We start from the raw sequence: 72,089 nt of genomic DNA, 5'->3' as shown, positions 1-72,089 counted from the left end.
TGACAGGGAAGTTTCAATTTGGTACACATGCGAGCCTCGGGTCTCTCTGAAGGCAACATCTGCTGGGGCCGTCCTCCTAATTTCCACCTGTCAATTCTAGTTACTGTTCAGATTCAGTAATCACAGCAAGAGGGGTGAGGGGAAACGTGAGAATAGTGGGAGGCTCTAAGAGGTAAACTCGAGTCAGCTGGCTGCATTTGTTCAGTGCAGAGGGAGTGGAAAGGAGTATAATGAGCTTCTACCTCTATACACAGAGGTGTAGGAGTCCATGCCAAGGACTGTCCAATCTTTGATGTTTTACCCTGCTTACACGTTAAGAAGTCAATCTGCCATGGTTTCCCAGATGCTGGCTGAAGACAGGAGACTCCTGGGTCAGAGATAGACTTTATTACTCAGAGCCATACCAAGTCTCCTGCTCCCCCAAGTCCCAGTGTGGAGGCAGACTTAGGCAGATGGGCAGCATGCACACAGGGTACCCATGGCACAGCTCGGGAAGCTCAAGTTGAAACCTCCAATCTTATAGGCTAGCCATTAGCAAACTTGTCCCCCCTTTGCTCTAGAGAGAGATATTATCTCATTTTTATCCTGATCAGGAAATAAATTTGCCCTCTTTCCCGAAGAAACCTCTATCTCTGTTAAATGAACATCCTTGAAAACATAGTCCGGGATAGAAGCTGTCCCATGATGTGTAGAAGCACCTACAGAACTCAACAATATATCCCTATCGGAGCAAGGTGGCCTACTCACCATTTTGTGTTGTAGTTGGTCGTAGCATTGCCAACGGACCACACCATTCTGGACCCCAGCCTACCTCTTTCTGAACCGAGGAAGCAAATGTAGTTCTTGGGTTTAGACAGACCTGGATGAGATTCTTAGCTCTGTCATTTAACTACAGAGAAATTTGTTTGCCTAGTGTCTCAGACCCTCGGTTTTTCATTTGGAATATGGGTCCATGATACTTAGTATTGTTATGAGAATGAAAACGCACAATAATTGAATAAGTGTCTGAATAAGCATTAATGTATCATCTAATATTCCTTTGATTTTTACTTAGAAAAAAATGACATTCTGGATACCCAACTTGTAAGAACTGACCAATGCACACACAAAGTTTTCTGTCTTCTCCTGTGATTTGGGTCTATAAATTAGAGGGGGTTGGGAGAACAGGAGAGAACAAGCCTTTGGACTTGTCCAGCTCAACAATACTCATTTGTGCATTTCAGTCACTCTTGGACCAAAAGATCTCAGATCCTGAAATTTCATTAATTCCTCAGATTGGAGATCAAGCCATCCTTGCTTTCCTTTCTCTTGGGTCAGATTTCCACTGACCACCATGTTTTCTTCACCTTCCTGCTTCTCCACCCTCCCCTGCTTCCCTTGACCTTGCTGGCTTAGAGCAAATTTAGGTTATCCGTCCTCCACTCTCCATCATAAACACCCTCATCCTGTAATATCAAAGATTTCCCTGGAGGGCTCCAACCCAGTATCTCTCTAATTGAACCTGTTTGGGGCATAATTTTTTTCTGGCAGCTCCAAGCTTGTAAGATGAAGACACCGTAAGTAATGTCTAGAAATCTGCCCCTTATAAAACAATACAAAAGCAGATGACTTAATTCTAGGTGACCAAATAATTTGTCTCCATTGCTTTGTAAGATTGTTTTGTTTTGTTGACTCCCACTCCAGAAATAACAGGGTGTCTTCTGTGTTTTTTTCAATCCCGGGTGAGCCAAGAGTCCTTGCTTTATTTCCGAGAGTCTTTGAAAAGGGGAGTTGGATACTGCGGCAGACCAAGAAATAAGAGGCAACAGTAAGCAATTTAAACACCAAGCAGATTTTTCAAAAGATACCACCTTGTCATCTAAACTGGTTCTCAAACTTTATCATGCATGAGAATCACTTAGACGGCTCTTTAAAACTGCTGGGACCCATTCCCAGAGCTTCGATTCAGTACACGGAGGATGGGTCCTGAGAATTTGCATTTCTAATGAGTTCTTAGTGTGGCTGATGTGGCTGGCCAGGGAACACACTTTGAGAAGCAGGGCTCCAAAGCGGTGTTTTTGTTTTTGATTTTGTGTTTTTTTTTTTTTAAGATAGATAGATAGATAGACTTATTTATTTATTTATTTATTTAACAGACAGAGATCACAAGCAGACAGAGAGGCAGGCAGAGAGAGAGAGAGAGAGAAAAGGAAGCAGACTCCCTGCTGAGCAGAGAGCCAGATGTGGGGCTCGATCCCAGGACCCTGAGATCATGACCTGAGCCAAAGGCATAGGCTTAACCCACTGAACCACCAAGGCACCCCAAAGCAGTGGTTCTAAGCCTCAGCTACCTACTATGGTGCAGGGGAGCTTTCAGAAGGTACTACCTGGGTCCCAAGCCCCTGAGATTCTAACGGGATTGCAACAGAGATGGGCCCAGGCATTTAGATTTTTACAAGCTTCCCAAGTGATTGAAGAGGATACTAGGGTTGAGAATCACTGTGCTTCTAGCAGTTTCCTGGATATGCAGACTCTTCTCTCCCTCCCAGCTCAGCTACGAAGGAAGAAGATGGGTGACATAAACAAGTCATTATTATAAGCCTTGTTGGATGGAAACCAGTCATTTGAAAGCCGACTGGGATGTAAGGGAAGAGGAGCATCTGGTCTGCTTGGCACATCCTGCTGGTTAGGACTGATGAGGACTCCAGCTGGCCGTGACCCTGTTTGGAATGCTGGTCTCCTGGGCAAACATCTCCCCCAGAGGCTTCTGAAATCACAAAGTAATGGACTCAGTAGAGCCTCTGCACTTGGGCAGAGGGGCTCAGTGTGTGCCCAGTGAGATTTGAACCCAGTGAGATGAAAACAGGCAAGAAGCTCCCTGGGTGGGTTGATTCCCTTGGGACTCTCCAGCGGGCGGGAAGGGGCCAGACTCCTTATTTACAAAAGGCCTCTTGAGGAGTAGCAATTGTATTTAAAAAGAATCCTCTATAGAAGAATAATATTTTTTCAAGTCTTAAGTCACCTGCCTTAATATGTGGACTAAAGTTTAAGGATTTTCTTTAAAGATTTTTATTTATTTATCTGAAAGAGAAACAGAGATAGCGAGAGTGAGCACATGAGTGGGGAGCAGAGAGAGAAGCAGGATCCCCAGTGAGCAGGGAGCCCGACATGGGGCTCCATCCCAGGACCCTGGGATCATGACCTGAGTGGAAGGCAGACACTCAACTGACTGAGCCACACAGGTGCCCCTAAAGTTTAAGGATTTAGACCAGTGTCTCTCAACATGAACTCACATTAGAGTCCACAAGGGACACTTACAAAGAAAACACCCATCTCCCACCGAGGGTGACCGACTAGTCCTGGATCCTTATGACGCCCTTCATTTTAGCACTGGAAGTCCTGGGTCCCCTCCACCCCACGCAAACAGGAACAGGGGGTCACTCCACCCCACTCCAGAACTATTAAATTGGAACTTCTAGGGGTGAGTCCTGGTCATCAGTATCTCAAAAGTCTCCCAGGGGATTGTCATGTGTGGCCAAGGCTGAGAACTACTGGTTTTTAGATTAAATGACCTTGTATGCCATGCAATATTCCAGAGCTCTGATTGGGTTAGGGCATATTAGTTGTGTGTGTGTGTGTGTTTACACATTTGTTTTTTAGTGTCATTCACTAGGGTTCCTTTAGATAATTGTGACATTTCAAGTCTCTCAGAGGCTGTGTCTCCAGCAACTACATCACGTATGATCATCTAGAAATGTTCAGCTTTGCAGAGAGTGGACCGACAGGTTCCTATAGCCAAACTTACTAAGCACTTCGACAACGATCAGAGCGGGGCATGGCCAACCTGTTGCAATTCCATTTGCAGGGACAGTGGAATCCACCTTTGTCGATGCTGACACTCTCTGATAAAGAAAATCTCATTTTCACTTTCATGAAGCTTTTAAAATAAGTGACAAACCATGATTTAAAAAAAAAAAAATTAGGGGCGCATGGATTGCTCAGTGGGTTAAGCGTCTGCCTTCAGCTCAGGTCACATTACCAGGGTCCTGGGATCGAGCCCCAAGTTGGGCTCCCTGCTCAGTAGAAGCCTGCTTAATAAATAAATTATTAAAACAATAAATAAATAAATAAATAAACGAACAAAATTTTCTTTAAACCTAAATATAAAACTACAGAGACAATCAAGTGGGCAAGAGGAAATATGTAACCACCAAGACAGTGAATGATGCTCTTTCAGGGATAATTCAGGAATGTTCTTTTACAAGCCAATAATTTCCTTTCCGTGTGAGCAAACCAGGAGGCCTCAGGCTGAGCCGCTTCTCCTCAGTGTCAGAAACATCTCGTACTCTCCTCAAAAAGAACATTTTCCAGTTGTCCTGAGTGTGATAGCATGTTTTATTCTGTTGTCCAGAATGAAAGGGTCCTGCCCTTCCTGACAAATGATAGGCATGTGAAGAAGCACCAGATGAAGGACAGGAGAAGGACCTGGCCCCATTTCAAGGCTGACTGCACCCACGCCAGCTGCCCCAGGGAGCCCAAGTCCCTGGGAATACAGGGTAGCCAGAGGGCAGGCAGTCAGCACCTGGAGAATGGAATGTGGAAAATCAAGCTCTGCCCCCAGCTGTTTAGTTGACTAATGTTCGGAGAACAGTGGTCCAACTGGTAGGGCCGGAGGGCCAACCAAATTATGGTTTCTGTAGCTTTTTCTCTCTGGATAAGAGAAGAAGCATTTTTATGGAGTAGAGTAAGAAGAAAAAAAAAAAAAAAGAAAAAAGAAATTCAATTAGTGGCAATCCAACTCCCAAAAAGCTTAAAAAGAAAAAAGCATTGACCCCCGCCTCTTCTGACATGTTTCGATAGCCCACTTTGGGATGCTGCACTCGTAATGATGAAATGCTATAGGAAAACAGCAGTGACCTTGGACATTGCTGACCAAGGAGTGGCTTCCTCAGGAGGTCATTTGATGTCTCTCTAGGGCCAATAGGTTTCACTTTGGGTCACCGACCCACGCTTCTCAAGTTGGAGGAATGGCCCAGCCCATCAGCCACACAGCCCAGGATGGGGACTGAGAGCAACACCACCAGGATGAGACTCCTAGCCTGCCACTTAGCTGCCGAGTGACCTTGGGCATGTCACTTAACCTCACCATGCCTCCATTTTCTAATCTGTAAACAAGAGTCGTAATTCTGCCTGCCACTTGGGGGTCATTGTAAGGATTAAATGAGGGAACGTCTAGAAACCGTGTCCTGCAGAGCCAGGCACGTGGGCACGCCCCATAAAGGTCAACCGCTATTGTTAATGACCGTGATGTGGTTGATTCAGAATAACGCAGAAAAGGACCTACATCATGGAAGTCTTGAAAGCCACAGAAGAATGATAGGGAGTATTGAAATTAGCTGTAGAAAGCAAGATTTCTTTTCTTAGAGAGGAATTGCGTAAAGAAGCCATCCTGAGGTCCGCACGGCTAGCACATAAAATGAATATATATATAAAACAACTCCAGGATCTTTTTGTTCTTTTGGATTCCCTGTTTCCACAGACCACCCTTCTTGGCGGCCACTTACAACGGTGCCTGAGACACAGAAAGTGGTCCCTGAAAGTCAGCAGCTACTGTGGGGTTGATCATCTTCAATATTAATGCTATTCTTAACCTGGATAGGGAACACCACCCAACGGTGAAAAGGGAATTATACAGTGTGGGTGAAAGTGCTTTGCAAAATGGAAGGTATTTTACAAAACTAAGGTAGCATTATTCCCCTGCCTCCCCCCGCCCCGCCCCCTGAAGAGTGAAGCGCAGACCACGGGCTCTACTTCATGCAGGAGGAAGCGATCGGTGTTACTTTATGTGAACTTCTTTTCTAAGAGACTCTCCTGCAGTCTGGAGAAGGATGGCTGGCATGGGCTTTCCTCTGGCTTGCCGGACTTTCATCTGCATGGGGTTCGCAACATCCGTGGAGATCGCAACCATTGACTGTTACGATGTTCATGGAGTCAGGTGGTTGACCCATCCCTGTTCTTAAGCCTGCTTAATGCTTTGGAGAAGAGAACAATGAAGCTTAAGAAGCATGGGGACCAGCTTGTTTCTGGTGAGACGGTGTGCAGAGGGGACTCTGCGGACAGGTGTCTGTGGACACGCAGCCCGGGTCCCACCCCCAGGGCTGAGACAACTCCAAGCTCAGCTTTGTGCCTGGCAGACACTGGACACCAGGTCAGATGCTATCTAGACAGCTCCTGAAGACCTGGTTAATTGGGAGTCTTTCATTACCAGTCTAATGGACAAACATTTCCCTCTCGAGATATTACTGCAGGCACAGCCTTTGTTCACCAAGAAAAGCAAGCTGCTTCTTCCTCTAGGGTGTTATTTATCTCTGACCAGTGAAATCCACCCTCTCCAGCCGTGATACACACACTTTCTTGCTCCCCTCATTCAAACACCCCCTTAGCAGAATCTATGACGACATCTGTTAGGTGACTGTCCCCTTGCTTCGCCTTATTCTGTCTGTACGATGGATCTAATGACTGTATTTAGAACACTGTCCTAGGTACTAAGACTTACAAAACAAGAGAAACATGGATTCATTGCTTTCTGGGAAGGTAAAAGAAGTCCCTGCAGCCCGACTATCTGAACATGTTTCCATTTGTTGCTACAGGAAACGATTTTTCTTGCAAAGGATAATGGGAAGAAATCATCACGCTGTTAATAGTGAACATTTATTGGATACTATTTACCAGACACCCTGCTTACCTTCTCCCTGAAATGTCTCTGAATCCTCGCAGAGACCCATAAAATGGGAGCTACTTATCATCATCCCCATCGAGTGATAATTGTCCTAAGATTATACTCAGTCAGTGAGGGAGCTGGAAGGAAGCCCTTATCGTGAGGCTTAACCCTTGCGTTCTCCTCTGTCAGTTTCTTGACATTCATTCATTGGTTCATTTGGCAAACTTTTGCATCAAAGTGTGATGGTGCCAAGGCATTAGAATAACATATAACAAGAAACAAATGTGTGTATCAGCATTTCTGTCCTGTTGGGACTTCCCATTGCCACACGTTGTGGGGCAGCCCCGAGATGCATCGCTCCAGTACCTCTTGAAAAGAATCTGCCTGGTGGAGGCTCGTTGGTGGACAGCTTCCAGCTTCCAAGCTGGGTCTTGAGGTGGACTGCATTCCTGCCAAGGCCATGACTGACCCTGCAGAGCCCGCCCATTCCTGCTCTCTCTGGCCCTCCTCTGACGGGCAGTCCTTGCTGTGGGGCTGACACTTTCTCAAGAAGGGCACCGCTCTCTGAAGCTTCTCCCCTGCCTCCTCTCCTTTCCCCTGTGGCAAGCCTGCATTGGGATCTGAACACTCTCTCCACCTTCTCCTGCTCCCTCCCCTTCATCCTTCACTGTGTTACCCCAATAAATCTCTTGCACATCACACTCCATCTTGGCATTTGCTTCTCAGAAGACTCAGATGGATGCGTCCTTTATGCAACATCACTGGGAACTGCCCTGTCCCTGAAATCAGGGGTTTGGACGCCCCACTGTCTGAGCACAGCCTCTAATCCTGTAGGCTTGCATGCTCGGACTCTCCCTGCTAGGTTGGATCTTCTCCCGCTCACATTTTCTTGTTCGATGACCTGCCTTCTTTCCCTCTCTTGTCTCTTCCTCCCGATCCATTTGGCTTGGTTAGAGCCCGTGACCCTCCCAGTTTCTGGGTTTATCACCAGGTTCCTTGATAGTATCGGAGGGCCACACATTACAGGACGTTTAGCATCCCCGGCTCCTGCCCCCCTGAAATCCACTCGTGCTCTTCATCGTCTCTGCCTGCTTCGATCACCAGTGCAGTGTGGTACCTCCTCCCCTCCATGGAGAATCTCTGGTTTAGTCTCTCATTAGTTTCCTTGCCATTGTCCTTCTGTCATATCTGCCTGAAAACAGTCCAGCTCGGGAAGACTAGAGCTGACTACCTGCTTTCTGCCGTGAGGAGAGGCCGGAAGGCTGCTGGGATCGATCCCACACGTGGATAGCTCGACCTTGCTCTCAGTCCTCATCATTAGACCCAAACAGGCTCCGGACACGATGGCAAGCTAGTGGGCTCACTCTTCCATCATACAGGATGAACCATCAGAAATCTCACGCTCCTAAAATCTCTGATCCACAGTGCCCACAAACCCTAGAAGAGAATTTTGGCTATTACTGCACGAAGAGTAAATATCGTCAGACCCTTCATCCTGGGCTTCCCGCCCATGACAGCTGATTCCTGATCCATCGGCCTCCTCGGCTCCATCCTAGCTCTGGGGAAAACCATCCCACGGTCAGGATCCCACCTCACCTATGTTGTTACTGCTATGAAAGTACATATGTAACCCCTCTGCTCTCCCCCAGCTCTCTCCTAACTGCCTCTCACCACCAGCAAACACGTGCTTCTTTCTCCAACGCAAGAGATCCATCATTTGGATGAAATACATAACACAATTTCACATGTTGTCTCAATAACGCTTCATCCTGGGGGATAGCTTAGCTTGACTAAGAATTAAAAAAAAAAAAAATAGCTCCCTTCCTTTGATTCTACATCACCTCTAAGGATGTCAGCCCTCTTTAAAAGACTCACTACTCCCATGATATCTCTTTTCTTCTCTCTTGCTCATTCCTCAATCCTTTCAATTAGAGGCCCATTCCCAACACTGCAGTCAAAATTCATCTTGCTAAGATGACCCAAGACCAGATTCAATAGACATTTGTGGCCCTCAGCTCACTTGACCTCCTGGCAGCATCTGTCAAGTTGATGGCTTCTTGTAGACCCACCTCCTACCTCTGGCTCCTATGACGCCAATACAGCCGGTTTCCTCTTGCCTTTTGGCCATCTTCCTCCAACTGCCAACTTAACTTTTCTAACCATCCCTTTAAAACTGTTATTTTCAAAATTTCTGTCCTAGGCCCTCCTTTCTTCAAACTTTTTCTTGGCAATATCTCCCTGGAGTCTCTTACCGCTTCTAATCCATATGCCAACAGCTCACAAAAGCCGGTCCAGTCCTCTCTCCTAAACCACGGACCCGTGTGTCTGAGCGCCATCCATGTGAGTTTCCATCTGGCTGTCTTCCAGGCCCAAACTTTTGCTTCTAGATCTGTCAAGTTTCAGTGGCTGAGAACATGAGCCATTCTAGACATTTTAAGCAAAAAGGGATTTCTACAGGGAACTGCATGCTTACCAATTTTTGGAAACACTGGAAAAGGCTCTGAGTGAGGTGCCCAGAAATAACACCTAAAATCACGCTGCAGAATTAGCCCTCTAGGACAAGTGCTATTTTTGCCTCAACAGGAAGCTGAGGAATTAGAAACTCGCAGTCCTGAACGTAGGCTTAGTTATGAGGAAGATGTCAGGCGTCTGTGGCCAGAGTCACTTGATCTAGAGGCTCTGATACCTGCTTGATTTGCATCAGCAGGATGGATACTTCAGGCCCTACTGCCTCCGTTTTGAATCCAAGACTCCCATGACTATAGCTGCCCTATACTGTATCGATGACTCTATCGATGGATCTAAGCCACCTTTGAAGCTTTAATTGCAAGGGACTGTGGGAAATGTAGTTTTGGCTGTCGAGACTCCAGAGTACAAGACTGGCCACTAGAAGGAGTTTAGACCAGAGGTCAGGTGAGCCATTCCACTATATCTTCCACTACATCGAAAAGAACTCATCATTTCCCCAACAGGCTGCTTCTCTCCTACTATCCTGGATTTCTGCAAATGGCGCTCCCTCTACCTAGTTGGTCAAGTCTGAAATAAGGAGCACTGCCTCTGAGCTCTTCTCCTCCATCCAATTCATGCCAGTTCCACCCCATGTATCTTTTCATTCTATCCACCACTCTCCCTCCCAGGCAGCCGTTGTCTCTTACCTGAGCCACCCCTGTTATTTTCACCCAACCAGTGTCTCTGCATCCATCTCTGTCCCTTGGTCATGTATTCTGTACCCCATAGCCAGAGGGATCTTAGTAAAATAACAGTATGAACAATGACACTTCTCTGTTTCACGTCTTAATGGTCTTAATGGTTCATTTCACACGCGTCATGTGCTCTAGCCCCGTAACCTCCACCAAGGCAAAGACTGGGTTTTATCCACAGCTGTGTGCATCTCCAGAACCCAGCACGGTGCCTAGAACAGAGTAAAGACTGTTGCTGCTATGGCAAAAGACCTTGCTCTTGGGACGCCTGGGTGGCTCAGTTGGTTGGACGACTGCCTTCGGCTCAGGTCATGATCCTGGAGTCCCCGGATGGAGTCCCGCATCGGGCTCCCAGCTCCATGGGGAGTCTGCTTCTCCCTCTGACCTTCTCCTCACTCATGCTCTCTCTCACTATCTCTCTGTCAAGTAAATAAATAAAATCTTAAAAAAAAAAAAAAAAAAAAGACCTTGCTCTTTCTCATGTAGCAATCCAAACAGTCCCATTCTCATGTGGTCATCAGCCAGGTTTCTTCCTGCTGGGTCATAAGCAATAATTGAGTAAGAGAAGCACAGCATGGAACAAAGGAGTCAATAGGGATATGAGCTTCCTTGTGTTTGAAGTCAGTCCCTCAGGATAAAGCTGCCTTTTGGAGATGCATATGTTGTGCTTTAAAAAGTTTGAGGGTGGGGCGTCTGGGTGGCTCAGTTGGTTAAGCATTTGCCTTTGGCTCAGGTTATGATCTCTCTCGGTGTCCTGGAATTAAGCTCTGTGTCAGGCCCCCCTTCTCGGTGGAGAGTCTGTTTCTATCTCTCCCTTTGTCCCTCCACCCCCACTCCCCCGTTCATGCTCTCTCTCACTCTCTCAAATAAATAAATTAAAAGAATAAATAGATAGCTTGTGGGAAATGGAGGATCCAACTTGTCTCTTGGCATTTGTCTTGTCTTGCTCTAGTAACTGATTCTCTCTTTCTGCCCTCCCAACTTACTCTTTTTCCTTTTTCTCTTAGCCTCTTTTCTCTACTCCACCACTGCTTTTCTCACTTAATATCCATTCCCTTGAAAGCCTAATGGAAGCTTCTAGGGCCTTCCTATCATCCCCGGTCCCTTGTAATGGACTTCCGTGTCAAACTGCCAGTGTGTGAGTAAGGATAACATAGTGGTTCCTCTACAAAATTCTCTCCCTTCCCAGAAGTTCTTTTCTTCTGGAACCTTTGCCCCACACCTCGAGATTTCGCTTACAGCCAGGGTTCTGCCAGCCCCGTGCAGCTATGTTCTGTTGTAGCAGTTCCTCTTGGCCAGGGTTTTAAGAACGTCTTTAAATAATCTGGAAATATGTTCTTGGACCCAAATTCAGAACGTCCCTGGTGGATCAGACTTCAGAAGAAAACAGCAACTTGAGTCAAGGTACTTCTGACCTCTACTCACATCAAAACAGTACAACATCAGCATCGTGACAGGAAGAACACAGTCATGCAGACCACAGCACGCTTGAGGGCAGGGTCCGGAGATGTGCGCACGGTGCCCTCCACTCAGGAAGTCATGCTGACCAGTTTTCCGGTTCACCAACAATCCCCTGTTGCTTCTTTTCTTTCCTTTCCGTTTTGCTTCTTTTCTTTTCTTTTTTCTCTTTCCTTTCCTTTTCTTTCCTTCCTTCCTTCCTTCTCTGTTATTAACATACAATGTATTATTTGTCCCAAGGGTACAGATCTGTGAATCACCAGGTTTCTACAGTTCACAGCACTCACCGTAGCACATACCCTCCCCTATGTCCATAACCCCACCACCCTCTCCCTACTCCCCTCCCCCAGCAACCCTCAGTTTGTTTTGTGAGATTACAAGTCTCTTAAGGTTTGTCTCCCTCCCAATCCCATCTTGTTTCATTTTTTTCCTTCCCTACCCCCCAAACCCTCCGCCCCACCTCTCAATTCCTCATATCAGGGAGATCATATGATAATTGTCTTTCTCTGATTGATTTATTTTGCTCAGCATAATAACCTCTAGTTCCATTTATGTTGTTGCAAATGGCTGGATTTCATTTTTTTTTTTTATTTGCCTGTTGCTTCTTAATGTCATCTCTCTTTTTGTCTCTTTCTTTCATTCTTTCTTTTTTTTTTTTTTAAGTTTTTGATGTTGTGTTCGTTGATTCATTAGTTGTGTATAACAGCCACTACTCGTCACATCACATGTGCCATCTCTTAGGCTTTGGGTTGGATGCTTTTCCAGGAGGAGGTGAGAGCAAGCACAGAAGTTAAGGGATGTTGAATAACCCCGAAGCGTCTGTTACCTTACCTGTTTCTATGCATATCATCTATCTGCAAAATGCACGCTCTTGGGCTAAGACGGAGGCTGCTAGGAAGGGACACGCTGGCCCTTACTCCTCCTTCCCTGTACTTCCTGTGGCAGGAAACTGTGTGCTGGGAGCAGACCAGTGCATGCATTTTTTGGGTGTCCTCTATCTCTTTTTTAATGATATATGCTGTGGTTTGAGACCTTTTGTGTATCTGGAAAACACCTCTTCACTTGCTGAGACCATTTATTCACCCGCTTACTCATAATTTCTTTCACTCATTTAACGAACACTTACTGAGCACCTACTATGTGCTTTGCTAGAAGAGTACATCAATAGAAACCACATAGCAGGCACTCAATACATATGCGTTGAGTTAATGAATACATGATTCTCCCCTAGATCCTAGAACTCCTGGGTAATGGAAAGGATGGAATGTGACTCCTGCCTGGTGTTGTACTGGTAAGTTTAATGTTCCATTAATTCACACACGTGTACGTGGAGCTGGAAGAGCCCTCCTCACTGTGCTGCCAATGTCCACTCTGTACTGTTTCCCTTAATGACAGAAATGTGAGTCTTATTTGCCAGGCTTCCCCCTGCAAATCCCTGTGACGTCCTTTTTTCCTCACCACCCTCTCCAAGGCCTTGAGTCGCTTCTGGTCAGCTCCGCAGATATTGAAATGCTGCTTAGTTTTACCCAAGTGCACCTAGGGAATGAGAATTTATATCTGCATCTGATAGCAACTTCTTTTTCTCCATTTCTCTAGACTGTTTTTCTAAAACATAACAGTTCCCATCTATTCAGGGCTTGCTATGAGTCTTAGTGCTTAAGCTGTCTAAGGGACTTTATATGAATTCATTTGTCTAATGCTCACACCTATGAGAGAGGGAGCTCTTGTTTGTCCCCGTCTTACAGATTCGAGAACTGAGTAGGGAGAAAAATGAATCTGTGCCCAGTGGAACAGCTGAAAGGTCAGAGCTCCCACCTGAAACCAGGCAGTCTTGTGCCAGAGCACAATTAATTTCCATGCCTGCCTTTCCTCAAGCAGGGGTCCTGGGAAGCCACTCCTGTCTACAGAGGGGCCAGTTTACAGACCCATCTCCTATGCATTCTGTTGGGGCTTTTAAGGAACATCATAAAAACACCCCTCTCTTCAAGAAATGCATAGGATCAGGGGCACCTGGCTCAGTGGGTTAAAGCCTCTGCCTTCAGCTCAGGTCATGATCGCAGGGTCCTGGGATCGAGCCTCACATCAGGCTCTCCGCTGCTCTGCTGGGAGTCTGCTTCCTCCTTTCTCTCTGTCTGCCTCTCTGCCTACTTGTGATCTCTATCAAATACATAAATAAAATCTTTTTAAAAAATGCAGAGGGGGGCGCCTGGGTGGCTCAGTTGGTTGGATGACTGCTTTCGGCTCAGGTCATGATCCTGGAGTCCCAGGATTGCTTCTCCCTCTGACCTTCTCCTCGCTCATGCTCTCTCCCACTGCCTCTTTCTCAAATAAATAAATAAAATCTTTAAAAAAAAAAAAATGCATAGGATCAGACAGATGGAGCTCAGAACCTGAGCTTTATCCTGATGAAGCCAGGATGCAGGATGTGGTCAAGGTAAATGGCCAAAGGGGCCTGTGAAAGCTCTCACCCCTGCCACTTCCATTCCCACTCCCCAGTCTGGACTTTAGGACAACCCACGTGAGAGAGCATTCTGGTCCGCAGAGTAAGGGCATGTATCAAGAATTGCCACCTCGCCCTAGATGGGGTCAGAGAGAAAAGAGAACGGGCCAAAGCTCCAGGTCTCAGTCTTTGAGGAACATTGCCTCACTGTACTTGTTTCTTGGGGCTGTTGTCAGAAAACCAGATTAGAACAACAGACACAGTCTCTCACAGTTCTGGACGCCAGATTCCAAAATCAAGGCTGTGCACCCTGCCAGTGTGTAGGATCTATCTTCGCCTCTTCCAGGCCTTGGTGGCTGCTGGCATTCCTTGACCTGTGACCTCATCATCCCAATCCTGGCCTCCATGGCCATATTGCTGCCTCCCCTACTTGTGCCTTCTCCTCCGTGTCTGCCTTATTTCAGGTCATCTGGAAAATTCAGGATCATCTCCTGTTAGGGACCAAATTGTGTCCCCTGTAACATTTTTTGTTGAAGCTCTAACCCTCACTGTGGCTATATTTAGAGATAAGACATTGAAAAAGAAGTCACTAAGGTTAAAGAATGTCTTAAGGGTGGGACCCTAATCCAACAGAACCTGTGCCCTTACAGAAGAGGAAGAGACACCAGGGATTCAGGCACAGGGAGGGAAGCCTGTGTCAGAACACCAGCAGAAGGTGGGGGTCTGCAAGCCAAGGAGGAAGACCTTAGGAGACACCAACCCTGCCAGCACCTTGATTTGGGACTTGTCTCTCCAGAAGGGTAAGAAGTAAATTTTTGTTATTTAAGCCACCAGATGTGGTATTTTGTTATGGCAGCCTGAGCTGACTTGTTTCAGAATCCTTAAATTTACCAATAATGGTAGTATTGTATTATATATAAAATATTAGTATACATATATAGAATATATTATATATGCTTATATAATACACAATGTTATCTTATGTATAATATAATATACTTATATAATAATATAATAGTATATACATATAACTGACATACAGTGTTATATTAGTTTCAGGTCTACAGCACATTGATTCAACCATTTTATACGTTCCATCAGAGTCCTTAAGTTAATCACATTTACAAAGACCTCTTTCCCAAATAAGTTAACATTTACAATTTACAGGGATTATGACTTGATATTTCATGATTGCTATTAGTGACTAAAAACCAAGGACCCGTGGTTGACCCCACAATCAGACCCCTCACTTCTCCAAGGAGAGGGGTGGAAAAGGCAAGAGACAAAAGGCCAGAGCGGTAACTTGTTGATCTAGTGGTTGTCCCTGGAAGCATGAGTAGACAGCGCCCCGCCTCCTACAGACTGCTGGTGCTCCAAGAGCTGTCCTTCCATTCCCTTTGCACTTGGAAAGCTCTCAACCTGATGCCTGACTGTGTGAAGTATTTATTTAACACCAGGTCCCTTGGCTTCCTGCTAAGCCCACTCCTACAAGGTCTGCTGCAAACCAGAGACCCTTTCTCCACCATATTAACAGCCATGTCTTCTGCACATGGGCCCTGGTTGCCAAACGAGAAGAACAGAGGTAAGAAGGCCAGAATATCATGATATATGGATGACGTGCTGCTAGTGAGATGTCGAGGCAGTAAATAACCAGGACTAGACTTTACCTCCAACAGGATCAACAGCTGCTGAATCAGCCAAGAAATGTTCTTGAGCCTGATACTTGGCATCGTGCCAGTGACAGTAAGTAAACAGACATGGTCCCCAGCCTGTCGCAGTCAGAAGTCTAAAGCAGACAGTATTGGTCTGCACAGGCAGTGTAAGAACAGGGCAACAGCTGTCATGCATTAATAAGGGGCAGCAACAGCCATGGACAGATTAAATAGAAATTGGCAGTGAGTGGGTTTCTTGGAGGCTTCTCTACTGTACGCAGAGTGAGCGTCTCCCTGGGACAGGGACTGGAATCAGGGGTTGAATCAATATTATTTCTGCCCCAGGAATTCACTACCCTTTTTCTTGTACCTTCTTCCAAAGTAGCCTCTACAAGAGTGGGAGGAATTCTCTAACTCTTGGAGAAATGGATTAACCATATTTTTGAGCATCTGCCATGAGCAAGGCACTACAAGCTAGAAAACACCAAACCACAGGGCTGTGGTTGTCGGGACGGTGGTCCTAGTCCCCAGGTCTGTGTAGTCAGGATGGTGGCCCCTCCACCTGCCCCAGAGACAGCAAAGGCAGACACTGCGGTCTCATGCGAATGGCATGTTACTTTATCTGTGTCGTGTCTACTGCTAAACTAGAGAGTATCATCTCCACCCTCACGATGAGGATGTGAGATCCGGAGTGACCATGATGGACAGCTAACACTTGTTGAGTTCCTCAGTGCGTCATAAGAGGGAGCTGTGTGGTAACAGAGATAAAGGAAGAGCTGCACTGCCTGATTCAAATGGGAGCCATGCCCTTTGATGGTAGTGTGACTCTGAACAGGCCAACTGCTCAGGGCTTCAGATGCACCATGGGTAAATGGGGTAATAATACCACTGGGTATTGGGTCGTTCTGAGGAGCAAAGGGGTGAATACACGTGAACTCTTTGGAAGAGTGACTATATGAGAGGTGCTCATGGGAGGCTGGTGAGCTCATGATGTTGCTATTTTATAGATGAGGCTGCTAAGGCTTAAAGAGGTTTGTTAATGGCCAAAGTCATGGGCACTCAGAGGAGGAGATAGGACACAAACCCTGGCTTGAGGGGCCAAACGTTTGTCCATCGAGCTGGTATACCAGTTGCCTCTCTCACAGCCACTACATGCAAGAGCCAAGCTTCACACGAGGTTCCACTGTCCCACACAGAAATGCCTTGGCCAGTGTCTCACAGACTGGGTGACAGAACTAGGATGAGGAGCCAAGCAAGCTCTAAGTGTCACTCCCCAAATACCCACTTCCAAACCCACTTTTGACAGCTAATATCTTCCTCTAAATGCAACCTTCTTAAGCATGAGGAACCCTTAACGCCTGGTGTCCCTTGTGCCCAAAGCTGGCATTGGTGTCCCTGGGCACCTGTTCTATTTTCTGTAGCTTAATTTTTTTTTTTTAAAGATTTTATTTATTTATTTGACAGAGAGAAATCACAAGTAGATGGAGAGGCAGGCAGAGAGAGAGGGAAGCAGGCTCTCCGCTGAGCAGAGAGCCCGATGTGGGACTCGATCCCAGGACTTTGAGATCATGACCTGAGCCGAAGGCAGCGGCTTAACCCACTGAGCCACCCAGGTGCCCTGTAGCTTAATTTTGATATTTTGAAATTACCACTCATTTTGAGCATTATCATGCACAGAACATGGTGCTTAAAATTAATATAAAGAGAAATAAGACAGGTCCTTGCTCTCGAAGGAGTTTGTTAGTGAAGGAGATAGGCAGGGACACAAATAACACAGAGACATGAACAAGCCTGAAAGAACAGAAACAGCCACCCCTCTACTGGCTCCCTAGTGCTACCGCTGGGGGATGTCACAGCCTCCCAAGTCCAGGGGGAGCTGGGGGACACGTTGCTTTTCAATCCATCCCTGTGCACAGAGGAGCCAGAGCATTCTGGGATTGCGGAGGACCTTCCTCTAAGGCTTCTGAACAGTGTCAAGGACACCAGGTTCACAGAGTAACGTCATTTGGCAGATGGCAGAAGCTGCCTCAGGGAAGGAGAAATGCTGATGCTAATGCCAAGCCAGAGATAGGACACGTTTTCTCTGAGTTAGAGAAAAGGAGGAGTGTCCTTTTCTGAATAGAAGCAGCAGATGGACCCAATATTCCAGCACTTTTTAATCAGTTTGTAGGTCGTAGACCCTTTTGAGCATAGAATGAGCGCTGTGGACCCATGCCGCAGAAAAAAGAATGCGGGCTGATACATCGCGTTGCATAGCTTCCATGGCTTCTCAGACCTTTGAAAGCCATCTGTGGTTTCCCACTGGGTCCATAAACCCTACTTAGAGTTTTGTTTTGTTTTGTTTTGTTTTTTTGAATGGCTGCAGACTCTCTGATACTCTTTCATCTGGAATGAGGTCTATGTCCCTTATGTTGAATCTGAGCAGCCTTATGACTGCTTCTACCAATAGAGTAGAGCTTCCGAAGCTAGTTCAGGAAAGATCAAGTAGTTCTATCTGGTTGGCCTGCAGTGCTTGCTTTAGGAGTGCTCCCTCTCAAAACCCAGCTTCACGCTACGTGGACAGGTCATCGGTCATGTAGTGATGGACAGTCCTAGCTGGACCTCTCTGTTATGGGTTGAATTATATCCCTGCAAAGATGCTGAAGTCCTAGCCCCCAATCCTAGTGAGTGTGACCTTATTTAAAAATGGGGTCTTTGTAGATGGTCCCACTAAAAGGAAGTCATTAGTGTGGGCCTTAATCAAGTATGACTGGTGTTCTCATAAAAGGAGGGAATTTGGACACAGAGACGGACCTGTGTACAGTACAGAACCACGAGAATATGAAAGCAGAGATTGGGTTGGTGGATCTATGGGCCAAGGTTGCCAAAGATGGCCAGAGAACCACCAGAGGCTAAGAGAAAGGCATGGAACAGAGTTTTGTTCACAGCCCTCAGAAGGAACAAATCCTGCCTTCTCCTTGAGCTCAGACTTTGAGTCTCCAAGACCACGAAATAATAAATTCCTATTGTTTAAGGCACCTAATTTGTGGTATTTTGTGATGGTAGCCCAGTGAACTAATATACCCTCCTCAGAGCCATTCCTGCTGGGCTCCAGGTAGGAAGTGAAGAGGCCATTTCAGAAGTGGGTCCTCCAACCCCCAGGCATTCGAGTGGCCTGCAGATAATCTGGTCTTCCCAGCGGAGGTCACATACATCACAGAGTAGAGGCAGGCCATTGCAACTGTGTCTTAACTGGTTTCTGACCCACAGAATACATGAGTATAATAAAATGGTTGTTTTAGGCCACTAAGTGTGGAGTTGTTTGTAATGCAGCAATGGTGAACTAGAACACTCCTGAAAACTCTTCTGACCTCTGATAAACCAAAATTATGTTCTTTTCCTTCTTCATCTGCAAAGGGAACTCTCCCGATGAACTAATTTGAGCTGAATGTCAGCGGCATCATAAAACCCGGGTTGCTGGAAGGCAGCTTGATACTCATATTTAAGCAAAACAAAAACAAATTACCCGCAATTCCAACTCCATACAAGTCGAAGAGCTTTCATTTTGTCTTTCAATCCCTGTGCATACATAATTTGCAGATATTTTATTCAAGATTCATTCAACATAGTCATAATCAGAGTAGATATAATTTTCAAGCCCGTTTTATTCAACTTGCCATTTATCATAGTATTTTCCATGTTGCAACATAGTCTTTATTTTAATTGGCTGCAAAGGATTTCATATGTGATTATAACACAGTTTACTCAATCACTGTCCTTTTGGCCAATATAAAAACTTTGATGTGAATCTTCTTTAATTGCAACACTTTAATTGTTGTTCTAAATCAGGGGTCAGCAAACTACGGTCCGAGAGCCAGACCTACCTCCTCCATTTTTCTACTGCCTGCTAGCTACTGGTAGTTTTTAAGGTTTTCGATAACTGGAAAAAATTTTTGAAAGAATACTATTTCATGACACATGAATGTTATATGAAATTTAAAATTTAGTGTCCATAAGTAAAGTTTTATTAAAACACAGTCACACCCATTCATTTACATAGTCTGTGGCTGCTTTCACAACACAAGGGCAGAGTTGAACAGTTGGGGCAGAGACAGGATGCAACATAAATCCTACATTATTTACTATCTAACACTTTCCAGAAAACACCTGTGGACCCCTGTTCCAGATATACTTTGAGCCACCCCTCACATCCCCCAGGATTCGTGTCCATGTTATCTTTCTTTCACTTTGTCAGGAATCTCTTTATTGAGATTCATTATTAATTCACTCAACAATGATTTGTGAAACACCTGCTCTTTGCTAAGTACCCTGTTCTTGCTAGACGTTATGTGGATACAAAGTTAGATAAGGTTAAAAAAAAAAATCCTTCCTTTCAAGGAGTTTACAGTCTAACAAGATCTTCAAGACAAAGGCACACATTGTAATATCACAAGTCTGAAAGCCCTGTGAGGCATTAGAGAGACACAGAAGAAATGCTTCAGGATCCAGATGTGTGGTAAGTCCGACAGCTGGAACATGACATCTGAGCTTCAGAGAAGGGAATGGAATGGCGGTTTCATAGGAAAAACAGGAGCAGCGTGGTTCACTAGCTGCCATGCATGTGGGACAATGTGGCTACAGTAGAGATGATTTAAGAAGCCAGTGGGAGATCAGACAAAAGGAGGGAGATGTAGAAGGAGGGAAGGAGGTGGAGATAAAGAAGCAGGAGGAGGGGGCACCTGGGTGGCTCAGTGGGTTAAGCCTCTGCCTTCAGCTCAGGTCATGATCTCAGGGTCCTGGGATCGAGCCCTGTGTCAGGCTCTCTGCTCGGCGGGGAGCCTGCTTCCCGCTCTCTCTGCCTGCCTCTCTGCCTGCTTGCTCAAATAAATAAATAAAATCTTAAAAAAAAAAAAAAAAATCAGGAGTTGAAGAAGGAGGAGTTTGACACACCTGTGAAGGGAGACAACCGGATACAAATCTGACAGATACACCACACTTCAAGTATCTACCCCAATCATCAATATTTATTTTTTAATTTTTTTGGTAAGATTTATTTATTTAGTTCAGAGAGAGAGAGTGCACGTGCAAGGGGAGGAGCAGAGGGAGAATCTCAAGCAGACCTGAGCCTGATGTGGGGCTGAATCCCGCAGTGGTGAGATCATGACCTGAGCCGAAATCAAGAGTCGGACAGTCAACCAATGGAGTCATCTGGGCGACCCTCACTAATATTTTTATTTCCCTCTGGCTAAAGGCAGAGACGACAGATTAAAATGTTTAAGTTCTTCTACCAAAGGGAAAAATGCATCCTTTCTAAAAATGCAAGAGTTAGAGATGCTAATCCATTAACCAGGAGAGGCCTTTCTCATGCAAGCCTCTGAGATGAACTGCTACATTCCACCAAAAATAAGTTTAAATTTGAGACCTTTGGATGTTTCTAAGAGGGCTTCTTATACATATCCTAGCGGGAATACTTTTGGAGCTACCAAATACAGGGCAGGGTGGGGGCAGGGTAGTTACAAATATAAATTTTCTCTTAAGCGTCTACATTTAGAAGAACAGGTCAACTTTTATTCTTGTCTTTTCAGTCTTCAAATCAAGCTCACTAGTTGTTCCAAATGGCCTCACTCTTTGCAATTCCATCTTCTTTCTGCAGGAAAACCAGCCCCTCCCCCTTTACTCAGGCTTTCCATCACAAATTAGAAGGGCCTCTAAGATCAAGGCTACAGGGAATACTGCATTGATTGAAAGAGAATTACTGAGTCTAAAGAAATCTAATGCCAGTAAATATTAAGCTTCTACAAGTTTTATCCATTCTTTAAAACACAGCTCATGAACCAACTCTCCCGGAGAAGTGCTTGTCAAACTTTAAAGTGTTTAGAGCTGAGGATGTTGGCAAAATGTAGATTCTGATCCAGGAGGCCTGGCGATTCTGCATTTCTTACAATTTCCTGGTCATGCTGCTACTGCTGGTACATGGACCAGGCTTTGAGTGGCAAGAGACTAGACTACCCAAGGCCTCATTCATTACCTTCTTCTGAATTCTAACAACATGCACACTCTATTCTCTTCAGTATTTTAGTCTTGTATTGTTTCCTGTTTCATGAAAGTTAGTTTTCCCAGACTATGAGATCCTAAAGGAAGGAATCTTCTCTGAGCAACGTACTTTCCAACAAAGGGTTCTGAAAATCAGGGAACACATCATTTGAGACAGTCCAGAGCAGTTTCCTGTAAAAGAACAGAGACTTGGGCAAAAGTACCAATTTGGGGCATCCCTGTATCACCCCTAGCAGTGGTGCCCATGGGAAGTGGTCATTGTTTTGAGATGCAGAGTACATACAAATTTGCAAGCCTTATATATGCATGAACAAGAAATGGAAACTGTTTTTCATTTCTATAACTAAATTTAATTGTAATTCCAAGCTTTACCTTCTGCCTGATTGCAGAAAGCATTCATTTAACTACATTTAGGTGAACCCAATTACCTCTGGGTTCCTCTGCCATGTTGGGATTCCCCTCACCCTTGCCAATGTTGCCACTGCCACTGTTCAGTTGTCAACCCCACACAGCATCTTCCTCTTGCCCCCCGCCCAACCCCATTCCTTAGCCCTCTTGTAAGGTTCAAGTACTTCTAAGTTATAAAAGCCTGCCTCAAAGTCTGGCTTTAAGCAGGAAAGACTGCAAGTTATCAGATCAAAATATTAACCATGAAGCAGCCACATAGCATAAGCTTGTTTTCTAGGAGTTGCTCCCCAAGGGAAAGAGTTAAAAAGCAAAGGGAAAGCAAAGGGAATTCTCCAAATAAATGAGAGCTTAGGTGAGTGAACATGTTTCATACTTGATGTGGTGTTCAAAGGTTGACCCACCATAGTATGAATAACGTAACCATAAAACTTAAGCCTCTGGGCTCCTCCCCTGCACAGACCCCTTCTAAGACCCTGTTCCTAATTTGGTGTTCTTTTCCTCAGAAAGGGTCTGCACAAAACCTAGATCTGCCCCTGGCATATCAGAGGAGTAAGTGTGATGGAGAGTAGTGATGGCATGCGTGCAGGAACCAGGGTGAGGGAAGATAAAACAAAGCTCAGTGCGGTGGTGGACTTGGGGTAGAATGTCCTATGGGAGGTGTAGGTCTAAAACTGAAAATTCCTTCTTCTTCCTTTCAGAACCAGACATTTTTCCTCTTTGGTTGTGCGTGCCTGTGACTGGCACCATTATCCATTCAGTCTAGTCTTAGAACCCATAGTCACATGGTCTCCTTCCTTAGTAACCAGAGGAGTGGATTCTATCCCAGCCATGTGTTTTGTTTCTTTGTTTGCTTTTTGTTGTTTTTTGTTTTGTTTTAGAGAGTGGGGGGGGGGGGAGACAGAGGGAAAGGGAGAGACAGAATCTTAAGTAGGCTCCATTCCCAGTGCAGAGCCTGACCCAGGGCTCAATCTCACAACCCTGACACAATTATCTGAGCTGAAATCAAGAGTCAAACACCTGATCAACAGAGTCACCTGGGCACCCCTATCCCAGCCACATTTTTAGTCTGTGTTTTCTCCTTTCCACTCCCACCACTATCACCATGGTTTAGGCCCTCTTTACAGCTAATCCAAATCTTGCCAGAGATTGCCAAGCATCTCCCTAATCCCTCCAGCCTCGTCCCTCCTAGGCATTATGGCCTGATCTCCTGCTGCTTCTGTTTCTCAGACCCTGACCATTTGTAAGATTAACAAATCTCTGGCAAACAAGCGGGATCCTGTACGTTTGGGATGCTTCTGGGCTATGTGGGATTAGTTTAGAAGACCTCTGGCTCACTATAAGGAAAGACAAATTCAGTGAGCAATTGTTTGGTTGCAAGAATAGAAATCTACTCACTCTTGGCAAAGTAAAAGGGACATGTTGATCAGATACAGAGACCCTTCCAGAACCCAAGGGCAGGAATCGGAGCAGACATCACAGGCAGTTTTTCTCCCATCTACCTGGTTTGGAGCCAAACAGTGACTCTGTCTTCCTGTGCATTTTCTCTGCTTTCTGATGGAAGGCCAGGTTGCTCTGCAAACACTATTTCCCAATACAGTCCCATCCTAAGATACTGGGGGGGTTAAGACTTCAACATATGAATTTTGAGGGAACGCAATTCAGTCCAAACTATACCCCTCTGACAAGTAATCCACTCAACTTGAAGTTCCTCTTCAAGAAAATGGGAGTAATATCATCTCATATGACTTATGTGAAAGATGAATAACAGGATGGACATAGAACATAAATGATGATTAGTTTGACTGTATTTTTTTCCCAAACAAGCCACAGGGCACCCACTTCCTGTATTCCAAAACTGTTCTTGTGTCACGACAGATGGCACTGCTCCTGCCCTCTTCTTTTGTCTTGGGTTAATCATGGTCACTGCATATTCACACCTTGCATGGAATAAGTAGGGTATTTTAAACATCAATTTTATTATCCAGTTATGTTAATGGTCCGTGAAATAACATGTGAAGAGCCCATTAAACATTGTGAAAGAGTTTCCATTTCTTAAAATTGAGGGAATAATAAGAGAGGCCAACATAATTCATTGCCAAGGGGGGAGAGAGGCTGACTTTCATCTTCAGATGCCCTTCTAGGAGACAAAACTTTCATAACTTGGAGCTCAGTATTTCAAAAGAATTTGGGGAACAGCTAAGCCTCCTAGGCATTACCCAGCAGCATGTTTTTGACCAAGAAATAATTAACAGTGTGTGTAAAGAAGCATAGGAATAAAAATTAACAGCTTGTAGTTGAGATGAATTTTGAGCCAGAATGTTAATTTTTTTTCCCCTTCATCAAATTCTATTCTGGTCTCTGACTCATACCTCATTGTAAGATCACAGTCTGTCAGTTCCAGGTATAAACTACTTAGAAAAAGATGAAGGATAAATATATAAGCAGGTCCTCCAGATCCTTCTCCCAACCTGAGACTGATACCAGCCCCTAAGCTCTCAGGAACTTCAGGCAACAATGAATTCTAATTGCCTATATATGAATCTGTGATGGCCATCTACTCATTTCTTCAGAATCTTTTAGATCCTAGAATTCTAGATTCCTAGGGACACTTTGTACTTCTGAGTTCTAAGACATTATACTCTCTTAGATTTCCTTCTGCCCCATTGATCACCCATCATTTCTCACCCATCACCTTTGCTGGTTTCTCCTCATCTTCCTGGCCCTTTACTACTGGAGATGCCAGGAGCTAAATTTGGAGTTCTTTTCTTCTTTATCTGCAATCATTTCTGTGGTGCTTGCATCAGTCTCATGCTTGTAGATACATTCTACAAGCTGATGATGTCTAGGTTTAGCTCTCTTCCTGTGAACTCCAGACTCATGTGTCAAGCTGCCTACTTGGCTACCTGACAGGCATCTGAAATGTAATTCTCCCAAAATCCAACTCTTGATCTTTCCCCCACAAACTTGCTCTATCTCAGTCAATGTCAACTACATCCTTCCAATTGCTTAAGCCAAGGACAAGAACTCTTGATGTGATCTTGACTCATCTTTTTATTTTATATATAACTCCGAAGCCAATAGCAAATTGTCTCAAGTCTACCTCAAACCATATCCTGAGACTTGATTACCTTCTCAACAGATCCTCTGCCCACACCCTGATCCAAAACACCTTCATGTTTCATCTTGACTATTGCTTTTTGCTCCCTTCTAGACTATTCTCTACACAGTAATAGCTCAAGAGATCTGTTTGGAACAGAAGACTGATTTGAACAGACGACTGATTAAATCAGTCTTCTGCTCAACCCATCCATAGCTGCCATTTTACTGAAAGCAAAAGCCAGAATCTGAACAAGGACGTCAAGGCCCTACGGGATCCAGCCTCCCCTCATCACTGCCTTGACTTCCACCTCCTTTACCCTGTTCCATTCACTCTAATCTTCTTTATTCCTCAACCCATATGCCAGGTGGGCTCCTTCCACACTCTTACTGTTTCATCTACCTGGAAGGTGTCTCCCCCCAACAGCCACATGTCTGATTCGTTGAAGCCTTTTGAGGCCTTGAAGAAATATCACCTTCTCTATGAGATGTTTGCCAGCCATGTTATTTTAAGATTATAGCCAACTCCCAACGTGTACCAGCACGTTCTCTTTCATCTCAGCTGTGTTTTCTCCATGGCCTTTGTCATCATTTAACGTATTAGATGTTTTCTTACATGTTCTGTTTATTTTATATCTTTAACACCAGAACATAACCCCAATGAGGTCAGGACTTTGTCTATTTAGGTATTTCCAGCACTCAAAACAAATTAACTTATTATATGATTATAAGATTGATTGTTGGTTATGGAAAATTATTCAAAAAACATTTGGTCCAACCACCTCATAGAATAGTTGAGAAAACTGAAGCAAAGCCAGTAACAATTTGTTGATATCATATAATTTGTTAACTGTAGAGTTGAGATGAGAACCCTGGTTTCCTGATGCTGAATCCAGGTTTTCATCAAATAAAACACCATTTATCTGCTGTCCAAATGGATTATGGTGCTCAGAGACAGAGATTACGGTCTCAAATTTCTCTCTAATCATGGTCCCTAGCCTCATTTAAAATAATTGTGATGAACAAATATAGATTTCAAGGTCACTAAATCAGTGACAAATCCAAAGAGTTAAGAGTATTAAGGAGGGACTTTACTCCACTGAGCATTAGAATACACATGACTTGATTTACGAGTCAGCTTCTAACAAAGGAATGATGACAACCCCAATAATCACCATTACCGGGTGCCCACCAAATTGCACGTCCTCTATGCACATGATCTCATTTAATCTTTACAGCCAACCTCTAAGGGAGATAGTATGTATTCTCATTTTTAGATGAGTAGATTTAGACACGGAAAGGCTAAATAACTTGTCCAACTTCATACAACTAATAAGAGGCAGAGCTGGAGTTCAAGGCTGTATTTGCTCGACCCGAAGCCATATTCCAAACCACTGCACCATACTGTCTCCCATACACAGGTCCAAATGGTCAATTCCCACTTAGGAAGAAGCATTTGATTCGAGGTTTCCTAACCTGTTTCCAGGCTGAGAGCCTCTTATCTCATTCTATGCATGGAAACTTCCATTGTTTCTTGGGAGGTAGCCATTCAGCTAATCCATGCACCATCTGGAAAATGCTGACCCCAGAACAAAAGCTTTCACCACTGGTGTAAGCAATTAAATGTTAAGAAACCCGTATAAAATAGTAAAGAGGGCATTGAATTCTTTTCACTATTCACATGGGAGTGGATGGGCCCAGGATGAGAGAGAAGCGGCAAAAAGTGAATGAGGTATCAGTGAAGGAAGGTATCTAGGCACTTTACATATATTATTTCACTTATTTCTCATAACAACCTTTTGAGGTAACTGTTACAGTAGTATTCTTTTTATACAGATGAGAAAACAAAGGTTGAAAGAGGTAACTTGCCCAAGGTCATCCAGCTATTAGGCTCTGAGCACAGGTGAAGATGATTGGAAAGCTATCAGATATTCCGTAATTTCTGCTGAGCAATATCAGAAGATCTAAATTCTAGACCGAGATTTGCCACTGACTCAACTAAGCCTCAGTTTCCTTGCACGAAAATGAGAAAACTATATTAGATCTTCTCAAAGCTTTAACATTCTACTGTTCTAGTTTTCCTCCAGAAAGGCCCTCTAAGCCCTTTAAGTTAACAGAAAAAAGTGAAATCATTCTCTAATGGGGAAGACAGGCATGGGAATGAGTAATTCTGCTCACTTGTGACATGTACAATGACAAAAGCATGAATAAAACCCAGAAGAAAGGAGTGATTCATACTCCGTTGGTGGGCAACACACATTCTGCCAGAACTTTCAGTTCGTAGAACAAATTCGCACAGGCAGGGGACCATCTTTGCCCATTCGCCAAGTCACCAGCCATAACTTCCATTTGCCTTATTACACTTCCTTTCTTGCAGCCACCAAGGAACATGTGTCTACAAAAATGAGCCAGGGCGTTGGAGCATTCAGAAGGTGAGAGGGAGGAGGGATAAGAACAGAGTATAACGTAACACTAATGATGCCTAAATGGGATGGACTTCAGCTGCACTGCTGTGAAGGGGAACCAGGAGCAGACCAAGGGGCACAGAAAGAATATTGATGTGAGAACACTAATGGGCAACTCTATGTGCTTCCAGTCAAGCCTCGAGATGGGCAGGTATCAGCCAGAGAATGTGGTGAAACCAAGAGGAGAAGATGGGGAAACTGTGAAAGTAAGATGGAACTGAATCCATGGGGTTGAACTTGGGGTAGATCCTAATAGATGGTGCTGAGTTGAGGTGACCTCTAAAAGGATCAATGCCAATAAATAAACAAACAAACATAATAAAGTGATCAATGCCAGGTGTCTGCTGAATTATTGACCTCTTTATAACTGGCCGTATAAACTTCCACAAACACGCTCTTTGGAATGCTTGCAAAATGGTGGTGGGAACAGTGGGATCCGTATTAGATGTGCAGTCCAATTTGTGGAATGGAATAATGACAACAGTGCACCAGTTCTGCCCGCTTAACTCTCTAGAGAGCCATCTTGTGCTCTTATTTTGGAAAAGTTGCTGGTGTTTGGAATTTTGGTGGCTGCCAGAAAATTGTCCAGTGAGGTTCAAGTGAGGGCAGAATTTTACCCTGAGGGGTAAATCTCTGGTACCTGTTTTAAGGGAAAGAGAAATCTGAGTGAGCCTCTCCTTCCCAGGGTCTGGGCAAAAGGCTCGTTTGAAGAACGTATGCTTGCAGCGGAGAAAGACCAAGAATCTGTTAGATTTTTAAAATAGATTTGACTGTGTGAATCACATTGAAGTCTACCCTACCATGTTTTTTGCTACTTCTATGTATGCTGGTATGAGAGAAATTAGAAAATTTTTTTTAATGATACAACAAGGAGTGAGGTGGACTTGAATGCAAAGTTCTAATACTGCGGGTGGTTGGAGCTGGTCCACATGAATTGTAGCCCCAGGGGGACACGTGGGATTGAACCAGAGTTGACAACTGCAACTGACATAAAACACCAGGCTTTAAAGCCATGCTCCAATCTTCTAGGCACTTCTTTGAGCCTGCCAGGTACTTCTGCACTTTTCTCAACCTTGTGTTTCAAGAAAAATGCAGGTTTCAGTTGATGAGGAATATTTGAGGGCTGGTTGTGCGACTCTGGGTGTGGATTAGCTTTCATAACCTTCCATTACAAACATTACAATTTTGTTCAATTTTTTTGAAATCTCCATATGCAAACCTTCTATTAAACCAAACCTTTGATCACCCCCTACTCTGAATGCCTCCATATGACTTGTTACCATGGAGATGATCACATACACCTCATTTAATTGTGTAAACAGCATTCAGTTCTGTCCATCTTAATCTCAACGACAGACAGTTTCATTTTTCTCCTTTCTGCTCTAAGTTTGGATTTGAGCTTTGACAAATATAGAGCACCATGCTGAAGAACTCAGGTGTTTCAAGTCAACAATGAAATTCAAATTCTCTTAAGAATTAATTAGACTCCTAATATTCAATAAATACAGAGGTAGAAGAGACCATCCTTAACAAACTAGAACTCAAATTCACAAGATAAGAGTTTCAATTTCACTTTATTTGAAACTCAGGACTGTGTTATTAGAGTGAAGATGACCCCAAAAATTCTTTTTAGAACAAAATGGTATTTAAAATAAATATATCTTTTAAAACAACAAGTACAGGGCGCCTGGATGGCGCAGTGGGTTAAAGCCTCTGCCTTCGGCTCAGGTCATGATCTCAGGGTCCTGGGATCGAGCCCTGCATTGTGCTCTCTGCTCAGCAGGGAGCCTGCTTCCTCCTCTCTCTTGCCTGCCTCTCTGCCTACTTGTGATCTCTGTCTGTCAAATGAATAAATAAAATCTTTTAAGAAAATCAAAACAAGTACACTTTCTAAAATGTACTATTTAAAATTCTAGGTTATAGGGGTGCCTGGGTGGCTCAGTTGGTTAAGCCGCTGCCTTCGGCTCAGGTCATGATCCCAGCGTTCTGGGATCGAGTCCCATATCGGGCTCCTTGCTCGGCAGGGAGCCTGCTTCTCCCTCTGCCTCTGCCTACCTTCTGCCTGCCTGTGCTCGTGCTCGCTCTCTCTCCCTTTCTCTAACAAATAAATAAATAAAATCTTTTAAAAAAATAAATAAGGTTCTAGGTTCTACAATCCAGAGAATAAAATCTAGGCTGTAGAATCCTAGGTTATAGAATCGGTCCCTGCCATAACAATGTTCGCAGGCCAACAACTCAAAGTATATATTGTTCTGATTTTGTTTTGGACAGTATTGCCAGATGTAAACCAATATCTAGGACATACCTCCACTAAAACATGATATGTAATTTATCTAAAATTCAAATGTGAGTAGGCTATCTGTATTTTTATTTGCTAAATATGGCAACCCTACTTATGAGACACTTGCTGACCACCAAACACTCCATAAACCATTAGGAGTCTCTATTAGAGGCACCTGGGTGGCTCAGTGGATTAAGCCTCTGCCTTCAGCTCAGGTCATGATCTCAGGGTCCTGGGATTGAGCCCAACATCCTGGGATGGAGTCCCGTGCCAGGCTCCCTGCTCAGTGGGGAGTCTGCTTCTCCCCCTCCCTCTGCCCTCCCCCATGCTTGTGCTCTCTCTCTTGCTCTGCTCTTTTTCTCTCAAATAAATAAATAAAAATCTTTAAACTAAACTAAACTAAGACTCACGGACAAGAAAATTCAGTGTCTGTTTTTCTCAGACATTTCTGAAATATCTCTTAACCACAAACTATTAATTACTAGAACTATATTCACATACACCATAGGACATATATCCATATGTATATTGTTTTCAAAGGGGAAATTCCGGGGACTAGAAAAGCCCAAGCACCTCGCAAAGTCCTTGTTGCACACACAGTTGGCAGCTTCACCCTTAAGCTCAAGACATTATTCCCCGTTAATAAGAAAACATGCCCAGAAGGGGTAATACTCAAACACTGTTATCTATCACTGTAAACAAGGCATTGTAAAGTAAGGATTTTTATGGTTTTTTTTTTTCTTTTCTTGCAAGGGAGAAGGAAGGAAGCAGGGTATGAACCACTGTGAAATTGGGGAAGAACTAAAATATAAGGCCATCAGGATAGAAGCTTACAGCAAGAGCCCACACTTACATGGTACTTACATTTTGCTGAGCATTAATCCAGGTGCTTCCTATGGATTAACCTGAGATGGGTACAGGTATTTCTATTTCACTAATGAGAAAATGGAGGCAGGACATTCAAGTAACTTCCCTAGTGTCACTCGGGTGATACGTGGCTGAGTTGGGCTTCAGAGGGATCTAACATCCGTACGTGTCACCATCACATCCCCAAGATGCAGAAGACCCCAGCCTCCTGATATTTACACGTTGTGCAATCCCCGATGACATGACACTAGGGCTGATCTGTGTGACCGCTAGGAAACAGTGGACAGGAGGATGAGTCACTCTAAGATTAGTTTATTAAAGACTCTGTGGCCTCTGTGTTGGTGTCCATTTCTCTCTCACACCTGGCTTCTCTGGAGGAAGCCAGTGGCCAGACCATGAGCAGTCCTCTGGATAGAGCCATGTGGTGAGAGAGTAAGGTCTCCAGCCAACCACCTGCACAAGTTCAAAAGTAGATCTGGCTGCCCCAGGCAAGCCTTCGGATAACTACGGCCTGGCTTCCCTCAGCATCTTGACCACAATTCATAATAGAACCCAGCCATGCTGTTTCCAGATTCCTGACCTTCAAAAATGGTGTGAAATGATGTTTGCTTGTTGTTCGTTTTAAGCTACTAAGTTTGGGGATAATTTGTTACACAGCAACAGATAATTAATACAGCCTCTTGATATTTTTTTAAATCTAATTCATCATTTTATTCAGGGCACGTACTTGATGACCACCCTAAAATGCCACACGGTGCCCCGTACCTCAGTTTGATTCACTATTAAATTAATCGTCGTTCACATGCTCCAAATTTAAGCAAAGCAACTCTTCAGAAGTAAGCCTGACCTTTGCAATTATACTGGGTCCGAGCTACAATCGTTAAGATGCTCGAACTATTCTGGGAATAACGGTCTTTCACCTTCAAACTGGCCTTTTAAAAGAACAACGAAATTCCCATTTTAGCCTCTTATTCCAGAAAGCCTAGCTCCCTATCTTCCTTTACAATAACTAACCAGATCAATGGTTAGAAGAAATACCATTTTTCTTAGGGAAATCTGTAAACCTCTCTAGGCTGAATGAATGGTATTCTCATTCATTTTCTGCATAAAACACCTCAAATCCCATTACTTTAAAACTTCAGAATAGTGATTTTTAAACTATTACTGTTGAAGCTGTGGGAAGGGAACATGATACATCTTGCCTACTTTTAAATATGTATTAAAGTTTAGAATGTGCCACTGGACTCTTATCCAACCCTTGGAACTTCTACAAACATTTGAGTTAAAGTTAATTAAAATGTATACCTTTTGAGAATTTTGTAACACCCATTGAGATCAGTGGAGACCATCTCCAGTGCCCCTAGAGTTGAGATTTACTTCTCTCTGAAATGATGTTCAAACACAGACAGAAAGCATTCAAAGAAAGGTATTTAGTCTCTCCTTTACGCGACAATTAATTCATCTACTGTCTTAATTTGCCTGGAGCCAGATTTTTTTCTGCATCATTCTATCTGTATGTGGTTCTATCAGGGAAGACTGTCCTACCAAGCTCCTGACTGAAGTGCCTAGAGAAAGTCGACTCTAGTGAGTACCCGTGAGGCAGGGGTGAACACATCATTAGCTCATGTCACCCTCCCAACACTCCTGTGAGGTCCGCCTTTACCTCCACTTCAGAGGTGAGGAAATGAGCCTCAGAAACATTAACCTGGGGGCGCCTGTGTGGCTCAGTCGGTTAAGTGCCTGGCTCTTGGTTTCCACTCAGGTCATGATCCCACGGGTCATGGGATCAAGCCCCGCGTCAGACTCTGTACTCAGCATGCAGGCGGCTTGTCCCTCTATCTCTGCTCCTCCCAGCTCGTGCTCTCTCTCTCTAATAAGTAAATAAAATATTAAACACAAAAAAAAGAAAAAAAAGAATGTTAACTTGTTTGCCCCAAACCACACAGTCAGTAGGTGGAGGGAACGGATCTGGAACTCAAGACTGTGTCTACCAGGGCCACCTTGCTGGCTGCCTACTGCTCTGGGGCTTCCAGTGCTCCCCTGGGTCAGGTCTGCTGAAGGCAGCTCAGTGTTCTTTCCCTAATGGAGGCTTGTAGAACCTTGGGCCACCCAAAGGTTAAACAGCCCTCAGTCCTCCCTACTTCTCTCTCTAGGCTCTACTCCTTTTCAGAGCTCCCTTTATGGCCTTCCTCCCTCAAGGTGCTCCAGGGTGAAGAATAACCCTCCATCTCTGGAGTGTGTCTCACACAAAAGTTGGCATCACCACACAACCTGCTTCTCCTCAAGGAGCTCTCACCTTCGCCCTCAGCTCTCCTCACTTCCTGGTTCCTCTTGACCCTGGCTGTAAGGATCTGCTTGTAAACTTCCTCCATTGTTACACATATACACACACATACACACACACACACCACATATACATGGCAGAGACCCACACCTAAACACACACACCTCACTTACTATACATGCATACCTCTCTTACACACACATACATCTCAAACACATGTACCTCATACCACACACAAACATACATTCATCTATGCCTCACATGCAAACACACACGTATACCTCAGAGACATGTACATGCCTCACATAGTGCACAAATATATCCCCCTCACATACACATACACCTCACACATACATACACCCCAAACACATATGTCTCATACTACACACATACACTCATCTATGCCTCACACACACACACACACACACACACACCCATGTATACCTCAGAGACATGTACATACCTTACATAATACACAAATATACCCCCTTCACATTACACCTACTCTTCCCACATGCACACAGACCTTAAACACATGTACCTCATACCACACACACACACTCATAAACACACACACCCACATGTATACCTCGGACACATGCACATACCACATATACATACCCCCTCACACACATGTACTTCATACCACACACAAACATACATCCACCTACATCTCATACACAAACACATATATACCCTGAAAAGACACACATAAACATGCACATACACCTCACATACTACACACACATACATAACCATCTCACACATACCCCACATATATATAGGACAGGCAAAAAATTTTCTCTACTCTCAGTTTCAACAGTTGAGATCTATGAATTAAACTACTGAAAGGTTAACAGGAGAAGTGGTTTATTATGGATGCATACAGAGACCTTCATAGAAAAATAGCAAAGACCCAAAGAAGCAGGCCCAAGGGCTTATATATCATTTTAACAAAGAGCAATAAATTTGCATAGGAGTGACAAGACAAAGGAAAAGAGCTTTATGCTTTTAGGGGCCATAAATTGAGGAAGGTAAATAAATGGGGGGAAGCTAATGGAAGATAAAGCTTGTTTAGTTAGGTTCTGTTTCTGCAGACTCATCTCAGTGCTGTCCCCGTGCTAAGATTCATTCTCCCCTTCCTGGTGTGGGAGAGAGGACGGGAGATGCCGTCACAAAGGGAATTTTATGTTCTGCTTCCAGACAGAGAGGAGGATGGCAGAGTTTTTCTTGTGGCTGCTTCTTCTCAAGTACCTTTAGCTCAAATTAATCCTTATGCCAAAGTGACATCTTTTGGAGCGATCTATTCCGAACCCCTTTATAGTCCTCTCAAAGATGCCCACACAGACACACGCATATGCCTCACATACATACACACATTTCACACCACACACCCCTTACACCACATGCAAACATGCACCCCCTTTTACCTCATTTGCTGTACACACACACCCCACATACACACCTCAGAGACACACATAAAAACATAGACGCACACTGCACATTCTAAACACATAACTGCTCCGCATGCACATGCCCTCACACCCGCCTACCCCACATCTCACAAAAACGCACCCCCCTGTGCCTTCCAGGCTGCACACACCACACACACGTCCCCCACCGTATGCAGTATGCAGGCTCTCCTGCCCACCAATTCCCCCTTCAGCCTTCGAGATCCACCTTCCTCAAGGAGCCCTTTCCTGATACCATGACGACTGCGCGGCGAAGTCAGGAGGATCTCCAGGGATCCCACACAGCTGTCCTCGCCCTACCCATCATTTCTGAGTCTGAGTCCGTCTTCTCCAGCAGAAGGTGGGCTCACGGCAGCCCGAGCCTGTTTCCATTCCCGTTTGTATCCACCACCACCCCCACCACCACCACCACCACCCTGCACAGGGCACAGCACTCAGCACCGAGCAGAATCTCAGTGACTGTTTCTGGAACCATTACATGAGTTCTGCTATTTCTGTGATGGAGAGCCTCACTGGATTAGTAAACCAGTGCAACCTACTGATTCCAGACAATTGGGGTCTAAACACTCATCATTAGAAGCTGATGTTTAACCTCGGGATGGTTTGCAGACCAGGAAGAAGGTGTCGATAGGAACCAGCTCGCAGCTGGCTGAGACGATTCAGTGCGGTTTTACACCGCACGCACCTGTAACAGTACGCACCTGAGTACTTAGACAAATAACATTATCAATCATTACACTGGAGACAGACAGCCATGCAGCCGTTTGTTTAAAAAAAAAAAGAAAGAAAGAAAAGCCAACCCTGATATCTGGTCCAACCAGGGAAAACCACTGATTCTCCCATCTTGCTGGGTCTCTCTTATCTCAAGCAGACAGGTGTCCCGAGCACAATGGATTCTAGAACAACGGTGCTGCATCCATTCGAACCGGCCCTCGTCTCTGCTCCCAGCTCACCCAGCGGACCCACCTTCCAGCTCCGATCCACACAAGGGCACACGTTCCTGTTCATAACTACAGTCTTTGTTCTGAACCCACACTAAAGCCTGTTTAGCATTTCTGACACATTGGTTCTTTCTATTAGGTGACTTTCTGAATACATGGAAAACATTTCCCCGCAGCCGGCCTATCACCCTTTTTTTAATTCCTGCCCTCCAATTGGGAGCCCGTTCAAACCTCTCCAACTCCTGTTGGCTTCGTAGTGGAGATCTGATTTCTTCCCTATTAAAATTTCCTTTTGAGTCGAAATGGGTATATGGGAGGAACGACCATATCTAAAGGAGAGGCTGGGAGCAGAAGAACATGCAAGTGTGTGAGTGAAAATCAGGTTAGCGGTTCCTGTCTGGCACGATGCCAGAGCGAGGGCGATCCGGGCAGAAGCCAGGCTGGGTCGTGGCCGTTGGCAGCCCTCCCGATGGCTCTGCCCTGACCCCCTCGTGGACCAGCTGCTGAGAGCCTGGCTTTCAAAACTGCTGCCTGGTCATTTTATCCATTGCAAATACCGTCCGCGGTAGCACATGAGAGGGGCAGGGAGGAGGGGTTATCACAGTGTCTTTGCTGAAAGGCTAATTGGGAAAGAGGCTGAGGGGAGCCAGAGCCTGCACAATTCCACTTGAACTTGCTGGGAATAGTCTTCATTCCTCTTTTCTGCTCCTGAGTGTGCTGCCTTCGGTATTTCCAGCCACCACGGACACGCTCAGTCCTGAGTCAGTGACACTGCTTGGTATTTCATAGATTCAGAAGGATTGGCCTAAGAGGGATTACGGGTAGGGGTGGGGGTGGGTGGAGTGATTTCTGTGTGCTGCTCTCTCCGCATGCTCACATTCCCTCTGAGGTTACAAAGCCCCCACCCACCCACCCACCCACCCAGGGAAGGCGCCTGGAGCTCAGTCCAGCTGAGGGAAGGGGGGAAGACTGCAGGAGGGATCAGGGTCGGGCTCCTGTTATAGGCTCCAGTGCATTTCAGCTGAGCCCCTGCTGTGTGTAGGAAACCCCCTGGGCGCTCAGCATCACATCACCACATGAGCTGTTAGACAGAGGAGTGGAGGTTCTGACCCTATGAGACATGGATGCATCTGGCTTTGCTTTACACACAAAACAAACACACCAGCAAGAAATGGCACCTAAGCAAGGATCAGGAGAGCGCGGTAAGGGTGAGCAATGCATCCTGAACACTTGGTCTAGAGGACTGCGCTTGTCCTAGGACCTCCAGCCCGTTGTGCTGCTGTGGTGTCCTCTACGCTCTGCTCTACCAAGGACTAGAGCGAGCAGGAGAAATAGGGGGAGGAAGGAGAGGAAAGAGAGTCATAAACAATAGCTATCAAACAGCTCTTTGTGATTTCCAAATGTGACGTTGAACAATAGGTATTGTGTGCCCGGGGTAACCCCCCAGTTCAACAGAAAATAAAATATAGAGTGAAGGGTAAGTCCACCCCCAGCCACCAGTTCTTACCACCAGAGGCAGTCAATGATGTCTTCCTTGTCAATGCTTCCAGAAGGGATCCGCCCAAACGGAACGCTTGTATCTCTGTGCGTCGTGGAGTGCTTTAACACAAACAACAAAGCGTACACACTGCTGAGGATTGTGTTATGGCAAAAGTGTTATTATATCGGATCCTGACACAAATAACATAGTGTGTCATTTTGGTGAAATCTTCAAGATTTGGGGTTCATGGGCGGTAGAATCACCTGACCTCCTTAACTAACTCAAAAAGCACTTTACTAACTCAAAAGCACTTCAGTCACACAACGGTGGGGCCCATCCCTTCTAGACGTGCAGCCTCTGTCCGGCCGGTGACGTGAAGTGTGCGGAACATGTTCCTTGAATCCTGCTATCGCTGCTGGAAAGCTGGAGGTGTTGGTGAGAAACTGAGCAATGGGAAAGTCCAGAAGTCAAGAGTGTGTGTCGCTTGACATCACACTTGGGAGCACTCAGTGGTTCTTGAAGTGACGGTGCGAAGGGTACTCATAGCCCTCACATCTGGAAAGAACTTCGCAAACCAGCCGCACTGTCAGCCATGACCGTGCTCTTCTGAAGCGTTCTGCTGAGGCAACGGTCTTTCTTTTCCTCTGTAGAGGGCCTTGCCTCTCCCGTTAGTGTCATAAATGAGATGAATCCTATTCATTGTTGAATAGGCAAGGATAAAAGGCAAGATTGTTCTTCTAATAACAGATTTCCCTGGGAAAAAGAAATCTGATTGGCTTTCTTTGATATGAAATGAAAGAAAATTGACTCAAATAAATGTGTTTCCATTTTTTAAAAAAAGATTTTTATGTCTTTATTTGAGACAGAGAAAGAGAGAGCTCCCACAAGCAAGGGCAGAGGGAGACACAGAATCCCCCCCAAACAGGGAGCCTGATGGGGGTGGGGGCTTGATCCCAAGACCCTGGGATCATGACCAGAGCAGAAGGCAGATGCGTAAAGGACTGAGCCACCCAGGTGCCCCAAATATGTTTCCCTTTGAAGAAAACTCCAATGCATGGAAGTTAGGGCAAAACACGATACAGTCAGTGGTTGTCTAGCAGTGGGTTATATCCTCAAAAGTCAGGTGCAAGGGGCTGTTGAGACTTCCAAAAGGGGCTAACTTATAGACCAGCCCCCAAAGCTTCCATACATTCAGCATATCTTTGCCTAATAATCTTAGCCCAAATTCTTGATCCTGCAAGCATCTTGATCTGTAACAAGCAAACAATGAAAACATAGCCAGAACTTTCTGTAAGGGTTCACGTGTGAACTCCTCCCCCAAATGGCCACTTTGTAGACCCCAGCTGTTCAATTTGAAAATATGCCTGCTGTAATCTTTGGTTGTGGTACAGAAGGGACAGAAGGGTGAAGAGATTCAGAGGAAGGAGAATGTTTCTTTACGATTCCAAGGTGCAAAGGAAGCCCTCGACAATCCTTTAAAAAGATAAAGGACCTCCGCCTATCTGATCTCTGTACCTTTCTCCTGCTTCCTAGTAAAAATTATAACAGCAACAATAATGATAATGAGAGCACTAGGAGTAATAACACAGTGGGGATGACAGCCAAGATTTCCAGAGAGTTTAATATGTTAGGTACTGTGCTAAGTGCAACCCTGTTAACAGTGTAATCAAGTTAGTACTGTTATTATTCCCATTTTACAAATTGGTAACAGACACCCAAGGTCACATGGTTGGAAGTCAACCTTGGCCGTCAGCTCCTTCTTCTTCGATAGTACCTCCTGCCTCTTGTGTCCTTCTCGTGGTGAGGAATCCCTTGAAAGATGTGGACAGAAAAGATTTTTGTGAGTGCGGAGCCACCTAGAAACCTGATTGCTAGCAAGGTCTGATCCCACGGCACGCAGGGATGGCTGCCCAGTCTTGTGATCACTGGAGGGTCAGTCTTTGTGCCACCCCTGAATATGGGCTAACCAGGGCTGCCTAGGCTCCTCCCCTGTGTCCTTGGTGGATTTCAAGATCCCCAGCACCTCCCTCAAAACTCTGAATGGCAATCTGTGGTTTTTCAGGCACCCAGGTCATTCCTGTGGTCAAGGAAGCTTGAAAAACCCTGAAGGTGATTATTGAGAGCCTGGGGGCCTTACCACAAGTAGATGTTAAGTATGGGGAATTGGGAATATTGTCCAAAGATTTTCGGGTCATCAAGTGTTCCAGGTTGCCTAGGACTGGGAAGATTCCTAGGACATTAGACTTTCAGTTTTAAAACAGGGACAGTTTCAGGAAAACCCTGTTTCTATCAAAAACCATATCCATTCTTGCCATAAGCCTCACATGACCCCAGAATGCTAAAACTCTTTTCCTCTCCCAATAGAATCCAGCTTCCCTGAACTTCCAAGAAAGTCTTGTTGAATACAGTATTACATCTCGAATTGTGTATTACTGCAAACTCCATTGGCCTAGCAAAAGTATTTGCATTTTTTAAAAAGAGGGACTAGAATTTGTATTGCCTCTTTCCTTTGCAGCTCAAGTTACAGAGCATCTTCTAAAATCAACAGTAAAACTTGTAGCTGCATTTCAGAAAAGTGATACAAATACCTATTTTGCAATTTCTTTTAAGTTTGCTAGAGAAAATAAGAATTTATACCTCTCTCTCTCAAAACCGTGCTTTCCACTTGTCAAACTCAGATACAAATTCTTGTTGTCCTTTTATTTATTTTTTTAAAAGATTTTATTTATTTATTTGACAGACAGAGATCCCAAGTAGGCAGAGAGGCAGGCAGAGAGAGAGAGGGGGAAGTAGGCTCCCTACTGAACAGAGAGCCTGATGTGGGGCTCGATCCCAGGACGCTGAGATCATGACCTGAGCCTAAGGCAGAGGCTTAACCCACTGAGCCACCCAGGCGCCCCTCTTGTTGTCCTTTTAAAATAATTTTCATTTGGAGGTCCCCTGGGTGGCTCAGTCGGGTAAAGGTCCGACTCTCGATTTCAGTTCAGGTCATGATCTCAGGGTCGTGAGATGAAGCCCTGAATCGGGCTCTGTGCTCAGCAAGGAGTCGACGTGAGAATCTCTCTCTCTCCCTCTGCCTCTCCCCCTCCACTTGTGTACTCTATCTCTAAAATAAAGAAATAAATCTTTTTTAAAATAAAATAATTTTCATTCATATTTCATTTTCTCTTCCTAAATTTCATACTATGACATTAAGAAAAAATTCTTTTCACCCAAATCTGAAGTCATTTGCTTGAGGAGTGGAAGGCCAAGTTAAAAAGGCAAGACAGAGAAGAAATTAAACTAAATATTATATGTAGAGTTAATCCAAATTCCAAAGCAGAATTGGGCTTTATAAAAAAAAAAAAAAACGTAATTATAATAAAACACAAGCAGAAGTAATGGAATGACTCAAGTCCAAGAGGTAACACTTGCGGGGGGATCTGCCTCAAGGTGGCCAGTGAAGAAGGCATCTCGGGTGTGACTTTTCCCCAAAGCCGCTAAGTCCACAGGTGGAACGAAAAGGAATCTGCTAAGAGACCTTGACTCTGGAGGCCTGTGTTCAGGTAGAAGAGAAATAGAGTCTTTCTGGCTCTTTCTATCACTATCGCTGAAGCTTAGGGCAAGGTAGAAAGAGGACGGGAGCCCCAGGAGGGAGGGCAGAATGAGCACAGTCGTTTCCATGCACAGACGCCCCCTTCGTACTTCCTAGGTTCAAATCCCGCTCTGCTGCATGTCCGTGGTCTGACCTTGGGCAAGTTACCCCCCCTCTCTGCCAGAGGTAAAATAGGAATAATATCTACCTTACAAAGTTGTGAAGAGAACTTGTACGTTAATAAGCATGAAGCACTTACAACAGGTCCTGCCGCTTAATCAGCACTGGATAAGTGTCTGCTTATACTTAGAAGGATAGTGATAAAAAGTAATAAATGATCCTAAAATCTGATGCAAAGCATAATGAATATAATCAATAATATTCAACAATAATTTATGCATATAATTTGCATAATAATTTATGCATGTAGTGATTAATATCACTACATGAGCCATCATAGTATAATATACACATGGAGCAAACTAACACTCTTACATGTATATGATGTTACATGTAAAATTTATTCAACTTAAAAGAATGGAAGAAATCCCTACCATACTGCTTAATTTAAGAAATCGCTCTTGTAAGGAAGCCAAATGCAGTAGGCCAAGCTGTCCTGCTGGGTACCCAAGCTGGGGCTTGTCTGAATTAATTGACAAATTTAAAAAATTGGACACTATAGAGGGGCACCTGGGTGGCTCGGTCAGTTAAGAATCTGGCTCTTGATTTCGGCTCAGGTCGTGATCTCAGGGTTGTGATATCAAGGCCCATGTCGGGCTTCACACTCAGTGGGGCGTCTGCTTGAGATTCTCTCTCTCCCTCTGCCTCTGCTCCTCCCCCTAGTCACACACGCTCTCTTGCTCTCTTTCTCAAATAAATAAATACATCTTTAAAAAGATAAAAATAAAAAATGGACATGATCTCATAAAAATCGGATTTCCAGCTGTTTTTGACAAATCCAAAGATCTGGCCTCACTGGGCTTCCATTCTGCCTGGAGGTAAGGGGGGTCAGCTCAGAAATTGAACACATGCTCCCTGATTTGTTACAGACACCGCGCGACCTGCTGCACGACCTGCTTCACTGGGGGCAGTTGAAATTGCGATACTTGTTTCAGGGTAGGGATCCAGGGGCCAAATCCAGCCCGGCTTTGTAAATAACGTGCTACTGGAATATGGCCACAGTTGTTCATTTATGTATGTAGCCCATGGCGACTTTCACTTTGTAACAGCTCAGTTGAGTGGTTGCAAAAAGTGGTTGCAAAAAGACCACCTCACTCACAAAGCTTAAAATATTGATTCTTCGGCCCTTTACGGGAAAAGTTTGCCAAATCATGCTTTCTGGTAGTATCTTTCCATAGAGGACAAGCTTAAAGATAGCTTATTTTTATATTTCAGACACGATCCAGTTTTTTAAAATTTGAAATTGTATTATTATTATTCAGAGAGAGACTGAATGAATCAGAGGGCCATTAGCTTGAATCACAGAAAAACTGAAACATTCTGGGGCTTGATCTAAGTGACCACTGCCCCCCCCTTCCTGGTGGCAATGTTCTTAAATGGAAGAAATGATTCTTTTTTATTTTATTTTATGTTATGTTATGTTATTTCTTTTTAGGAACAATTCTTAAATCACAAGATGCTCATCAGGCAGTGTAATCTTCACAAGACCATCTCTAAGAACATTAAATCTTACTATTACACATAAAATCTATTAAATCTTACTATTGATTATAGAAATCTTTTCCTAGGGGCACCTGAGTGGCTCAGTTGGTTAAGCATCTGCCTTCAACTCTGGTCATGGTCCCAGGGTTGTGGGATCGAGTCCCACATGGGGCTCCCTGCTTGGCGGGAAACCTGTTTCTCCCTCTCCCAATCCCTCTGCTTATATTCCCTTTCTCACTATGCCTCTCTCTGTCAAATAAAACCTTTAAAAAAAGAGAAGAAATCTTTTCCTGGACCACCAAATGGAAAAGTCATTTCCTGTTTCTTCACCCAGAATAAAGTGAATCTTCTTGCTCCTTCACTATGAAAATAAAACTGGGCAAAGGCATAAAAGTCAGCTTGTCTATGTATCATAATTATTAGGAAATACCTAAAATTGTAATAGCAATGAATCAACATTTCTGTTATAAAGCTTATTTTTAATCACAGAATAACATTATTTGACTAAAACACTGACATAAACCTCACGTTTTATGTATTATTTATACAGAGACTTGTGTTATTATTAATTCTGCTATCAATTACTACAGTATAATTTTCATAGACGACCTTCCCTTTGAACTTGAAATACCCACGTTACTCATTCTTGTAGGATAAAGCAACGTGACTTATCCCACACAGATAGACTTCAAGTATCCCGTGGGACCTCTACCAAAGTAAACTGTTGGGTTCCACTGATGTTATCTATTGACAACTCCTTTTTCATTTCGTTCTGGGGGAATTAATGCTTCTAATATGAGGTGGATCAGTTCCTATTATGTGTCTCCTTCAAATAATGATTACATGGAGTCTCTACATTTTTTTCTCAGCAGGAACTGAGGAAGGCAAGGAATTTATATTAGTATTCTGCTGGATTCTTTTCATCCCTAGGGCCATCTTTTGCATCATGAACATGGTGTAGAGTCCATTCTAGAATATGCTTCCTATATGCTCCTGCTTGTAGATTCTGACACATAAAAGGATTTGTTGAATTAATGAATGCGTGGGCTGAGAAGGGGGACTGGGAGGGGTTGAAAGCAAAGGCCAGCCTTCCGGGGAGTTTTAAACAAGGCACAACCTTCCAGAACTACTGAGCTGCCTGAGTGAGAGAGCCGTGCCTTTATTGCCTCCTCCCACGCCCACCCCCACCTCTATGCCCCTCCCTGCCACTCAGTCAGTCATTGGATGAGGGCAATCCTAGGAGAGTTTAGTAAAGTTGCCTCAGGGAAGGTAGTTCTCTTTACTCAAGGCATTCCTCAAAGGGGTTGACAGCTAAAAGCTGCTCACCAAAGACACTCCCAGCAGCAGGGGTGACTTCAACCCCACAAGGAATCTGGGAGGCCCATTACAGCCTTACCTCACTAGCCCTGCCCCATAAATATCCCCTAAAAAATGTCCCCTTGTGAATGAATCAACAAACAATTCTTATGCCAGTTGGTAACTGGCATGCCTGTTTATGCTTAGTCATTCCCAGCTGTTCTTCTTGGCCCTGTGGACAGGCAGGGAAGAGAGAATGTTCCTTTCCTATCTTCTATGGTCATAAGAGCCTCCCTTCCAGGGTGACCCCAAGCAGGTGGTCAAGGCGGTGCTGCTTCAGGGCCAGAGCTTCAAGGACTTGCGGGAACTCTGCTTGTGGGATTCCAGCCATGAGGGACAAGGAGGGGTGTCATCTTCAGAGCAAGTATTTGGTCAATGAGATTTCCCCAGTGCCGTTGACATTGCATCACAGCCAAATCTCAGGCAGATCCCAAATCCTGAATTCCCTGATTGTTACAGTTTTGTTTCATTTACTTGCTTTAAGGAAATAAAATGGTGAGTCTCACTAACGACCCCTGAGGTCCCTTTCAATCCTAATATTCTACAGAGAATCCATCCCATTCCCTGGGATGCTATTGGATGTTAAGTCGTGTTGCCACATACTTTGCATACAGTAGCTGGTTTAGCCACCTCATCAGGAATATGGAGATAATACTACGACCTCCCTCAAGAGGGGATGAAATGAAATAACAGGTAGGACACTTCAAACACAGCCTGGGATGTAGGAACTGTAATTTTTACCTCTCTGTATTCCCCCCTGCTCAGAACTCACTGTACGATATCCCGTACAGTGAGGTCTACCTCCTGAGGTCTACCCTGCCTTGAGAGTCTAAGCTCCACAAATTTCCTGACTTTATCCCACCTCAAGTGTCTCCTCTTTCCTCACGGCTCTCTTGGGTGAGCAAGACAACCTGCATTTTCGCTCCCAACCCCTATGAGCATGTACTCACGATCTGTACAAGTAGTTTTTCAAGGGTGATATGCCCACAGAGTATTCAGCACTCTGAGGTGAGTCATTGGTTCATAAGCCAATTGTGTTGTATATCTCCCCAAAACCCAGTTTATATGCCAACTCTTCCAGCGTCTCTCATTACAACCTGTCTCTGTCCACCTTGAACTAAATTACCACATGATGCGATAATTAAAACTTCACATCTGCAGCCTTCTGCAATATACATAAGCCAAACTTATTTGTGTATAATTAAACCAATCACAGGCATATTAGAAACACATGTTTACCAATTAGAATTGTAAAACCATAAGCTGAATCTCTGGCACCTGGGTTACTCTTGACAGGAGGGGAGATATTTTATAAACTCACGAACAATTTTTAAGTGGCCCAGGTAAGCCCCCAGAAACTGTTCTCAGTTTGATACATGTTCTTTGATTTAAGATAATTGTTTATACAACTTTGGCCACACGCTGAAATCATCTGGAAAACTATTGACTTATTTATTTATTTAGAAAGAGAGCACAGAGGGAGGGGGAGGGGAGAAGCAGACTCCCCACTGAGCACAGGGCCTGATGTGGGGCTCAATCCCAGGACGCTGACATCATGACCTGAGCTGAAGGCAGATGCTTAACCAACTGAGCCACCCAGGAGCCCCTAGAGAGCTTTAAAAGTACTAAAGCCCGGGTCACATATCCAAAGTTTCTGATTTAATGGGTCTGAATACATCACAATTTCTAAAGCTTCTCTGATGATTCTAATTGCAAGGAAATTTGAGAACCACTGATGCATACCGTTGTCAAATGAACATGACTATTTAATTGATCATAGTTTTATTCTTTTATACATATTCTTTTATTCTTTTATATTCTTTTATACAAAGACAAAATATCTCAAAATTTTCAACAGCTGTAGGTTCTACTGCACACCAAATGATGTACAGGGAGCCATGCGTTTCCAGAATATTCTGTGTTCTGGCATATTTTGGAATGTTCCTTAATTACACCATTTAGTAATGGATAAAGAAATGTTCCACTAGACATTAATAAGGGGCTATAGGAGAGAAAGAGGTTCAGAACCACAGAAATAAATAAAATTAAGTATTTATTTACCGGGGACTTCTCAGAAACTTTAATATACTAATGTGCCTGCAAATCTTCCAGAGCATGTCCCGGGCTCATCCGATACGGAGTCTTCCCGTCTCTCCCTCCACCATCTCAGTGCTCCATAATAACTTCCAGAATATTCTGCAGAATACTTTGAGAAACACTGATTCAAAGAGCCTGTGTTCTGGCAAGAGGGAAAGGATGGCAGAGCTTAAGGACAGGACGGAGAGTAGACACACGCAGGACCTGACTCTGCATTGGTAACAAGGGCTCCAGCTTCTAAGAAGCCAGCCTGAGAAATAGATGCGTCCTTCTTTACTGTTGCCTACTGGCAGCAAGACGCGCGTGTTGCTCAGCTCCACCTACAGCTGGGTGAACAGTGTCTCTGTCTTCCAACCCCTGGGAGTCATAAAGACATTTCCACGTGGGGGAAATAAAAGTTAGCTGCATGGGACATATTCCTAAGAAGAAAGGGCAAGGATCCATGCCAGCGTTTGGCGCTCTTCCTTGGCAAACAGAAGGAGATGGAGAATATGGTCCTATCTTAGACCCAGCAATACTGCCCTTTTGACCTCTACCAAATTCTGGCAGCATGACCTGGGCCAACATTCTCGTCCAGAAAACAGGGATATAGAATACCCAAGTGTCCTCGTGAAAATTAAATATGACCACATAAATGAAAGGGCTTTATGGTCATTATGCAAATGTTGGCAATTATTTTTATTATCATGGTCATTATCGCCAATAGGATTCTCTCACAGAGTCTAACTGAATAACAACCCATGGGCAACTTGATTTGAGAATCCATAACCATGCAAAAATTTCCTACTCATTTTTCATAAGTGTTGCAAAGACAGTGAGGGAGGAGAGAGAAATTTAAAAATGTGGGGCTCCAAGAGTCTTCAGAAGTATTCTGTTTCACTTGTTCTCCTCTGAGACCTTGAAAGTGAGCTGGAAGTTCACATCATTCCATTGTTCACTAGTCCATTGTCTCCTACCATCATTTCAAACGCATCTCATTGACAGATGGTTTCTTTGGGAGAGCACCTTAATGATTAACTGAACAGAAAACACCCTTCATCTTTCTACAGGTCGGTGCTCGTTTAGCAAGACTAAATTGAAGCCACGCACACGAGTTGACAGAATATAAACGGCAGCTTGTTTGCCTTCAGATTTTCCTCGTTGTCCCAATTCTATTTTTGCAGACATGCTGTGAACAAGGCTGGGAGGTGGTTTCCACCCACCTCAACCAGAGCTGTGGAGTCCTGTGGCTAGAGTCTGAAGCTAGAGGATTCTAGCTTCTAACTTCAGTCTTGGAGTCATGGTTCTTCTCATCAGTAATCCTTCTTGGGGCACCTGGGTGGCTCAGTTGTTAGGTGTCTGCCTTTGGCTCAGGTCATGATCCTATGGTCCTGGGATCTAGCCCCGCATTGGGCTCCCTGCTCCGTGGGGAGCTTGGTTCTCCCTCTCCCACTCTCTCTGCTTGTGTTCCCTCTCTCGCTGTGTCTCTCTCTCTCTCTCTCTCTGTCAAATCAATAAAATGTTTAAAAAAAATCCTTCTTAATCAACTGTTTCTCACCCCATTCCGTTTGCCTGTTTACCAGTAGATGCACTTAACTTATTCTCTAATTAGCACTGTTAGCCCTCTGTTCGTTTTATTGAGCAATTTCATGCCGGTTATGCTTGCTTTGTTTCCCACTAAATGGCTTCACTCTCTTCCCTTCCACCCGTCCTGTGTGGAAAGCCTCCCTTTCTTTCTCTGGTGTCTCTTCTACCTGCCTCTGGATGACCTTCTGTCTTTGATGGGTCACCCCCCAAGGAGACAACTCCTTGGAGTTTTTTGTTTTGTTTAGACCATCCTCTGTGGTATTGATCTCACAGACCCCAGCTGTGGTATATTGATCTCACAGACCCCAGCTGGCTTAAAGGGATAGAAATGTGCAGGGCTTCGAATGGCTTAACTCCTAATACATATGAGAATGACATCTTTCTGCTTGGCAAATACAACTGTGCTGAGTACCTCCGACTTCCAAGCTCCTAACAATACCCAAAATAGCACTTTTTTCATGCTAGTGCGTGTATGGCGAGGTGCCATTTCATTAAACCTCCCACTACCCACCTCTGCCGAGGCTTGCTAAGCGAGAAGTGGGTGGTTGAGTAATCTTCTCATTCAAAGTCAACAGGAAGCAGGCAAGGGTGAAGCTCCATTTTCTGTGAAGCGCCAAGAGCCCTTGGAAGCCTTGAAGTAAAGAGAAACTACTTTAATTGCTTGGAGGACTTAAGGTATTATCTTCAACCCATAGCTCTACAAAATGTAAGGGAATCTATTATAAATTATAAACAGCAACATTACAGCTTGGGATAGTCTACAGATTAAGCATAAATGTACGCACGGAGCCAAGTGCACCCTGCCTCGAAGACCCCTATCTCCCCACCTTCCAGCCTCAATATCTTCATTGATTCTCTCTTCACAGAGGACACTACTCAAATATCGTCTTAATCAAGGAGAGCTCATCAGAACTCCTCTTTTAAGGAAACATCCAGACTCATTGCCTTATCTTGCTTGGCCTTTACTACATATGTTTGTCAATGTCCTCTCATTGGAATGTAAGTTTCCATGAAAGCAGGGATTTTGGGGGGTAGAAGGGGGAGGTGTCTGTATTATTCACATACAGTAGTATGTAGTGCATACAGTAGGCACTCATATACCTGTAGGGTAAATGAATCACTGAATGACCACATAGAACCAAGAATCATTAAAAGCAAAGTGATTTTCTCTCCTTTTTTTTTTTTTTCTATTCCTGTTAGTGAATATTCAATACCTTATAAAAAAGGAGTGAAGATTATCATTCAGAAACAAAAGAAAGACTTTTTTAGAAGTGATAGGCCAGGGTAAATTTGAAGAATAAAGGACATACTTTAAAATGGCTTTGTGCTGTATTAGCTATGGTGTTGTCTGAGATGCAATGTGATATGGGGGAAAGAGGTAGGGAGTAGGTCTGAGAAGTCAAGGAATTAGATCCCAGTCCCAGCTCTGTCATGTCCACACAAGGCATCTTTGATTTAATCTCTTATCTGTTAAAACTCCATGTCTCCCTCTGCAAATGAAAATAACCATTCCTACCTTTGTAGGATTATGTGAAAACCAGCAATGAAATCTACAGTGTGCCTGGCACATGGTGGGCCCTCATTAAATTGAATTGCTATTATTATCTTGATCTAAATTTCATGAGTGATATGTTTCCTTATTTAATTCAAGTAGTTGGTAGCATTTAATTTGTAAAATCAGCATCAAGAATGACATTTTTAGCTTTGGACAGTAACTGAATCTGCTTATTACCATGGAAGAAGTTCATTCTGTTTGCAATTACAACATTAACGTAGATGACTCGTAAGTCAGGAACTGTTTTACCTTGTTGATACGTGATTAGAAAATTTTAATGAACAATAACAACCAGAAAAAAAAAAAAAAAAAAGACAGAAAGAAAAGAAATATGTCCTAGCAGCCTCGCTCACAAAAGGAACCAAAGAAGAAGGCCTAGGCTATACATACGATTCCCAACCTTGGAAAAAATGACTCAAAGTACAGAGTGAACTGACCAGTAGGTTTTTATAACTGACCAGTTCTCTAGGAGTCTGGTTTGCTCGTTCATTCTTTCTTTCTTTCTTTCTTTCTTCTTTCTTTCCTTCGTTCCTTCCAATCTTTCTTTCTTTCCTTCTTCCTTCCTTTATTTATTTATTTATTTATTTGGTGTTCCCCTTTCTGGATATTATTTTTCCAGTTGCTTTGAGAAATGATTGGCATGTATTACTGCGCAAGTTTAAAGCATATAGCATGATGGTCTGATTTATATATATTGTGAGATGGTTACACAGTTGGCTCCATTATCTCATCTCATCATCTCATCATCTCATATGGATACGAGGGGAGAAAATGAAAAAGAAAAAAACCTTTTTCTTGTCATGGGAACACTTATGATTTACTCTCTTAACAACTTACCTACATATCATACTAGCCGTGTTAACTGTAGTCATTCCTTTATAAGATAAAGATAACTTCTTTATCTTATAACTAGAAGCTGGTACATTTTGACCACCTTTCTCCAACCACTACTCCCTTCACCCCAGCCTCCCTCCATTTCCACTAATCCCAAGTCTGATCTCTTTTTCTGTAAGTTTGGTTTTGAGGTTTTATGTGGGGTTTGGGGGTGGGTTTTTTTTTTTTTTTAAATTTACATATAACTGAGATCTTGTCTTTCTGATTTATTTCACTTGGCATGTCTTCAAGATTCATCCACATTCTCACAAATGGTAGGATCTCCTCATTATTTGTGACTGAATAAGATTGCATCCTATTTAAATAACAAATTAAATATTTAAATAATAAAGTATTCTATTAAAATCTATTTAAATAATCAATTAAAATTTCAAATTTTAAAATATCATCAACTGACCACAATTTATCAGATTCTAGGCTTAGCTCTAGAATATCACTATGCACCACTCAGACAGAGACCTGTGACCCCAGGACTGAAACTGCAGTAGGAAATACAGACAAGTATACAGCCCATTGCCATATAGTATGGTAAGAGCAATGATGGATAGGAAAGAGCACATACTACAGTGTTAACAGTCATCTGGTTCGTAAGGTGGGTTGGTGGGTGTATAGATGTTTGTTTTTATGATTACGCCTCATAACTTATGTATATGTTATGTGTGTTATTTTGTGTGTACCAAATGTTACATAATTTAAAAGATGAAGTACAGGGGGCTGTAGAAGCAGCCAGGGAGTTCCCCATTATAACCTCGTGGGTGCCACAGCTAAGTTAGAATAAGTAGGAGTGAGCCCCAGCAGGGGAGACAGGAAGGGAAGAGTGTCCTCAGGAAGGAGGAGCACAAAAAGGTTTGGAAGAGGTGAGGGAGAGCAGGATCTGTCTGAGGAAGACATTATAGTCTAGCATGGCTGAAAATGGAATGCAAGGTGGGAAGAGGTAAGAATGACAGAGGGGCCCAAGCAGGGGTCCAAACACCGAGGACCTTGTGAGTCAGTCAAGGAAAGGAAATTCTTATCCCAAGGACAATGAGGAGTCATGGAAGAGTTTCCTGCAGCTGAGTCACAAGATGAAATTTACATTTGAGAAAGATCACTCTAGTTGCAAGGTGAATAGTGAATTAAAGGAAGCAAGACTAGAAGCTAGAAGATCACTTGGGACCCATTTATTTACTTATACATTTTGCAAAGATCAGAAAGTTGAAAATGTGCAGTGCTGGTAGTGGAGAGGTAGGGAACACAAACTGACATACCCTCTTTACAGGGCAATTTGTCAATATCTATCAAAATAAAAAATTCATACACCCTTGATCTAACAGTTTCACTGCTGGAACCTGCACACCCGTTAAAAGAGGTATCTATGAGATGTTTGCTGCAGGACCCATAGTACATCCATTTTTTAAATGAGTTAGATCGTTCTGTGTAGACATGAAAAGAGTTTTTAGATGTGTTGTTAAGTGAATAAAGCAAGATCCCAAATACTGGGTATGGTATTCTCTCATGTGTGTAAAAACAGCACACATATGTGCTCCCTGATACATATGTATATTTGTCAATGTATAAAAGCATATTTGGAAGGATATATTGGTTGCCTCTGAAGAGAAAGCCTAAAAAAACTGGGAAAGGAAAAAGCTAACTTTCTGTTGCATATACTTGTTATGTTATATTGTGTTATGTTACATTACATTTTATGTTATGTGTTTATATTATGTTTACTGTAGTGTGTTATGTCATTTTGGTAAGAAACTTAACAGAAGATCTACCTTCTAACAACTTCATGAGTGTATAATATAGTATGACTGACTCTAGGTACCACGTGGTATAGCAGATCTCTAGAACTTACTCATCTTGCCTAACTGAAATTCTATGTCCACTGATTAGTGTTTAATTCAAACCTAATACATGATAAAAAAATCACATCATAAAACGTCTATGAGAATATGTATTCATATTATGTTTTAATTAAACATCATGGGAACTTTTTGTATGTGTATGTTTAAGACAGGTTTTCCAGGACCTGACAGAAGATGACATAATCTATCATTCCTCAGCTGAGGCCTAAGAGGTCCAGGAGGTGTTTCCAAGAGGTCCTGCCCCCTTCACTCTTTTCTGTGGTGAGAAGAGAAAACAAAAATGGCTCCTGCAAAGCCCTTCTGGAGGCCTGATCCCTAGGAACTGCCTGGCCTTCTTTGAAAAAGTAGAAAAATAAGGAATCTAATTTCAAGCCTTATGTGTCTGTTGTTCCATTCCACAAATATCTTGGGTCACTCTTTCACACCTCGTCAGATTGTCTTGTGCTCATCCGAACTTTGATCCCGGACCTATTGAAGTCCTCTGCTCTGAGTGGGCCATAGGACGGTGACCTGCTGAGGGTTTCCCGTGAGCTGAAATCCACCCAACCTCCCATCATCCCCCACTCCCTGCAGCCTTAACAGAGACAGGGCATCTTCATTCATGGCCCATGATGCTCAGAGGAAGGAAATGAGGCTAGGAGAAGGTGGTTCTTTCATAACACACACACACACATTAAGTGTGCCTCAGACAACCTCTTCACTATACTCAGTGGATTCCCAAGAGCTTTCCGAGCAGGTGAACCCAAGACTGCCCCTTGGGAAGTCATTTTCTTGAAGGTGAGGCAGAGATTGGAAGAGAGCCCATCCACTTATGTCCCTGCACTCTCTCCTCTGGCCCATTTATAAAGAGCTCTTCATTTATAATTTGATGTTTACTTCAAAATGCTCCAGGGAATTTCTGCCCCATCTTCCAGCCTCCAGGACCCTGAATAATTGATTTGAGAAGCAGCTCACAGCCTATTTGCTCCATGAGGGGTGGTAAGGGAAAAGAGAGCATCGTTTAGAAAGGCAGTTTAAGTGGGTTGAGAGACAGGTGAACAATCTTTGTTCTGTTCTAGAAACCTCAAGCAAATACATATGCACACATAATAGCAAATAACGAGCTAAGAAATTTGGCTTGGCATCAAATGAGATCCAGCTCAGCGTCAGAACAGGCAAGTGGTAAGATAGAACGTCTATCAGCTCAGCTTCTTCTCTAACCATAACTTTTTAAAAAGCAGTGTTTCTCAGTTTTGAAAACAAACATCTCCCCCCTTTTGGGAGGGGGGGGAAAGGGAGAGGAAGAGACTGAATCATAAGCAGACTTCATGCCCAGAATGGAGCCCAACTTGGGACTTGATGTAGGGCTCGATCTCACAACCTGGAGCTCATGACCTGAGCTGAAATCAAGAGTTGGACACTTAACTGACTGAGCCACCCAGGTGCCCCATAAATAACCCCTTTTTAAAGGAAAACCAAAAGTGTCTTACAAACTCCAGTCTGAGAAAAACTGATTTAAGATCTTTTGTTTTGGGGCACCTGGGTGGCTCAGAGGGCTAAAGCCTCTGCCTTTGGCTTAGGTCATGATCCCAGGGTCCTGGGATCAAGCCCCACCTCAGGCTCTCTGCTCAGTGGGGACCCTGCTTCCTCCTCTCTCTCTGCCTGCCTCTCTACTTGTAATCTCTATCTATCAAATAAATAAAATCTTAAAAAAAAAAACCTTTTCTTTTAAAGGTAACTATGTGAGGGATGTATATGTTCGTTAGCTTGAGGCTGATAATCCTTTCACAATGTATATAGACATCAAAACATCTGTCATGCACTTTAAATAAATGCAACTTTTATTCATCAATTATACCTCAATTAAACTGGATGAAATGAAGATTAAAAAATGAAAATAATGTTTTCTATAAAATTGCATTCAGTTGCAACAACTACAGAAAAACAAGTTTTTAATTTTATAGCTAGAAATTTAATCATTTTTTTTAAAAAAACACAAACTAAAAATATTCAGAGAGACTTCAGTTTGAGAAACATTAATGTAAGCTGTTCTTCCTAAGAAATTTCTGGTAATTGTTAATATACAACCTGGGAAAGGTAGCATTATCTATCAGGAATCACTATTCACCCTTTATTGTGCATTTGTTCTCAGGTAATTGCTTCATTATTATGTAATCATCCCAAAAAGGGCAAGGCCATGGACAAGTGATACCTAAGATTGTCAAGGTTTGAGGCCAGAGGGCAGGGAAGAGAAGATTGCCACTTAGGAGACCATAGTGGGGCATGACTCTAGGGATGTGAGCTTGTAAGGTGGACACCACAAGTGAGTATTAGTTTCTATGAGCTGCGAAAACAAGTTACCACAAACTGGATGACTGAAGACAACATAAATTTATTGTCCCACAGTTCTGGAGGCTAGAAGTCTGGCGACAGCAGAGCCATGTCCCCTCTGACCTCTCCAAGAGAGAATGCTTCCTTGCCTCTTCTAGCTTCTAGTGTTTGCTAGTGGTTCCTGGTGTTCCTTGGCTTGTAGATGACTGGCTCCGGTCACATGCTCATCTTCTCCACGTGTGTTTTCACATTGTCTTCTCTCTGCATATGTCTGTCTCTGTGTCCATATTTCCCCTTCTAGTAAGGACACCTACACTATTCTAATAAGGACACCTACACTATTGACTTCATTTTCACTTGATTACCTCTGTAAAGGCCATGTATCCAAATAAGTTCGTATTCTGAGGTCCTGGGAGTGAGGGCTCCAATGTATCTTCTCTTTGGAGGGAACAAGAGGTGGTTGGGAAAGTCCTGGGTGGGTGAACTCTAGAAGTGAGAAGAGACAGAGAAGGAGATGTCAAAGGAGATGACAAAGGAGAGGTCATGGATCAAAAAGGAGAGGTCATGGATCAAAACAGAAGAGGGAATGGGGAGGCTGGTGAAGCAAATTTGTACTCACTTACAGCAGTGCACAGAGTTGCCTGGATCCATTCTATGAGGACAGAAAATGAAACATTACTTTCTATATGGCACAAAACACCACAGAGCCCCATTACTTACCTCTTGACGATGGTGCGGATGTGGCACAAGCACATGGGGCAGGCTGTTTTAAGCACAAAGCAAAAAGGATTTTTCTGTCATTAATAGAACTCCATGGAAAGAACTACTTTCCATGTAATAAACTCGCAGAGGTGAAAACATTCTCTCAGGAGCGATGGTTCAGCAGAGCCTGGCCACCCGCCAGGAAAAGCACATCTGTCGGCACTCACGGGATGCCCTGGATGGGTGATATTTAGAGTAAAATATAGCAACTCTAATGACGTTTCTGCAGCCGTTATTTGATAAATTGATGATTTTGTTAATGTGAGGAGAAAAAAATGAGGGTGGAGGAAATGGCATAATTGTGAAAAAGAACATTTTAGTCCCCGTACAAAGAGGAAGTTATGAGCTTATTAGTCAGAGTTCTTGTGATTTAAATCAGCAAACCATTTTGATTTAAGCTGGACTCCAACTTTTAGGGCATGCGAAGACCTGGCCTTATAATCCCATAAATTTGAAAGTAATTGCAGATGCTCATTGCACACAGAGTTTAAAGCCAAGCCTCTGCTTTCAAAGGGCATGTGATCTTTTAAAAGAAGTTTGAATGCTGCTAGAAATGGGTCTAAAACTGATGAGTGACTTTTAGGACACATTTATTTTTTATTGAGATTCCAGTTAAATATGCAGGCATGACAGGGTGTAAAAAACAAACAAACAAACAAACAAACAAACATCATTTAACCATGAATTCCTTCCCATGTAAATGAGTTGTCCCTCTCAGGATAGGAAATGTGTGGGGATTAAATCATGCAAATTTCACACCCAAGATTGCATTGCTAAAAGGCTGATGGTTTCTTATTTGTTCCTAAAAGTGACAGTCAAACCTGCTGACTCTTCAGAATTCAAAAGAGTTGTCCCTGTCAACTGTAAGATATTTGAGAAAAAAAGCTTCATTCTAATGTTAAGTTACTTTAAATCCTTTTTGGGAGGAAGTCGGCCACTAGTAATAAAGAAATAAAGAAAGAACACATAACTCTGCCCTTAAACACTAATTCCAAAGATCATAATAAAGAATATTAACCAAGTTTAAACTCTGTTCAAGGAACATGCTACACAGGAGGTACAGCATGAGACTTACCCTTGAGGGAATGTCATTTATCTGCTAGTTTATCCCTTCACCAGCCACTCAAACAGCAAGTGTTTGTTGAAGATCTAACGTATACCAGACATGGTCCCATTCACCAAGAGATGACAGTTGAAAAACAAAGAAAGAAAGAAACAAACCCTCTCCCTCCATCACGGAGGTTCAGAGTCTTTTTTCTTTTTTTTCAACATTTACTTATTTATTTGTTTGTTTATTTGTTTGTTTGTTTGTTGAAAGAGAAAGAGCTCACATGAGTGGGGGAAGGATGGGGGGCAGAGAGAGAGAGAGGATCTCAAGCAGGCTCCATGTCCATCATGGAGCCCCATGCAAGGCTTGATCTCACAACCCTACAATCATGGTCTGAGCTGAAATCAAGAGTTGGGCACTTAACTGATTAAGCCACCCAGGCATCCCCACAGTCCCTTGAGAAGAAAAATGGGTAAAAATTATGCTGTTTCATATAGATGCAGGTATAGGGCTATGGGTGTCACAGAGGAAGGAAAAAGTTCTTGTAGGAAATAAACCTCAGAGCAAGTCAGACTTTGCCACCTACCAGATGGATGGTGGGAACCACAGTGTTCTAAGAGACAGAAAAGGTTGTGATTGAACACATCTGGAATGGAATGTATTGAGTTCCCAAGTTCATTGGAGAATAAAATAGAAAATTAAAAAGAATTTTGTAAATGTATTTATATGTAAATATTCCATTTCTCTTGTCTCTGCCCTATACTCACCACTGTGTCAAACACAGCCTCCATAAGAAAAAGTGGAGCACTTCAGGGACTTTGGGTAAGGTGAGGCATGGGAGCTGGGATGCTGGGAATGGAAAAAGGATGGATCCAGTTAAAAGCAAACACGGAAGGAGGTTCTCTGAGATGATTTCTCCAAAGTCCTTACTGGAGTCCAGCATTTTTTTCAGTCCACTCCTTTCTGATGGCTGTCCCTCTTTCCAGCTATCTCTTTTTCTATCCTTCTTCCTGGATAACAATCAACTTATCTGGTTTTCTTGGCATTCCTGATATATTCTTCATCTGAAAACTACTAGTGAATCACTAACTCCTTCTCCCCTAACGAGCCAACAGCTCTCTCTTAGAGAATTAGAGAAAAGAGAATTAGAAATTAGAGAAAGCCAGTATCTTTTGCACTTGAACTCTTTGTTCTTCTAATAGAGCTCCTCAGTCTTCCATGTGTCCTGTGAGGAGAGATGGAGAAGAGCTCTATGACATAAATGTATCTATACACATGCAGGGTTATTGAAACTGGTTGGTAGTCCATGAGAAGGAACTATAGGAGAAAATATCTTCAGTGGGACAGCAACAGCAAGTTTAAAGTACTCATGGATTGACAGAGAGGGGAGAAAGCTGTGTAAGACTCCACTGATCTACAGGATCCATGTACACTGTGGGCAATACTATCAATAATGCATATTTACATATCATATGGGGAAATAAATCAAAAGAATTGTCCCAAAAATTGACATGAAAGCATGACAAGCCAGGAGGCAAGGAGAACTATGATTTTGCTAATGAGTTGACTGGCCTTGGGCCTCACTTGTAGAAGAATGATGCACAAGTAGGTTTTAATTGTCGTTATGCCTATTTGAATTATTTTAATGTCACTAGATGACTTTTTGACCTTTTCGATGATTTCTCCTATCTTCTCTACCTCTTAGAATTCTACCTGCCCAGCAAAGAGTAGATCACTTCTATTCTCTGATGTGAAAACATCCCTAAACATGCCAGTCTGTATATTTGGTCCTTCCTCTGATCTAGCACTGAAATTGTTTTCTGTGCACACCATTAACCCTTCCTATAATACTAATTTACATACATATCTATACATATAGATGTATATGTAACATACATGTATATATACACATATATATGTATATAACTTGTCTCCCCAGCTAGGTGGCAAATATATCAAGAAAATCCTATCTTAATGACATACTTACTCTTACATATTCTTTTTTCATACACCTTACATATTCATTTATGTAACTTACTGCGTAAAAGACAGTAAAGATACAAAGAAGAATGTATGTCCTGCCTTTGAGAAATTAACAGCCATCAACAAATAATTTTTGGTGGTTTAGTCATGTGGCTACTTAACAGCTTCAGCATTGGAGGATTACGCCAGAATGTGATCAGGGAAAACAGGTGCAGGGAAGACGAAAAGGTTAGCAATTATTAATAAGGAAAGACCTAATTGCTAAAACAATGTGATTTAGCACAATAAAATTCCTCAGTCAAGTCACAGTCCAATGTAATGTAGTCAATGGAAAGCTCTGCTCCAGGAGATCATTCTGGGACCCAAGCTCCTGTCAACCTGCAGCATGCCTGAGTTCTCTCCATTCATTAGCTGCATAAGAAAAGATGGGGAACATGTAGAAGATGCACCTGGGCAGGCGGGTGAAACTTCTGTGGGAGGAGTCATTCTCCTCTGTGGGAGGAGTCATTCTCCTCTGTGGGAGGAGTCATTCTGGCAGGAACCAGTCCTTGCATAGACAGCATGGGGATGGGAAATGCAGTCTAAACGTGCATCCCAAAGAGAACTCAGATATTACAGTCTCCACCATAGTAGGTAAGGTTGGACAAAAACAAAAAGGAGGAAAGGACTCTGATAGGAGCACAACCTCAAACTCCAGGTCTCCTGTGTCCCTTCCTTCAAAGAGATGGACACCAATATAATAGTCTGTGTGGTAAGGCACACCAAGGGGAATACCCCCTTTTTCTTCAGAATAATCTTTGTTTTGTGACTAATCAGACATAAGGGGGAACGAAACAATCAACCAAGAAAGAATTAGAACCGTGTAAAAATATATATTTGTAAATATTTTATATAAATACAATGTACAAGTAAAATAGAAAAATAAATTTATGAACATATATAATCCAAACTACTATGTAAAAATAACTAAGTATGTTTCCTTTTGTGTCCTCAAAGGATTTGGATGGTGACGGAGTTCCCCAAGTCAGTCTGAAGACATCTTGTACAAGCCTCAAGGAAAAAAAAAATCTGTTTAACTATCTCTTTTAGGGTTTCTGACTATTCTGTGACTATCCTGATAATGAGCTGACAAGTTATAAGGCCAGGAGCATTTGCAGCCGCATGGGGAGAGCAAAGACAGGAATACCCTGTTTAGCTGAGAATAACAGTCACCAAGAGGTCAAGAAAATCCAATTTCAAAAAGCATTAAAAGAATCTTCCTACTTGAAAGGGACCAGAAAAGAGGTGAAATGGGGGAGGAGGAAGAATGTGATGAGACCCTACAGAGGCAATAATTGGAGGAAATAACCCAGTACTCTGGGCTGTCTTGTTTAACCCTTTCTGAGCCTATATTCATCAAAGGTTCTCGTAAGTCCCAGAAGCTTGATCAGTCTAGAAGAAGCCAGTGAAGGAGGAGAAGCTCTCAGACACTTCCCACCTCAGTTTTCATATACCTTGCTGTCTCCCGAACATTCTCCCTGCCTCTTGGTGTCCTCTTGCTGCTCCTCAGAAGAAGTACCCCCATTTTCCCCTAGGCTGACACAGTGAACTGGAATTCTGCTCACTCAGGATAGTTGTGAATGACTGAGAGCTGCATTAACTGTTACTGTGTTAAGGCTCCTAGTATATTTGCATTTTAAAAGAGGATCTTGCAAAGACAAATGAATCAAGTCTTCATAATAGGCTTTGAGGGTTAGACATGGAACCATGGTCTCGTTCTGCCTCTTAGATCATGGGTTGACCCTACATCAGCTACATAACATTCTTCTGAAATAATTGATCTAAAGGCCCAGATTTTTCTTAATGTTGTAGATCTGGATTTAAAGCAATCGTGGGATTATGTGTTGGATTTTTTAAGTGCAGACTGTCACATTTTAATTTCCTCACAGTTTGAGCCTAGAAAAACAGAGCTGTGGGTGTTTTTTTTTTTTTTTTTCCTTCCTTTGACACAGATTTGAACTATGACCTGTAACGTGAACAGTTTCTTTCCAAAGTTTCACATGACTCAAGGGGTGAGGGCAGGCCAAATATGTGGTGGTGGTGGGTGGGCCTTGGGAAAAATAACATAAGGAGTGAAAAGCTCTTTGATGGGCTGTCTACGTAGCTGTTTCCCACTATGATTTTATTATTGCCACTATTCTTGGTTGTGTGTGTGTTGTTTTTAAGATTTTATTTATTTATTTGACAGACAGAGATCACAAGTAGGCAGAGAGGCCGGCAGAGGGAGAGAGGGGGAAGCAGGCTCCCTGCTGAGCAGATAGCCTAGTGCGGGGGTCGATCCCAGGACCCTGAGATCATGATCTCAGCCGAAGGCAGAGGGTTAACCCACTAAGCCACCCAGGCGCCCCCTTTGTTGTGTTTTAAACTGGTGACTTCAACGACTATTTCACTGGGCCCGCAATCTTTTTGAGTTAGGAGCTTGGGAAGGCCCTGCCAGCAAAAACACTCTATGGGCATCAGCTACAGTGACTCCACGGAGGCTGAGGGTCTACTCCAGGATGACTTATTCATGTGACCAGCAAGTCAGTGCTGGCTGGGGACCTTGGCTCCTCTCCATGCTGGCTCCTTCTCCACGGGCTCCTCACATTATGGTTGTTGGGTTCCAAGAGTCAGGGTTCCCAGAGACCAACATGGAAGCCAAAAGGTTTCTGCAGACCTAGGCATGGGATCACGTGGCATCATTTCCCTTGCATTGGACCAGTCAAACACACCACTAAGTCCAGCCAATACTCAAGAGATGGGAAATTAGACTCCAGTGATGAATGAGGGTAGCAAAGGATTTGGGGCCATCTTTAGTCTACCACAGATGTTCTCAAATACGAATTATCAAAAAAGGTCATAAACTATCAGTTACCATGCTGTTCAAACCACCCTCAGAGGAAAATATCCTTTGATATTTTCTGAAAATATCTTTCTCCTTAAATGCATTTTGAGGGCACCTGGGTGGCACAGTAAATTAAATGTCTGCCTTCAGTTCAGGTCACGATCCCAGGGTCCTTGGATGGAGCCCCAGTTGGGGTCCCCCGCTATGGAGTCTGCTTTTCTCTCTCCCTCTGCCATCCCCCTGTTCATGCTCTCTCTCTCTCTCTAGCTCTCAAATAAATAAAATCTTAAAAAAAAAAATAACTCCAACCTTTTATCCATGGCTACTGTACCACTGAAAAAATGGCCTCCTATGTTAAAGATGGATTAGTCTCCAAGTTCGAGTGCTCTCTAGATGCCTGTCCAGGCCTGTTCCCACAGCTGGAGTGGATCTTTTATTTATTTTCTCTAGAATCCATCTCGAGAAGTGACAGATGAACTTCTGTGTTTTTAACTCTTACGAGCAAATTGCTTTTAAAAGGAACAGGAACAATTCTTTGAACACATTTATTTATTTAATAAATACTTCTTAAACACCTACTATGCCCAGAGCACCATTCTATGTCTGGAATATGGAAGGAGCGGGGGCTGGTGACTAAGTTCTATTTGCTGCCTCACAGTTGCCCAATGAGGGAGAGAAGCATGTTCACAAATAACAGAAAGGAGTGGAGAAAGCAAGCCTTGAAACTGCTGAATGTGGGTTGAGAAAGAAAACAGACAGCTTTGAGGTTTTGAATCTTAATACCAGTATTTGCATGGAGAAAGGGTGGCATTCTAGAACACAGACGGTGGTTGCAACCAGCAGAAAGTAGAGGTAGGAACATAAGACCTTGATTCAAGCAGTATGCCAGGAAGGCAGTGTGGTATAATGGTCAGAGCCCGGGCTTTAGGGCCATGCTGCTGGGGTTTGAATTCTGACTCTGCTAGCTGATTTGAGGCAAGTTCCTTAATCTCTCTGTGCCTCAGTATTCTTACTTGTGACACAGGGATAGTAATTATCTCTAATATGTATGATGTGAGAATTAAATGAGTCAATTTTTATAAAGTCCTTAAAATTGTTCCTGGTCCACATTAAGTACTGTATGGGTGTTTGTTAAATAAATATGCCAAACCCTCAATAAATGGTATCTATTATATTTCTGTGACCTGGGTCTGGAATTGGAGAACATTACCTGGATGTGTTATCGAGACCAATACTTTCACTCATCAACCATTGTAGGAAGCCCATTCTCCATATAAAGGAAATCTACAATTTGGAAGAAGAACACCTAAATATACCTGTATAGGACAAATATGGGAGAACAACCCTGGATATGTTGTAGACACCCATTTAATTGCATTGAATGAAGGGTTACACTATTCTCTTTCTTTGGAGAAGGGTCTTGATGTTTGGGTAGAACTTGAACCTCCATTTTTAAACATCACTTAACCAATACATGGGGAGGGCCTGACACTGTTCGAGGCATATGGTGTGAATGAAATGGCTGCATCTACCTAATTATACAGCTGGGAGCAGATGAGACAAGGTCCCTGCTGATAAACTCCTGGCATTTTTACATCCTGGTGGTGAGACGAAGAAGCAGGGTGTGCCAGGTTGGGACACAGCATGAACAAAGCACAGAGAGAGGAACAAGCAAGACAGAAATGTTTGGGGAACCGTGGGAGACAAAACAGACCAGAGCAGGTGGTCTGTGTAGTGCCATTCAGGGGATACGAGTAGAAAGTCATCTTCATTCTGAGAGAAGAGGTCAAACAGTATAGCCAGTGCCAGAATTATTAAACCCCTAGAGCTCCCTACAAATGGGCTGTCTCTGATGCATGAGTAATTGATATTCCAGGCTCCAGTGAAGACAAAACAAGTGAGGTCAGGCATAGACTGTAGCAAGGGTTCAGGCTTCATGTAATTTTCTGATTCCAAGGGCTCTCAAGATTAAAACCTGGCTAGAGAATGTGGTACATTTTTTTGGCCCTGGAAATTTTTTAGAATAATATGAAACATCAAATTTTAGGAATCAGCTACAAAAAAAGGAATGTTCAAGAAAATATAATCCTTGAAGGATTTCAGTCCCTCCAGGACTCTCATTCTCTCTGTCTATGGAATGCCATATGTCTACTAGATATTTTTCTGGGTTGGGGCATGTGGTGGGGGGTGGGGGGCAGGGAGGGGGAGATTTGTAATTCTAAATATAATTAGTGTTGTTTTTTCCATGGGGTCAAGGCTCACGGATCCCTGACAGGCAGAGAGCTGCATGAATCAAGCATGATTGACTATAAAATCAATCCATGCCAACTCTCAGATTTGGGGATAATTGAGGAAAGTTCTTCTAAAGAAGAAACTTCTCAAATCACACATGAAAGACACAACTTTAAAAAATCAACCAACACTCTCAAATTGGAGAATTGAATAAATTCTCACACTTAGCCCCAAATGCGAGCGAACTTGGTTACAGTAAGAACTGCAAAGTCACTAGAAAACAGAGGAAACATAAGAGGGAAGCAGAAAATGAAGCAGAGGGAGAGGGAGTAATCCCAACTTCGCAGTGAAAAGACAGAGGTTTGAAACAGGTCTTCTGGTTTTAACCTTTCTCCCAGCAAGGCTTTTCTCCACTGAAAGCTCCTCCACAATTCTGACGGGCTTCTACAAATTTAGAAGTTCTTCCAAAGCTGCTTGATAAAAGCAATTCTCCTCAGGGGCACCCGGGTGGCTCCATTGGTGAAGTGTCCAACTCTTGCTCTCAGCTCAGGTCTCGATCTCAGGGTCGTGAGTTCGAGCCCCACATTGGGCTCCACAATGGACATGGACCTTACCTTAAAAAAAAAAAAAGGGTAAGAAAAACAATGCTCTTCAAAATTTTTTCCATACAAAATTTTTTGGGTTTGCTGTGTAGTCCCCACATTCTTATTTTATGAACCAGAGTTGGAATAATCAAATAGTTTGCCTCAGACCCTTTTAGATGCAACTTAAGTTCAAATTCAGTCGATCTGCACATAAAAATCAGAAGTGCAAAAAAGGAAATTAGAAGTGCAGTCCTTCAACATGCAAGCAAAACAGGATGGTTTCTCAATTCCTTTTCTGAAACTGAAGTTAATTAATCATCTCCTTCAGCCACCTTCTGATGCTTAACAGCAGCCTCGGTCACCTTTGGGAGACCTATAGTCTCATGGCCAAGTCAGGCATTTAAATCACATCCTGGCATCCCAAATGGCAGAATTCTGATTGGAGTTTTATACTTACCTGCTGGGGAAAGGTAAGTATCCAGCCACCTTAGAAACTTTTCTGTCTGTCAGACTCAATGCATTTTAATTTAAAAGCTATTTCCTGAACACAAACTATACACTTGGAAATTTAGGGGGTATGTTCAGTTCCAGCCTTTCAGAAGCATGAGCCTAATTGAGTTAAGAGATGTGCACTTGAAAAGTAAAATTACACATAAGTCAGTCACCTGGGTCATTCCAATAAGTATGATAGGTATCCCAAAGAGCAAGAGGTCATACTATGCTCATGTGGCCCTAACAGATGAAACTGGAATTGGGTCTTGAAGCATGAGCAGGAGTTGGCCAAGTAGAAGGAATAGGAGGAGGCTCTCCTGGAAGGAATATAGGCTCAGAAGTAGCACTAATGGCAAGAAAATGACTGGTCAACCTGATCACTTACTCTTTTGGAAAATCACCAATGTCACCCTAACTGGAAATTTGGATTTTTTTTTTTTGAAATTTGGATTTTTTAAATCCTTGATATTCAATTCATCTGTAATATTACACCGGGTTCATCCTGTTCCTACTTCATGCCATTTTTGTACCCTCCTCCTCTCAAGAGCCTAGTATGTTCCACCACAGTCGCTGGAAAACCCCTACCACGTTAGAAGCTGGAATTCTTGGCATTAGGTCCATCATTGGTTTTTGCTTCGTGGACCTGCACATTGTTTTCACCAGACAAAAGGAGAGGAAGAGGCAGGAAGGTTGACAGACAACTTATAAAAATCTCATGAGACGACTTATTGTATTTCCTTAGGGAAGTGTTAAAAGAAATTAGATCATGGCGCGTTCTATTTGTGTCAGAACTGAACAGTTATTGTACAAAGCTTGTAAAACTTCAGGTGCTCTGCCCAGAACCATGTTTTAGTCTTTGGGTGTTTGTAGTACTTCCCCAAGCTCTCATCGGAGCTTGCAGAAGACAGAAGACCTGCCTTCAAAAACTGGAAACCATAGCAACCTCACACGTGTTCTCATTAGGGCATCAACGTCTGAGTCATCAAATGGGAGCTGTGTGACAGCAAAAGTTGGAGGGGCTTTTTGTGTGGCTGTTATCTCACTTGTCTTCTGTGCTTTGGCTTTTCCATTCCCACAATTCATTTTTATGGTACTTGGGGTTTATGGCACTTCTCCATACCTTATTTCATTTCATCCTCTTAATAACTGTAGAAAGTAGATGTTATTAACCCTCACTTTCATAGCCACGAAGGAATTGAGGCTCAATGCGTTGCTAAGTTATTCAGACAGAAAACAATCTCTGGTCAGTCTTTCTGAATATAATAATAATAATATAATAAAGAAACCTTTTTTGCGTGTGTGATACGATTAGAGATTTTCAAGAGAGGCTGTGTGTAACAGTATATGTGATAAGGCCGCTGGCTAGTCTTAGTAACACCTATAACTAGATCATTGGCTACATTGGTTACAATATGGGAAAGAAACCAGAGAGTCAAAGGAGGAAGAATCACTTCTAACACAGCCACATCGATGGATTTGAAAGTATTTTCAACACTATCAGTGTGGTGGGGAGAACATGATACTAAGAAGGCAAATTCAAAAGTGAACTAGCACTATTTTCAAGTTAAACAATTCAGCTACAATATAGGAAGATGTGTTAATATTAATATTTGTGGTCAATCATGAATTATTTCAAAAGTGCAGGGCACCTGGGGGGCTCAGTGGGTTAAGCATCTGCCTTCGTCTCAGGTCATGATCCCAGAGTCCCAGAATCGGGTCCCACATCGGGCTCCCTGCTCAGAGGGGTGTCTGCTTCTCCCTCTCCCTCTGCCTTTCCTCCCCATTCATGCCCTCTCTCTCTTTCTCTTAAATGAATAAATAAAAATCTTTAAAAATGCATAGACTTTTTGGAATATTTTGATTTTTTTAAGTGGATTGGTTACTCAAATAACTTGTGTATTGACCCATCTTCTGTAGACACATATAGATGATATAAAAAGTTACTAATTACACATTCCAAGATGATACACTGCGCAAGCCCAGTCAAATCCCACTCAAGATTTTTAAAACTCTTGATATTCAAGGGTAATATATGGAAGTTCAAGGATAGTTATTTCTAAGGTACATTTATTTCCATCCTGATATTAAGAGTAAACATTTTTTAATCTCTCCTTTTCTCATTCTAATTGGACTCTGTTAGTGTCACAAATTTAACTGACAATAAAATCATGGGCAACAGAAATCTTTCTTTCTAACTGTCCTCTACTAGACCTTAGCCAGACACTTCCTGAATGTCCTTTTGATCTTCTGGTTTCAGGAAAGGCTGATGGGCTTAAGATTCCAGAAGTGATGGAGCATCTTCCCTAATCTAGCCATTAATCATTAATTGCTTTAATAGTTCAAAAATTATGCAAAGACAGTTCATCCGTAATTATGCACGTATTATCCCTTCGGGCATATGAAATGTGAGACAATTTTCTACAACGTCCAAGGGCAAGATAACAATCTTTCAGACATCTTTCCAGAGTCTACCGACAAATAGATTTTCTTTCTTCAAGTAAATGGTTTTCAAACTTTGCTCTCCAGAGTTCTAGGGGTTTCTAGGAAGTGCCCCATGGGCCCCTAAGGAGTCAGAGGAGATAAAAAGCAGGTCTTGTGTTTAATGTTTCAACTCACCATAGACAGAGCCATGAAATAGTTTCAAAAATGTTGATATTCTTCCTAAATTCAGCCAAGAGCACCAAGAACAAAACACTGATGCCAGACTCTCACCTTAAGGCCACCTGTAGAGTGTCTCAGTAAGTTGTATTGAAATTCTCAGAAGCCATCTCAAAACAAATTTACCTCACTTCAACTTAAAAAAATAGTCATGGCGTACCTTTAGGAGGATATGAAGATGCCAAAAATTGAAAAGCGATGGGATCTCACATACGTTGGGCAGGATCATAATAAGGAACTCACTTTATTTTTTTTTTTATTTCTTTTCAGTGTAACAGAATTCATTGTTTATGCACCACACGCAGGGCTCCATGCAATACATGCCCTTCATAATACCCACCACCTGGCTCCCCTAACCTCCCACCCCCTGCCCCTTCAGAACCCTCAGATTGTTTTTCAGAGTCCATGGTCTCTCATGGTTCACCTCCCCTTCCAATTTCCCTCAACTCCCTTCTCCTCTCCTCTCCCCATGTCCTCCATGTTATTTGTCATGCTCCCCAAATAAGTGAAACCATATGATAATTGACTCTCTCTGCTTGACTTATTTCATTCAGTATAATCTCTTCCAGTCCCATTCATGTTGATACAAAAGTTGGGTATTCATCCTTTCTGATGGAGGCATAATACTCCATAGTGTATATGGACCACATCTTCCTTATCCATTCATCTGTTGAAGGACATCTTGGTTCTTTCCACAGTTTGGCGACCGTGGCCAATCCTGCTATGAACATGGGGGTACAGATGGCCCTTCTTTTCACTACATCTGTATCTTTGGGATAAATATCCAGTAGTACAATTGCAGGGTCATAGGGAAGCTCTATTTTTAATTTCTTAAGGAATCTCCACACTGTTCTCCAAAGTGGCTGCACCAACTTTCATTCCCACCAACAGTGTAAGAGGGTTCTCACTTTAAACCCACACCAGCTCCCTCTTTGTCCTCAGGTGAAGCTATGGGAACTCTGAACATGCCTGGCTCCCTCCCTTTTGTCGCTTCATAGAATTTCTCTGGTCTGCCTCTTTTTTGCTATTTTGAACCAGTTGGTTCAGTATCGCCTGACTTCCTTGGGAGACCACTGGCTTCTCAGATCTCCCTCACTGCCTGCTCTAGATTTGCCATCTGTCACTGGAGTCCCATTGCCCTCACCAAGACTAGAGTCTGTACATAGCTAGACCCCTCTTGCCAACCTCTCTTCACAACTAGCCCCAGTTCTCAAAACCTTATCTTATCTGAGGTTATCAAGAAAAACATTCAAGGGCGCTGGGTGGCTCAGGTGGTTTAGTGTCTGACTCTTTTGCCTCAGGTCATGATCTCGGGTCGTGAGACTGAGCCTTGAATCAGGCTCTGCACTGTGTGTGGAGTCTGCTTGTCCCTTTCTCTCTGCTTTTCCCTGCCCCCCAGGTTCGCACTCTCTCTCTCTCTCTCTCTCAAATAAATAAATAAAATCTTTTTTAAAAAGAAAGAAAAAAGCTCAGAGTTGATCTGCTACACAAAAATGGAAGCAACTTTCCCTCTGGACTTTAATCCTGAGTATAACAATATGGAATCATAGAACAACAGGCCTTTAAAGGAACATGGAAAAGCTGGTAATTCAGAAGGAGGAGGAGGAAGGCTCCTACTACCTCCCCAAATTTTGGCTCTTTGTAAAATGACCTCCACAAAAGAATTCCCCACTCTCCTAAGATGTAACCATCATTTTTTCTACTCCTGGTAGGCAATTTATCACATCAGCTTATATTTTAAAATTAGTTTCTGAGGTAGAGAACAATCTGTTTGACACATCTTTGGAGACTAGTCATTAAGATCGTATGGAATACATTTTTACTAAATACTTTTTCATGGAAACAGCTGGAGTTTCTTTTTTTTTTTTTTTAAGATTTATTTATTTATTTGACAGGCAGAGATCACAAATAGGCAGAGAGGCAGGCAGAGAGAGAGGAGGAAGCAGACTTCCTGCTGAGCAGAGAGCCCGATGCGGGGCTCGATCCCAGGACCCTGGGATCATGACCCGAGCCGAAGGCAGAGGCTTTAACCCAATGAGCCACCCAAGCGCCCCTGGAGTTTCTTATTATTATTTAGCAACGAAGGATAACATTTATCCTCATCAAATGAAGTACATCACCACTTACCATAAATTCCCATGTATGGAACCCACGGATTAAAAAAAAAAATACAATTCAAGAAGGAACTTGGTGGCTCCAGGTGAGTGTGATAAAGCAGGAAGAAAGTGGCATTTATAGTGAAAGATGGGGCTTCCAATCATGGCTCTGTTTCAAGTCAGCTGTGAGGCTTCAGGCATCTAAATTCTTTGACCTTTCTGAGTTTCTCCTCGTTCATGAACTGGAAACAATCTCTGCCTTTCATTGTGTCACAGGGTCATTGTGAGACAGGAGCGTGGCACGGAGTACGAGAGGGCTGTGACGACTCCTGCATGTTCTCCCGGCCACTCCTCACTTCCCCCTGACTTCTCCGGCGGTGTCTCAACAGCCCAGCTCACCCCTGGGTGATCCGCTTGTCTGGGGAGAGAAATACTCAGGCTTTTGGGGGAACTACCCTCTATTCGTATTCACTGACGATTCCAGACAAGTACTTCTGAGAGACCCCACGGGGCTTCATGAAATCTGAAAACAGAAAAGCTGTCCAAACGTAATTATCTTTAAACACAATTCCCTTATGAAAAACCCCCTACTCAGTCCTGTTATCAATCGGGTCAGCCTGTGATTCAACAGAATGTCACCGCAAAAGTCATTTTATAGAATGTCACACTCACACACAAAGACTTTCTTCCTTCTGTCGGTAGCTATTAATGGTTGAGTAATGAATTCCTTTAAAAATTTTTAACCATTCCTTGTAAGTAACCTTTGGTAAAACCAAACTTTCATATTTTAATTCACTGAGATTACATTTACTTTGCCATTTGGGTAATTTGGGGGGTAATCTAAACAAAGCATCATATAAGGATAAAGATACAGAGGCAAACATGCAAATATTTATACATGTATGCATATGTATATGACACGTGCACACATTTTGTAATTTGAAATGATTTACCTGAGTTGATTATGTTAAACAAATAATTACAACTCCCCATCACTTTATAGCTTATAGACCCAATCTAAGTCACTGGGATCAAACATATTTCTTTTTTAAATTTGGTATGAATTTTTCTGCTTGCAAAACCAAAAGACCCACACTCACGAGATGTGCTGTTTTTCCATCAAATTCATTGTATCCCATTAGGACGATGGAAGATGTCTGGGGCTGTGTCTCTGCTCCCAACCAAAGCCAGTCACACGGCTGCCTAAGCAACTGTGTGTTCCCATGCGTTCTTCTCATTATTATCCCCCTTAGTGCTTTTTCTATTTATTTTAATTAAAAAAAATGCATTTCCAATTTAGAACATGTCTTGATGGCACAGTAGCATGCAGCTCTAAGTGCTCTTGGGGAGTGAAACAGCCTCTGGAGACCAAGAGCCTGAATCCACACCCAGAAACATAAGGGGCTCCACAGTTCCTAAGAAATGGGAGGACCCAGGTCTGACTCTCCCGACCTTGGTGAGTCTCTCTCCTCTAGCATTGCCATCCAGATCGAAACTGGGTTGAGGCAACTGTCAGGGGGAGTCTACAAATGGGCTACAAGTGGCGTGGTCTCGTGTTGCCATGGTAACTGGAAGGCAGGGAGGGGGCATGATAAGCTACTATTTTTGATTCTCAGACTGTTTTAGTACCTACCATTTGTCAGAGCCCTCCCTGAGCCCGGCTCCACCTCCCTCACAGCCCTCTCAAAGTACAGGGGCCTCTCTAACTGTGGCAAAGGTTAGCAGCCTGCTCAATTCTCCATCGGCTGCCTGAGAACTGAACGATCAACCCACTGTGGATCTTTCTACCCGACACCACCCCCCCCCCCAACCAACCAATGGACTTCTTCCCTGACTTGGCCGGTTTGATTGATATTTTTTGGCAATGACAATACACAGAGTAGGACCCCTCTGAGGCTATCAGAAACGAAATTAATTATTTTGGTAAGTAGTTTGTTCAATGTATAGATTGGCTGCACAGTTGTGCCCGAGGAGACCACCATTACTGTCTATCCCACCGTCCGTGTAGACCAGGTTCTACCGACCTCAGCATCTGTGCATGAGCACAGAGGCCAAATCCTTTAGTATATGAGGTGGGCGGGACTGTTGTCTCCCTCCTATTCCTACTATCTCAAGGCTTTGGGGATCAAAAGTCTTTTTATCATCATAAATGAGCCAGTTATCAACTCATTGCTTCTGTGCTCCAAATTCACCCTTCAGTTCCTGCTCTGCCCAAATAGATAGGCCTCGGAGAGCTTTCCTCATTTACGTAGCTCGTGATATAAGCCTTGTCAGTAGAGGGCACTGCAGGAGGAAGGAGGGTTCTCTTCCTGGTTCTGGTTTCCGCCTTTTGCTTTTTTTGTTCCTATTACACCGTCTGTTAGTGGGACAGGTGCGCAGGGACAGCTGGCGGTGCCCTCCCCCTGCTGCACATCGGCAGTCTCTCAAGGCCTGTGGTCGTGCCCAGGCCTCTGACCCCTTCCCATGGCCTTCAGGTGGGGGTGCCAAGCAACCCAGGTTTCTGCTCACAGTGGTGTCGCAAACTCTCTCTGTGTGCCTGTCCAACTCACCTGCACCCTGGATATCTTTTCTTTTTTTCTTTTTTAAACCCAGTAAGCTTCAACTATACCTTCTCCAGGGAGATCTGAACCCCAGTCTTGACAAAGGGCACCCTCCCAGCTCTGCTACTCTTTCTTAGCACGATGGTCCTGTTTTTCTTTTTTAAGATTTTATTTATTTATTTGAGAGAGAGAGAGCATTAGCAGGGGAGGGGCAGAGGGAGAAGCAGACTCCCCACTGATCAGGGGGCCTGGTGCAGGACTCGATCCCAGGATCTTGGGATCATGACCCTTGCCAAAGGCAAGGGCAGCCCCTCGACGCCTCCTCAGGTACCCCACGATGGTACTCTTTGGAGTTATCTTCAGATCTTTATAGTTACTCCATGCAGCTTAATCATTCTTCATATTAAAGTGTCCCTAATTGAGGAAACGTGCTTTTTGTGTCCTGATTGGAATCCAATGAATACACCTATTTCCATCTGGGATCCAGGAGCTTCCCAAATGGTCATTAATTTAATGGCGACTCACACCTTCACTCCTTTCCTGGACTCACTCTGTATTCCCCAAGGCTCCAGGGAATTGGGTAGAAAGAGTCTGGTCAGTCAATGAGTGTTTCTTCTTAATGGTTTGCAACCTTTCACTCAGTGATGCCCCTTCCCTCCACCCTGCCTTGTGAATAACGATTTCTCTGGGTAAAATGGATAAAGACGGACTGGTTAAAAACAACACTGATCCTTGAAAGAGACACTATTTCAGCCTCTAAGAAACTCTGCTTTGTCTAGAAGTATATGCAGTGCCAATCTATGGTATGGTTTCTGTCGCTGTGAATAGTGATGAATTTCAGCAGAACACATACACTCTATCAGTCTGAAATAACTGTTTTTTTTTTTTAATAAAAAGGGTTTTGAGAGTGACAGGTGAGTAATTGTCAGCTGAAAACATTGTGAGTGCAGAGGTCACCATAAAATGTCATCTTGCTTATTGTCATCTTTTTCATAAAATTGGTTGGAATGACAGCTTCCTCTCCTGACTGATTATCACACATTCATGGATTGATTCACAGGAGGTATTGGCCAACTTTCCAGATAGCAATCTCTCTCTAAAGCCAGTCACAGTTTGAAGAATTCGTTTTCTTTTGTGACACAGAAAGTTATTTGATTTCTGGAGCATTTTTCTACCTAATGCATAAAGATTGA

The sequence above is a fragment of the Mustela lutreola genome, chromosome 6 (genome assembly GCF_030435805.1).
Source record: "Mustela lutreola isolate mMusLut2 chromosome 6, mMusLut2.pri, whole genome shotgun sequence".
In the NCBI taxonomy this organism is placed as follows: domain Eukaryota; kingdom Metazoa; phylum Chordata; class Mammalia; order Carnivora; family Mustelidae; genus Mustela; species Mustela lutreola.
The sequence above is the reverse complement of the archived record's forward strand: the minus strand, read 5'-3'. Positions refer to the sequence as shown.